The sequence below is a fragment of the Nicotiana tomentosiformis genome, chromosome 6 (assembly GCF_000390325.3).
Source record: "Nicotiana tomentosiformis chromosome 6, ASM39032v3, whole genome shotgun sequence".
In the NCBI taxonomy this organism is placed as follows: Eukaryota; Viridiplantae; Streptophyta; class Magnoliopsida; order Solanales; family Solanaceae; genus Nicotiana; species Nicotiana tomentosiformis.
In genome coordinates this window covers 50,029,583-50,101,671 of record NC_090817.1, presented here as the reverse complement: position 1 = coordinate 50,101,671, position 72,089 = coordinate 50,029,583, and the positions used below count along the sequence as shown (strand labels likewise).

General features: G+C 39.7%; 1 protein-coding gene and 1 long non-coding RNA gene across 2 annotated transcripts; both read right to left on the bottom strand.

Annotated features, from left to right (window-relative positions):
* Positions 1-35,810: 35,810 nt before the first annotated feature.
* LOC138893971 (uncharacterized) lies at positions 35,811-53,716 on the bottom strand. The gene is made up of 3 exons (XM_070178642.1): positions 53,610-53,716; positions 51,679-51,752; positions 35,811-36,427 (listed from the first exon to the last, which is right to left on the bottom strand). The coding sequence occupies exons 1-3, from the start codon at positions 53,714-53,716 to the stop codon at positions 35,811-35,813; spliced, it is 798 nt and encodes a 265-aa protein (XP_070034743.1).
* Positions 53,717-67,793: 14,077 nt separating this feature from the next.
* On the bottom strand, positions 67,794-68,756 carry LOC138894949 (uncharacterized). The gene is made up of 2 exons (XR_011409136.1): positions 68,708-68,756; positions 67,794-68,067 (listed from the first exon to the last, which is right to left on the bottom strand). It is a non-coding gene; the product is annotated as an uncharacterized lncRNA (long non-coding RNA).
* Between the last annotated feature and the right edge of the window lie 3,333 nt (positions 68,757-72,089).

The window sequence follows — 72,089 nt, the reverse complement described above, 5'->3', positions numbered from 1 at the left end:
GAAACCTTATGCACATCTAGTATTTGATAAAATGCTCAAGTCAACTAGAACCATGATCATCTTCCAAATTTTTATTCAATTTGTTATATTTCTACAATAGATTGAAGTTGCTAAGAATTCCGGAATGTTTTAGAGTTTAAGAAAGCTCAAGTGAGGTATGTTGGCTAAACTCTTCTCTTAGAATTGAATCCCACGATATTCATGTAAATTATGTAAGTCCCGAGTGATTCATTATGAAACTGGCTATTCCGAGTAAGATTGAGTTGAAAGATATATGTTCAACAAGCATCCCAAATGCTTTACTCATGTTATGTTACCAATTGAGGATGTGTTAAAATATGGGCTATGCATTAATAATGTTTCGACTTTAAGTCAAGTTCAAATGAAGGCTATTATGCCAAATTTTGTGAAATATCTCTATGTGCTTTAGACTCTAAATTGCTCACATATGTACTACACATCTTGATTTGAGTTGTATTTATTGTTGTTGATGATGATGATAATTGAAATTGATAAGGTGAGCATGAAATACTGAATATGGCTAACATGCCAAGAATGATCTTATAATTACGGGCATTAGTGCCAATGAGATAAAAATATGTGAAAGTAATACGAAATGAGATGATTGATATAAAAAGGTTGATGTCTCAAATAAGACAGCCTAGCTGGTCGGGTCGTGATAGGACACCATGCCGCACACATGGTGGTGATTGTGCTGGAAATTTATAATTTGAAATTGTGATTGTGGTCGATGTCCCTAATGGATAGCCTAGCCGATCGGGTCGTGATCGGACTCCGTGTTAAAGACGGTGGTATTGATATTGAAAGAAATTGTAGTTGATGTCTCTAATGAGATGACCTAGCCGATCGGGTCGTGATCGGACTCCGAGCTAAGAGTACGGTGGTACTGGTTTTGTGAATAATTGTATTGTGGACAATGGTATATCTATACTAAAATTCTCCCAATGTGAGATATGAGAATTAATTTGAACACTCTCTTGATCCTAAATTGAGGTTTGATGTTAATTAAGGCTTTCATTAATATTATGATAATCTTGTTTGTATTATTTGTCATTCTATTGAGGGACTGTTTAGTTATACATACTAGTGCTATTCGAAGGTACTAACGTCCCTTTTCCGGGGGCGCTGCATCTTTAAATGGATGCAGGTGGTTCCACAGCAGGAGATATTGATCAGTGATAGTAGTACACCTTCTTCCCAGCTGACTCAGTGAGCCCCACTTCATTCCGGGGTCATGTATCTTTTGTACTTTATGTATTCGGTTTGAGCTATAGCCGGGGCCTTGTTGCTGCATTATCATTGTACTCCTCTTTATCTATAGAGGCTCCGTAGACATAGTGTGGGTTGTGTATTCGTGCTGGGAAAGGCAAACTACGTTATGTTGTGGTTGTATTACTTGTTCTAGTTAAGACGACTAAAAACGATTGAACTATTGGTAATGAATTGGTATTGTGAACATGAACACCTTTTTGTCTAATTAATGAAAATATATATTATCTTCATTCGTTGATGAGTTTGGGTAGAAGGAAATCTAACATGCTTTCTCGATCGGGTTCACTCGGTTGAGCGCCGGTCGCGCTCCTCGGTTTTTGGGTGTGGCAGAAGGTAAACATAGGAAATATATAGAAAGGAAAGACAAAAGGAAAGAGTAAGTTTAGTTCGTGGAATATATGCAAGAATGTAATAGAGTAGATATGGGAATAGAGAGGGGAGAGGCATGGTATGGCAGTCTTAGACAAGATGAAATGAAGAGTGGTCATAGCGAATAAAGATGAATGGGAAAGGGATGTGCATATCATAACATATTTAAACAAATAATGGTTAACGGAGAAGGGATGTGCATTCCATAACAAATTTAAACAAATAATGGTAAATAGGGGAAGAGATATGTATGTAATAAAAAAATTTAAACAAATAAAGGTAAAGAAGGGATGTACAGGTAATAAAGAAAGTAATCCACGTAAGTCAAGTTCATTATGGTAAGAGCCTAAGTGTATCCCCAATAGAGTCACCAAGCTAGCGCACCCCGTTTTCTCGCGAAATCGGGCATCGACGTTATGACAACTCTTTTAAATGGGTGGTATTAGAAGAGGAGAGTCACCACCTAACGATATTCAAGGTGCGTTAGGGCACCTATTATGCAAATAACTCTGTTTGACGAGTCAACGCCACCAAAGATCGGGTAAGGGCTCAAATTACATCAAAGAGAAGGTGTTAGGCACTTTTCGAGGTCCACAACTGTGGGTCGTCACCGAACTTAAAACTACGTGGATTATGATTAGGCAAGATGATCAAAGAGAATAAAAGGTCAAAGAGTTTTAGTATAACACAATGAGAATTGATAGAAATCTTAAGAGTTACAAGGATATAACTATAATGGTCTATATAAAAATAAGGGGGGGGGGGGGGGTCCTATGTTTTTTAGCCTAAAGGATCACCCCGTGCAACATAAATAAAACTTCACAACTCCCTTGAGATAGGGAATTACTCATATTATTCAGCGGCCACAGACTATCATCTCCTGCTACCCGATTACTATGTTAAAGTTGTTTATCAAAAGCGAGCTAGTTCAATTCTAAGTCGTACCCTATGCGTGCTCTACCCGTCCCACGCCTACAGTCCAGGAGGCATTGGACCTCTATTTGGGTGGTTCTAGACTTTACTTAGGCTGCTCAAAAATGATAAAACTAAGCGATAGACAAAACAAGTAGGACTTCATATAAAGGCAGTTAAAGGCTCATGTTAGCCTCCACACTTAGCCAACGAATGCACGGAAGCAGATTCAATATTATGAATAAGCAGTTTCAGAATTGAGGCAAATTAAAGTCATTAAGCCACTATAGAAATGGTTTTTATGTGACTCTGAATTCCAGCATTATTGCTCTTTGTGTCTTAGGCGAAAGGAGCAGTAAAATATTTGTAAGCTTAGAGCTATTAGCGCCGATTTTATACATATGCGTCTTAGGAAGGTGACATGGTCCTATATGCATGATTTCTAACAGTGGCATAGTTAAGTAATGAAATCGTGTTTGAGAGTCCAGCATTAACATTGTTGATCTAATAACCATTTTAAGCGAGTGATAATACCCTATAGGTAGGATTTCTAATGATTGACAATGGAAACTAATTTTTTCTACTTAGACCCCTATAGGCATATTTTCTATGTGATCAATATGATAACAATAGCAATAGCAAATTAGCTAATTAAAAAGTCTTATATGCATGATTTCTAGATGAAGATCAGTAGAACATAAGCTAGTATAATCCTATAGGCATGTTGTCTAGTAACACATAGCAGTAGACATAGGAATAAATAAGGTACTTAAGCTCATGCTTTGATAGTAAACAAGTTGTGTGAGTGCGTGATTCCCCTAATAGCGTGATTTCTACTAGTGTATATGGAGATTAAACAGCATATATGGCAGGTTGATAACATATAAATCATGCGAACCCTATAGGCATGTTTTATACCCTTTTATGTAAACCTTAAAATATACCCATTTCCCAAATTTCACTAACACCCCAAATTGTTTGTTTTTACAAATTATTACAGGCCCAAAGAATGTAAATATAAATATTACACAAGAAATAATAGTAGGACTACAACAGGTCCAAAAGGAGATACCCAGTATTGCCTGGGCCTTCAACAAACTCTTTTTTCGCAAATGGCATGCTCAGATCCAAACAGGGTACTATATCCATCAACATAGCCCAAAAACCATAAAGGAACTCAGACCAAACCAAACAGTCACAAATTGACCATATGACCCAAATATTAGAGTGCACAGAAATCACTTAAACAAACCAGTTTGCATATTATACAAATATTGTGAGGAAGAAAAGCTAAATGGCAGAAACAACTCAAGCTCCAGCAGCAAAGAGAGCGACCAAAAAATCCCAAATCCTAGTATGTCAGAGTTCATAAGAGTCTCAATAGGGATAGTTTTGGTGGCCTTGGCTTCAGTCGGCCAAGAATGATAGATTCAGAATAGTGTAGGTAACAAATGAGAGTGAGAGAACAATGATCAAATGATAGAACTTGAAGAGGTGCACTTATATTTTAGAAGCATACATGACAGGGGTAATTAAACAAAGAAGATTCAAGCAAAGAGAATTAACAAAACTCAAAGGACCAGTTGATATCACAAGTTCAAACGCTTAGCAGATTGGACATAAAACATTTTTCGTAGAAAGCAGGGGAATCCGGTTTTCTGATATTACTAACATACAATGGCACACAATGCCAAGCACTAACTTAAAGGAGTTAAAACCTAGGGGGTTCAAATTATGTTAGGCATCCATCACAATATCAAAAAGACAGTCATGACAACTTACATTATGACAAAAACAGTATCAAACATTGTAAGGAAACACAAATTAAGATAGCTACTCTAAAGGTCCCAACTAATTGCTAAAGATACATAATTAAGCAGACGAAAGGCATAGTGAGTGACAAAATAACATGGGAGCATGTCACATCTAGAGTGAAGGTCTCAACATAGATTAGAGTATATTCTATTACAAGAATTCAGAACAACGTAGGGAAACCACTCATGCCATGCAGTAAAGGTAAATACTCAGATACTAACTGTAACACCCCGAAAAATTTCGAAGTACTTAAGGGTAAAGCCCGGTCAAATTTGCAAAGAAAATAATATTTCATGGCGTCAGACTAGGCTTACGTGTTTGCAAAGAAAATAATGGGAAATGATTAATATGGACTTTGTGGCAGGATTACCACGCACTCCGCCCAAGTCTGACTCAATTTGGGTGATTGTGGATCGACTCACGAAATTAGCACAGTTTTTGCTGGTTAAGTCTACCGACACATCGGAGTAGTATGCTCAGTTGTATATCAAAGAAATAGTCAGGTTGCATGGCATCCCAATTTCCATCATTTCTGATCAGGGAGCACAATTCACTACTAATTTTTGGAAGAAATTTCAGCAAGGTTTGGGTACTCAGGTGAATCTTAGTACAGCCTTTCACCCGTAGACTGACGGGCAGGCAGAGCGGACTATTCAGACGCTTGAGGATATGTTTCATGCTTGCGTTCTAGACTTCAAAGGTAGTTGGGATGATCATTTACCACTCATAGAATTTGCCTACAATAATAGTTATCACGCTAGCATTCAAACGGCAACGTTTAAGGCTTTATATGGTAGGAGATGCAAATCTCCCACTGGGTGGTTCGAAATTGGGGAAGCAGAGTTGATAGGGCCAAATCTCATGCATCAGGCTATGAAAAAAGTTAAAATCATTAAGGAGCGGTTGAAGACTGCTCAGAGTCATCACAAATCCTATTCGGATGTTCATCGCAGGGATTTTGAGTTCAAAGAAGATTTGGGTATTCTTTAAAGTTTCCCTCATGAAGGGTGTAATGAGATTTGGTAAGAAAGGGAAATTGAGTCCGCAGTATGTCAGACCGTACAAAATCATTCGGAGGATCGGTAAGGTGGCGTACAAGCTTGAGCTACCACCTGAGATGTCATTAGTACACTTGGTGTTTCATGTGTCTATGTTAAAGAAAGTAGTTGGAGACCCGACAGTCATTGTTCCGGTTGAGACTATTGAGGTTAATGAAGAATTGACTTATAAAGAGATTCCAGTTTCTATTATTGATCGGCAAGTCCGAAAAGTGAGAAATAAAGAAATTGCTCAGTCGGGTTCACTCTGTTGAGCGCCGGTCGCGCTCCTCGGCTTTGGGCGTGACACTAACATACGAGCTTAAGTGAGTCAAAATTGTTCCAGTTAAGCATGTACATATAACATATCTCAGAATTGGAAATTTTAAGTAAAATCAAATGCAAAAGAAGTTCAGATCATAAACAAGTTCAATTATGAGAAGGTTGCACACTAAGACAGCCCAGAAACACATTAGATTATTTCAAAGGTTTGAGTACACAAGACATGAACACAAAAGAACGAAATTGTAAAAAAACAAAGCCAAGAGACTTACCAGTTACCAGTTGAATAAACAGACAACAAGAAAGAACAAACTCCACAGTACTCTGAATACCAACAAAGAACAAGAACCCATAATCTTAATGCGTCAGAGTTCCCAAGGGCTTCAGATGAACCCCGGGCAATGCTCGCACCAAGAAAAGTTGAAAAATCAAATTCCGGTGGCCTTGGCTTTCAGCCAGCCAATAACCAAAGTGTAGAACAAGAGAATGAGAAAATAACTTCACTTTTTAGTGAATCTTCTAATTTCCGTCCCCTTCAAAGGGGAATGGGGAGGGATTTATATAGTGGTAAAATCAGATGAGTAAATAGGGAAATAAGTCAATCAAACATAAACAAGGAAAGGAAAAATATACTTGCAATCATAAAGCAACCAGTAAAGGAAAGAAATAAAAAATCACTCCCTAAACAGGGTTCAACGTTTGAAAATCCGTCTGCTGGTATGAGAAATCGGCTATTCTTCCGTGTATATGGATGAGATATTGTCCAGATCTTAGCGATTGAAGCTGAACGGGCCCGAATCTGAGAGATGGTACTTGACAATTTTAGGCAAGTACTAAGTGACACCATAGTCTTGCAAGTAATACTGAGGTAACACGTAAAAGGTAAGAAAATCACAAAAGGAATCCATGATTGAGACGAATTCGGAGAAGATTGAAGGGGGCAGCTAGGGTTTCTGAAGGAGGGAGGAGTGTTTAGAGGCGGCTGATGAAAGGAAATAGGGATTAGGGCTTCAGTGAGGGGATATAAGGAGAGTGGGTTTTTAATTCGGGTCGTTGATCATTTGAGATCAACGGCCAAGATTAAGAGGAAGGTGGGGCAGGTCACTACAAACGGGTTGTGCCCGGATTTTAAAAGGGTCGTTTGGGCTGCTGAGGTTAATGGGCCAGGGGTTCATTTGGACTGTAATTGGTCCGAAATTAATCCCAATCTTGGGCCATATTTTAAAATAGGAAATTAAGAGGAAATTATTTTTAAAACAATAGTTAAATAAATTATAATAAATGCTATTTGAGCAAATTAATACTTAAAAACAATAGTAGAAGATTATAAAAACGTAAGATATTATTTTGACCTTGAATCAAATGACAAATGCAATAAAAATTGTAAAATATAGGCTATATTTACAAGATTGTGCAAATAGCTTAAAAATACTAATGTAATTATACAAGAATGAAGTAAAAAAAAATTTGAAACGTGTATTATAGATGCAAAAAATAATAATTTTAGATAATTAAGTCATCACAAAATAATTTGAAGGAGTAATTAATAAGTATTCAAGTAATTTAAATGCAAGAAAAAAATCAATTTCAAAGCTCTAAAAATTATGGAAAATCATATAAAATACCTGTATAGATTTTGTAAACTAAACAATGATGCAAAATGATGTTTTGAAAGGTATATATACTATTTTAAAAAATATGAGGGAAAATTGGGTATCAACAGACACGTGAGACATATGTAACCTAGGCTCTGATACCAACTTGTCACGACCCCAAAATCAACCGTCGTGATGGTGCCTATCGTGGAACTAGGCAAGCGAACTACTCAACCAGATCACCAAGTAGAAACTTTGAAAATAAAACGGAAGCAGTTAATATTTGAGAAACCATTAAAAATCGAAATAAAACCACAACGCAATATAAGTCTCTCCCAAAAATCGGGGTGTCACTGAGTACATGAGCATCTATACAAGGATACATTCTACTATAATTTCTGAGGAAATAAGAACTGAAATATAGATAAAGAAAATGAATGAGAGTCAAGTCCTGCGAACGCCATGCAGCTACCTTGATAGTCTCCGAGATCTCGACTCATCACTCAGCAACTGCCATAACTAGAAGTATATGGATTTGCACACGAGGTACAGGGTGTTGCGTGAGTAAAACCAACTCAGTAAGTAACAAGCCCAACCTATGGACTGGAAGTAGTGACGAACTCAACCGGCACAGTTCAGTACAGAAAATAACAGTGCAAAAATGTAGACATGCTTTCAAGTTAAGTAGATATCTTAAACAGTAAAATGGATCAAATCTGAATTATATAAAGAATATAACTCCCCTACTTCTACCATGCCAATGCACATGCTGTATGCGATGCACCATGCTGACAGCCTCATGTGCTCACGCTCTCAAATGCTCAATCACTCGGTACTGTATATGGCCCAAACAGCCCAGGGAAGATCCATCCCGAAATATATACATCACTGACCATCAGTCACCGAGTACCAAGTAGGGAAAATTCAGCCCGTGGAGAAGATCCATCTCCAGGTATAAAATGCTTCGGACAAGATCCCTGTCCAGGGAAGATCCATCCCTCAATAATACAAACTCCGGAGGGGCTCCTTCAGGCCAAGCACTATCATAAATTAGTATAACCGCTCCGGCGTGCATCCCGATCCCATAAATGTCACTAATAATCAGGCCCTCGGCCTCACTCGGTCATCAATCTCTCCAGTCTCTCTCTCACGGGCTCACAATGTCATAATACTAGCCCGAAAACAATGATATGATGTATCAATAATTAACAACAGAGACTGAGATGTGATATGAAATGGATGAATATGACTGAGTACGAAATATCAATGAAATCAGTAAGACAACAGCAAGAAACGACCACTATGGGTCCCAACAATATCGGCATAAAGCCTAAACATGATATCTAGCATGAGTGACATCTCAATTACTTTATCACATGATGAAAACACGGATATCAACAAGATAGAACAACTAGACAGTGCCGTGGAATCGACCAGGTTACTTCAATCCGGGGTAAACTCTACTCCTAAATGCCCTTGCACCTTAAATCGGTCTACAAACATCCCGAATCTAGCCACAAGCAGTACAATACAATCAACACAGGCTAAAGGAAACAATTCAACAAGAAAAATAAGAAATTATAGCCAAAATCAAAAATCGGTCCAAACCCAGCCCCCGAGCCCACGTCTCGAAATCTGAAAAAAGCACAAAATCCGAACGCCCATTGACTTACGAGTCTAACCATACAAATTTACTAAAATCCGACACCAAATGGTCATCCAAATCTCCAAAGTTCACCCTCTAAATCCCTAGCCTCAAACCCCCAAATTACACCTCAAAAATACACCATCTAGGTGGAAATATCAGTGGGAAAACATAACTATTGAAGAAAAATGGACACAATGATCTTACCTCATGAATTCCACTTGAAAAGCCCTCTCAAAATCTCCAAAATCTGAGCTCAAAATGATGAAGTGAAGCCAAAATAGCGAAGTCTCGCATTTATAGAGTCTGCCCAGGCCTTCCGCACATGCGGCAACTTGGCTGCTTCTGCGGTCTCGCAGGCGCGCCCCCATAGCCCGCATTTGTGCCAAACTCTACACCTGCGCCCCATTGTTCCGCACCAGCGCACTCGCTTGTGAGAGACATATATCTGCTTCTGCGGAGTCAAGCTTCAAGGACAAATCTGCTTCTACGGCCCTTCTGCTGCATCTGCGGTCACGCAGATGCGGGAATACCATCGCACATGTGACCTTCTACTGCTTCACTCCCTTGGCTGATTTTACGACTTACCTTCCTCTTTTGTGGGCACGCACCTGTGAAGAGACTTCCGCAGGTATGATTACACTAGCTGAGACTAAACTTCAACACCCTTACAACTTCAAATCTTGACCCGTTAATCACCCGAAATCGATCCGAGGGCCCCGATACCTCAACCAAACATACCAACAAGTCTTATATCCCAATACGAACTTAGTCGATTCCTCAAACCACCTCAAACAACAAAAAAATACGAATTACACACGGATTCAAGCCTAATGAGCTTTGAAAATTTCAAATTCTACAAACGACGCCGAAACCTATAAAATCACGTCCGATTAGCCTCAAATTATCCACACAAGTAACAAATGACCCCACAATTCTACTGCAACTTCCAGAATCAGAATCTGACCCCAATATCAAAAAGTCCACTATCGGTCGAACTTTCCAAAATTCTAACTTTCGTCATTTCAAGCCTAATTATACTCCTGACCTCCAAATCACAATCCGGACACGCTCTTAAGTCCAGAATCACCCAACGGAGCTAACGGAACTAACAAAATTAAAATCCGAGGTCGTTTATAAATAAGTCGACATCTGGTTGACTTTTCTAACTTAAGCTTTTAATTAAGAGACTAAGTGACTCAATTCAACCTGAATTCTCTCCGAACCCGAACCAACTAACCCGATAAGTCATATAACAGCTATAAAGCATAAATGGAGCAGTAAATGGGGGAACAGGGCCACAACTCTCGAAACGACCGGCCGGGTTGTTACAGTACCACAATCTCTACACAAAGTGGCCTTGCTACCTTACACCAATATATGTGGGTGTACAACAATACCACAATCCCTACACAAAGTGGCCCTGCCGCCTCACCCCAATATATGTGGGTGGAGGTGTACCACAATACCACAATCCCTACATAAAGCGCCCATGCCGCCTCATCCCAATATATGCGGGTGGAGGTGTACCACAATACCACAATCTCTACACAAAGCGGCCCTGCCGCCTCACCCCAATATATATGCGGATGGAGGTAAACCACAATACCACAATCCCTACACAAAGCGGACCTACCGTCTCACCCCAATATATGCGGGTAAAGGTGTATCCCAATACCACAATCTCTACACAAAGCGGCCCTGCTGCCTCACCCTAATATATGAGGGTGGAGGTGTACCACAACACCACAATACCTACCCAAAGTGGCCCTATTTCCTCACCTCAATATATGCGGGTGGAGGTGTACCAAAATACCACAATCCCTACACAAACGGCCCTACCGCCTCACCCCAATATATGTGGGTAGAGGTTTACCACAATACCACAATCCCTACACAAAGCGACCCTGCCGCCTCACCCCAATATATGCGTGTGGAGGTGTACCACAATACCACAATCTCTACACAAAGCGTCCCTGCCGCCTCATCCGAATATATGCGGGTAGAGGTGTACAACAACACCACAATCTCTACCCAAAGTGGCCTTGCTTCCTCACCTCAATATATGCGGGTGGAGGTGTAACACAATACCACAATTCCTACACAAAGTGGCCCTGCCGCCTCACTCCAATATATGCGGGTGGAGGTGTATCACGATACCACAATCCTTACACAAAGTGGCCTTGCCGCCTCACCCCAGTAAATGGGAGTGGAGTTGTATCACGATACCATATATAAACTCAAAGCGTCATGATTAACATTACATTTTAGATCATAATTTCTATATAATTTGAATACTTCATGATCATTCTCATCATGGCGAAACACAACTCATTACATTAGCATATGCATGGTAAATCAATAAGTCGATTTCAATGGCACATGAGCCCAATTCCTTTTCTTAAGTTTCATCATTATTTAGCATAGGACATCTCCCTTTCATCTCGTTATTCACTCACTTGACATCTAGAGGTCATTATCTAAGTTCATTACTCTTGGGGACTTAACAATCGAAGTCATTTACATACATTATTTCAGAAGCATACAACTATAGTTCAACACAATTGGGACATACAACACCTCATAATTCTCTTTTTGGCAAACGACTACATTTCATGTTCATATCATCACTTACTTGTACTTGCCATGGGTGATCATAGGATATCAAAAATATTTAAAATATTTAGGAACACCATAGCCTCTCCTATTGAGGGCGTAGGAGCTTATAATACATTGGAAATATAAGTACAAATACGGTCATCTCATAACCTTTCACAAAAAGGACAATACACAATCTCAACTCATGAATATGTAAGAACTCAAAACATATTGGAAAATACCTACCAAGCATAGCATTAGTTAGAACAACCACATTTGGACATGACTTGAGTACATAAGCTTTTGGATGATTCTATTTTTGGATTCAATTTGGAATAGTTGCATCAAGGCTCATTTCATAATATTTCACACATCAATTCATTCCATTGGCGCTATTGGCCACAAGTGTAGCTTTCATTCTTGGCACGGTGTTCAAACTTTTTATCCCCAACTCACTACTTTCACTTTTAAGCATCTTTATAGATTATCGACAACAAGTAATCCCTAATCACTACTTTCAGTACACCTATGAGCAATTAAGAGTCTTATGCACATTGATACGTCTTACACAATTTGGCATAATAGCCTTCACTTGAAACACTATATGGAATCATAACATTTTTGTACCCAACTCATGCTTTGACCACATTCTCGAAGGATAACATGATATAATAAGAGCATCTGAAACACATTTTGAACATATGCCATTCAACACAAGGCTTATTCGGAATAGTTAATTTATAATGAATAACTCGAGACTTACAAGAACCTCATGGGATTCAATTCTATAAGAAACGTTTAGCCAACATACCTCGCTTTGATCTTTCCTTAAATTACTACAACATTCCAAAAATCCTAGCAATCCCAATCTATTTTGAGACATAATAAAATTGAACACAAATTAGGAAGATATTCATGGTTTTAGCTCATTCGAGCATTTCATCAAATACTAGGTGTGCAAATTTTACTACAAGGTTCTTCTACAAGATTTCCTTCATTCCACAACCCAAATTTTAATTATTTTAGCTCAACTTTCTTCCCACAAACCGTATTGGTACAAGCATGTATAACTAATACTCTTACACAGAAAAAGCATACTCCCAATCACTCATCTTTTTCCCAAAACTCGAAATTGAAGACTAGGGATTTGAATCTTACCTCTTGAGTGAAGATTTTGAGAGATTTCCTTGTTGGATTTCAAGGCTTGAACAATATATTGATGAGCAAAACACTTCATCTACTTTCTCTCTCTAGAACACTCTCACTCCTCTCTAAACTCACCAGACAATCATCCCTAATAAAGCCCCAAAGGTTATTTATTAAAATGGGGTCGGGTTGTAAAAACCCCAAAATTTGCACAGTTGCGCCGCATGTGGCGCCGTGGAGTGTGCCGCGGTAGTGAAAAATGTGCCTAGAAATGAAATTTTGAAGTGTTCTCAAAATCTCCACAGGGGCGCCGCATGGGGCGGCGCGGTAGTGTCACATTCTGCCAGCGTTTGTTAATTTGGTCATAACTTCTTGTAGGATTGTCAAAATGACGGACGGTTTGAAGCGTTAGAAACTATACTCGAAGATCTTTGTGTGTATTCATTTGGAACTTTATTCTATCATGTAATTTTCCAACTTGTCTTAGACTTATGCCTCTCCTTAGACCCCACATCACTTATAATATGCCTCGTATAATTATTATCATATTCAATTGATATCCATCATATTAATAGTCCTTGTCTGCACATAAAATAATATAATTAGTACATATCAACTTTCTTAATAGCGCTTAAGTAATTCAATATTTTTCGGGGTGCTACACGTAAGAATTATGACTTGGTCGATTCCATGGAATTGAATAGTTGTCCAATCTTGTTGTTATCCCGTATTTTCACCATGTGCTAGATCTATTGAGCTATCAGTCATGTTAGAAACCCTACTTAGGCTATATGATTGTACTATTGGGAGCCACAATGGTCGTTCTTTGCTGTAGAACTAATTGCTTAATCTGTTAATTATTACTCAGTCACAGTTATAACTTGCATACTATGTCTCAATCTTTGCTGTCTTTACATGTTATATCATATCATCATCGTGGGCTTATTATCATGATTTTGGTGAGCCTGTGAGACTGGAGAGGTTATTGACTGAGTGGGGCTGAGGGCCTATTATGAGTGATATTTATGGGATCGGGCTGCACGCCGCAGCAGGCTTTATTGATTTATGATAGGATTTGGCTTATTATAGAGCTTGGGCTGGATTGGCCCCTTTAGAGTCTACACACCCACAGTGGGCGCAATGCTAACAGTCATGACATTTGGGCTGGATCTGCCGTGTTTACTTGCATTTGGGCTGGATCTACCCTGTTTACTTGCATTTGGGCTGGATCTGCCCTGTTTTATTTGCATGTGGGATGGATCTGCCCTAGGCTAGATCTGCCATGTTATATGTTAAGTTTGTTGTGAAATCTGAAAGCATGTCTAAGTTTTTGTTGAAAGCATGTCTAAATTTCTTGTACCTTCACTTGTAAAATATAAATATTTGAGATATCATTATTATATTTTCTGTAACTTTCTGTACTATTAAATGTTGAAAGTTGACCATAATGATTGGACTTGTCACTACTTTCAGTCTAAAGATTAATTTTGTTACTTATTGAGTTAGTTGTACTCACGCTACACCCTGCACCTCGTGTGCAAATCCAGGTGCTTCACGGTTTTGGCGATTGTTGATTTGCAAAGGCCAGACCATCGGAGATCATCGAGGTAGCTGCTTGGCATTCGCAGACCTTGACTCTCCCCCCTTATCTTTCAGTTTATTTATTCCGTTTTTACTTCCATACAGTGTACTAGACCTTATTAATTCGTAGATGCTCATGTACTCAGTGACACCCTAGTTTAGGGAAGAATTATGTATTGAATTGTGATTTCCTGTCCTGTTTTAAGAGATTTTCCTTTATTTAAACTATTTTAATATCTTTCAATGATTCAAAGTATTGGAATTGTCTTAATAGTCGGCTTGTATAGTAACATGATAGGCGCCATCACGATGGGTTGGTTTAGGGACGTGAGACAAGGCAAGTCTGTAGGCCACCTCACCAACTCTTTCTAACTTCTCAAATGGACCAATATACTAAGGGCTCAACTTTCCCTTCTTCCAATCATAAGCGAAACTCGAAGTAGAACGTTCTCACCCTCCATGAAAGCCACATCACGAACCTTCCTATCAGCATAACACTTTTGCCAGAACTGCGTTGTACGAAGCCACTACTGAATCAATTTCACATTCTCCAAAGTATCACGAACCAAATCTATGCCCCCCAACCGAGCCTCAGCGGGATCAAATCAACCAATTGGAGAATGACATCGCCTCACATATAATGCCTTATACGGGGCCATCTAGACGCTAGACTGGTAGCTATTTTTGTATGCAAATTCCGCTAATAGTAGAAACTAATCCCAGTGGCCTCCTAAATCAATAACACATGCCCTCAACTTATCCTCCAAAATCTGAATGGTCCACTCGGACTGCCCATGAATCTGGGGGTGAAATGCAATGCTCAGCTAACCTGCATGCTCAACTCACTCTAGGAGGCTCTTCAAAAGTGCGATATAAACTAAGTGCCCAGATCCGAGATGATAGAAATAGGCACACCATGCAAGCGGAAAATCTCTCTCATATAGATCAAAGCCAACCTCTTTGAAGTGTAGGAAATCACCACAATGAAATGCACCCACTTGGTCAGTTTATCCACAATGACCCAAAAACTGTCAAATATCCTCAAAGTTCGCAGCAGTCCTACCACAAAGTCCATAGTAATGAGCTCCCACTTATACTCCAGTATTTCAAACTTTGAAAGTAAACCACCTAGTTTCTTATGCTCATATTTAACATGCTAGCAATTCAAACACCAGGGCACATGTCCAATGATGTCCTTCTTTATCCTCCACCACCACTAATGATGCTTCAAATCACAGTACATCTTTGTAGTACCTGGATGAATAGCATATAGTGAACTATGAGAATCCTCAAGAATCAAGTCCCTCAAACCATCCATATTAGGAATACAAATCCGATCCCGAAGTCGCAACATACCATCATCACCAATATCTACCTCCTTAGTACTACCCCTCTACACTGTGTCCTTAAGGACAAACAAATGAGAATCATCATACTGATGGGCCTTGATGTGCTCGAACAAGGATGATTGCGCAACAACATAAGCGAGAACCCGATTATGCTTGAAAATATCCAATCTCACAAATCTATTAGCAAAAGCCTTAACATTCGTAGCCAAAGGCCTCTCTACAGCTAGAAAAAATGCAAAACTCACTATCTCTCCTCCTTCTTACTGAAGCCATCCGCTACAACATTAGCCTTCACCGGATGATATAGAATAGTGATGTCATAATCTGGTACACCTCACGTTTTCGTACGTAAAAGGACCTCATAAGTCAATTGATGTAAGCTCGAAAATGAGATCCTCTTTGAAAGTATATAAAGTAATTTAATAACGTCACATCCCGTATTTCCGTTCAACATATACACGACTTGATTGAGGATGGATGCACTTAATCATGAGAAAGGAGATTTAGGACAAATAAAAACAAGTTGCCCCGACGAGCCTGCTTCACCAAATTACTTTCCATCCTACTTGCTTGATCTACGTAACACGTGTCGTGATTATTAAATGAGGAAGAGACTTGTATTTAAATTAACTAGGGCATCATGTGACACTCCCTAATGAAACAAGAAGGTGAAAAGTAGGTGTGTCACCTACTTGCTAAAATGAGAGGCCCAAATTAAAGGGTTGTTTGTGGCCCAAATTAAAGGTTAAAGAGAGGGCCATTGGGGCAGTAGTTTGGTCAAAAATAAGGGATGATTAATAGCCAACATCACCTTTCTCGCCCATCTTCATCCAAAATAAAATTCAACAACATCCTATCTTTCTCTCTTAAGCCAAAGAACCACCCTTTTTTCTACTAGGGTTCTAAGTGGAAAGGGCTTCAAGTTTCATTCCTCCCCCCATCATGTGAAATGATTTTCATGTGTTTTATCATCTCTCCTAATATCTCAAATGTTTCTATACCAAAGAGCCCAAGGCAACCCCTCTCCTCCAAGATTAGACCACCTACTCTTGATTAAAATTATTATAGAAGTGGTGGAGATCACTTGTTTAATGTTGTTGCTAAGTTTGAGCATTCTCAAGCTGAAGGTGACTTTTCCTTGGGTTTCTCTTGCTGCATAAGGCAAGGAATCTTCTATTCTTCATGTATTTGAGCTTATTGGAGTCTTAACTATCTTGTGAGAATACAAACTTTTGAAGAAATGGCCTGAAATGAGTTCTAAGTTACTACAATTTGCTGGACTTTTATGAGGTTATTTTTATTTTGTATTTGTCATGCCCCCAAACCTGGGGAGGCATGGCCAGCACCCGGTACCATATTTGGACCGAGCGTACCACTTTGTATCTGTGAACTCTAGATGGCTAACCCTCAACTTAGGCCGATGAGGCCATATTCTAAATCATCTGAAAATATCGTCTCTCTCTTCTGAGGGGTAAATATACCCAAAAGTTCATATATATATATATATATATATATATATATATATATATATATATATATATATATATATATATATATATAAAAAAAATTGTGCAGGCTGATAAGGCCGCCATGAACATCTATTGATATACAAAATATACAGGACTCGTCTACAAGCCTCTAGCGATAGCTGAACTGTATCATAGTCGGGACAGGGCCTCGACCTACCCATCAAACCTGTATATATAAAATTGACTCCAAGGTCTAGACATGGTAAGTCCGAGGAAGTAGAGCTTACTAACTGAGATGATGTTTGACTTTGTCTACTGGAAGGTCTATCCAGCTGTCTATCACGAACTGCAGGCATGAAATGCAGCATCCCCGGCAAAAGAGACACCAGTACGAAATAAGGTACCGCGTATATAAGGCAACAAAATAACTGAAATCTGAAACTGAACTGATAATATAATAACTGAAAATAACTGGGAGTCAAAGATGATATGAAGATATGCTTACCTACTGATATTGACTCAACTCTCTCAATATAGTAAGTAAAATAGTTGCCCGGTCCTATTAGGCTCGGTACGTATAACTGCTCTACTATAGTAGGCTCTCTCATAGGCGCTCGACCATACTAGGCTCTGTATCTCGGCCATATTGGGCTCTCTCATAGGCGCTCGGCCACAGTAGGCTCGATATAACTTACCATCTGATCAGAGGTTGTCCAATAGGGGCCTGCCCACCGATTATAGCTCGATAGTACTGAAAATACTATAATACTATATACATATATATATATATATATATATATATATATATATATATATAGAATATCTACTCTTTTGACTGGAAGAAGATAATACTTAACTGAATATAAAGTCCCGATAAGGGAGAATATGATAACTTATGAGATTAGGAAAATGTATATAAATTCAGGAATATGAACTTCTCTTTATGCCTCGTTATCAAACGCATGTATTTATGGGATCATGCCAAAATAAAGGAATTGTTTAGCCTTAACATTCCTTATCACAATCTGTCCAATAAACACGTTAAACTTTTCTCGTTGCACATTAATATACAACAACGATAATAATACTATCATCAAGTTATGGAAGGTACGTCTATCGTACAACGAACGACAAGCTTATTTTATAATAAAACGGGCAGCATCTCCCCTATAATATTTACTTCCTCCCAATTCGACATAACACCAACAAAAACAAGAATTTTTGTTACATCATGTTGTAGTACTTAGGGAAGATTCAGTGACTCTTTAAAGCTGTGATTTTGTTACATCATATACCAAATTGAATTTTTGATATTCTTACTCACCTATAAATATCCTTGGTTACATACCTCCGTGCCCTTGTTCTCATAGGGTTACTTCTGAATTCAAATTTCGATTGTCTCCCTAGTAGCACTCTCTTTTATTTCTGTAACACTTATAGGGTACTTTTAACTACCCCAACTCCTATATGAATATTTCTCAAGGATTATTATATCGTATCTGTGAGACTAAATTTCCTATGCTAGGTTTCAATACGTTTATCTTGCATGATCTACTGATTTATCTAAGACCTCTTGTTTATCCATACCTAGGCTCTTCCTGAATCAACCACTAACTACTCGTTGGTCCATTCTCACATCTATATCCCGTGTACTCTCTCTTTAATTATTTCCTTTGTCTTAAATTACCACTCGCACCAACTCGTTATGTATTCATTCACACTTATTTATCAATAACATCCTGGCCGGGAACCCTTACTGCCTTTACCCGACATCGTGCTTGCATAATATTTTGGGGTCGTAACATATCTGTAGGATTTGAATAAGCGCAGTCTCCTCCCTTTCACATTTTTGTCGCATTCTTCCTTTACCATTCCATAGTTACTTGAACCACTTAACTCCGACTTAATACCATACCACACAATCTTCCCTTCTTTAGGGGAGTACTAGCATTTAATGCTTTGAAGTTTTATATACAGATGTTTTACCTCTTCATCTTCAGCGTCTTTCCATATTTTTTTTTTGATAACCCTTACTCGCCTTGCAATAACCCTTCTTGTACCAGGGATAACTAAATTTCTCGCGCGCGAGGGTGACGCCTAGTGTTACTAGCACACTTAGTCCCTTAACTCTGTCGTCCATTCTATTATTGCCGGAACGCGGTCACTTAATTTCCCACGATGTCAACTATTATCAAATCCTCTAGTCCCTAATTCATATTTGGTATTATATTATTTACTAGCCCATGCTGATCCTTATTACTCCACAGGCCTAACTTAGCCTTCTAGTAATCACGTTGTAGTACAAACTCATTTCTCGAAGTGAGGGTATGACTTTATGGCTTATATAGTGTTATTGTCTCAAGGTCCGTCACCTCTTGTCTTTTCCTTCACTTGACTATAGACTCTATCATCCTGTCATATTTTAATTTACCGTTATCACCCATTTATTACATCTTACTCATAATGCTTTATTTACTCTCTTCTTATTCTCATGCTAACATTTCTGTCTATCACTTTATTCTGAAAACATCAACAAAACATTCTTTGCCTTTTTTTGCTCCCCTTGCTCCATCAACTGGCTCTTCGGGTCGCCTAAAATCCTCACTTTACTAGGAACGAGAGCCATACTAAGGTAAATATTTATCTCTTATAGGATTCTGGTGCCTATCTTCTAAAATTTCTGATCATTCTAGTATTCATATATGACTATACTATTCAAAATGCACCACCTGGGTATCTCACAAGGAGAACTATTATCACGTTTACAACTGTTACTGTTAAAGGTAACTTAGAATACTTATATTTCCCTGCCTGAATTGTAATACTGATAATCTCCCCTAACTGGGTACCTCGCACCCTCCTTCACCTTGGTTCTATTACTTGTTGGAACTTATACTTTTACCTTCTGATACTCCCATGGCCTCCTATTCACGGGGTGTGTTTGATATTTCCATATTAGGGTCTTAACCTGGAAATTTGCAAATTTGGTATGCACAATCTGATAGATCCTCAAATAGGGCCACGTCGTTAAGAACTCTCTCTATATAAATGCCCTTACCTATTGTTGTATTATCCTTCTGGCTAGCTGTAATTTTTCTAATTGCAAGCATCTCTATAATTTGAAAACATAAGTCATGGCTCGAACTCTTATGACTCAGCTCTATAGCATGATTTGGATTTGAAAGAAGGGTAACAGACTCCTAAATGCCTTGTAGCTTCCTGTTTATATAATGTAGTCACAACACATCTATAAACAAGGTTGTACTAGACACGACTTGTAGACTCCCTAGGATAGAACTGCTATGATACCAAGTTTTTCAATGCCACCAAACCTGGGGAGCGTGGCCGGCAACCGGTGCCATATTTGGCCCGAGCTTACCACTTTGTAACTGTGAACTCTGGAGGGGTGACCCTCAACTTAGGCCGATGAGGCCATATTCTGAATTATCTAAAAATATTGTCTCCCTCATCTGAGAGGTAAACATACCCAAAAGTTCATATATATATATAAAACTGTGCATGCTGATGAGGGCGCCATGAACATCTACGGATATACAAAATATACAGGACTCGTCTACAAGGCTCTTGCGATAGCTGAACTGTATCGTGGTCAGGACAAGGCCTCGACCTACCCATCAAACCCGCATATATAAAATGGACTCCAAGGTCTAAACATAGTATGTCCGAGGAAGTGAAACTTACCAACCGAGTTGATGTTTGGCTTTATCTACTGGAAGGTCTAAGCTATCTATCACGACCTGCAAGCATGAAATACAGCATCCCCGGTAAAAGGGACGTCAGTACGAAATAATGTACCGCGTAGGTAGGGCAATAGAATAACTGAAAGATGAAACTGAACTAATAATATAATAACTGAAAATAACTGTGTCACGACCCAAGCCGATGGGCCGCGATGGGTACCCGGTACCTTACTCAACCGAGTACCAACATAACGTATCTTTTCATATCATACTATCATAGATAACTGAGCCGGAGAGGCTGCCGTGAGATAGGTAAAATACAACATATAATACCAACTTATACATAAGTCATATTGGCCTATTAGACCAAAATAACCACTCGTACACTGAACATAAGCCGACAAGGCCATATAATCTTTTACGTACATGACATCTGTCTACAAGCCTCTAATAATACATAATTGTCATAAGGGTAGGTACAGAGCCCCGCCGTACCAAACAATACACATCTAAATCATACTGACCAAACAAGTAACTCCGGAGCAAATGGAGTGCACCAACATCTTCCGCTGAGCTGATCGCCTACTTGGTCGACTCTCGACCTGTCTATCGAGACCTGTGGGCATGAAACGCAGTGTCCCCAGGCAAAAGGGATGTCAGTAAAAATAATGTACCGAGTATGTAAGGAAATATATTAAAGGCTAAAACTGAACTGATAATATAATAACTTAAAGTAACTGGGAGTCAAAGATAATCTAAAGATACACTCACTTGCTACTATTGACTCAACTCTCTTAATATAGTAAGTAAAATAGTTGTCCGTCCCTATAAGGCTCAGTATATATATAACTACTCTGCCGTAGTAGGCTCGCTCATAGGCGCTCAGCCATACTAGGCTCTGTATCTCGGCCAACTGGGCTCGCTCATAGGCGATCGGCCACAACATGCTCGGTATATAACTTACTATCTGATCAGAGGTTGCCCCATAGGAGCCTACCCATCGATTATTGCTCGATGGTAATGAAAATATTGTAATACTGTAAATATAGGCTCCCTGCTCTCTTGACTGGAAAAAGACAATACTCAATTAAATATGAAGTCCCGATAAGGAGAATACTATAATTTATGAGACTAGGATAATGTATATAAATTCAGGAGTATGAACTTCTCTTTATGCCTCGTTATCAAACACATGTAATTATGATCATGCCAAAATGAAGGAAACTTTATCCTTAACATACCCGGAGTAGGAAAAATCCGTATGATATTCTTGGAAAAGGTTGCACTGTACTCCCTTAGAATCGCAAAATCTCACGTTGGTAAGGTGCTAAGAAATCTTGTTGAATTACCATAAAATCATGTTGAATTTGTTGAAGATTAACATTACTGTTGAATGACTTCTTAAGTTTTAAGATGTCTTATGATGTGGGATCCACTTTAGGAATGATTTGGCCACCAAATTCCTTAATGTGACACCTATTTTAAATGACTAAAGAGTCATTGCTTGGGATGCCACGTTAGGCACCCCCAAGATTATCCAAAACTTTCTTAAATTAACCACTAATCTTTTGATTAACTTAATAATCTCCCACTAACCAATAATTAACCAATTACCCACATAATTAAGAATTATCTCAAATTACTTATAATACCACTCACTTTTAATATACTTTGTACCCCTTACTATCATGGTCATGTGGTACCTTGTATAGCACTAGTCCATAAATATCGGGTATTATAGCTTGGACCGTATTTTATCCCCAAATTGCCAAACTTCGACAGAACTCATTTTCTTCAATTTGCTTAGCCTCTCACCTTCACGAATTTACTTATCACTTGTTTTGAAATAGCATAAATTCTTATAACCTCAAAATAATCCCATTCCCGAGCGTGCGTCGATCAAATTATGACGAAACTTCAACGTCTGAAAATGCGATATATAACATCTCATTTCCGAGTATATATCGATTTACTTATGGCATACTTTTATATACGAAAATGTGGGGTGTAACATCATTCCCCCCTTTGGAACATTCATCCTCGAATGTTGACTGGTGCACTTATCATTGTCATAACCTATGTCTTCTGAATACTTTAGTACTTTTCTTGCCATCTAGGCAACTGTTCTGTGAATAAATCCAATGGCCAAGGCATTTCCCCCTTTAGGTCTCTTTCTCACACTATGACTTATGGTCGGAATCCTTTCAATCTCGTAACTGTTGCTACCTTCGGTCATGCAGCTTGTACGACTTTTTTCTTGTATGTACGCCAATCTCTAAGCCTCACTTTGGGAACATATACAGAACTTGACAAGATGTCCCTCTGGGCATCTATGGGTATACTAAAATTCTTTGCTCGGTATTTTGTTGAACTTACAATATTGCTATACCTTATTTCATAGACCCGATTATCTATCTGCATGACTTTACTGCATCTAAGTAGGTCATACTATACCATAACTCTAACTTCGATTTATTGTTACTGAGGTCTGCTACCAAACCCCAGGTTACTTTCGTTGCTTATCCCATATGTATAAATCTAATTCCTTTTATGGTTCCTCATTACTGTTAATCTTAAGAATGACGGCCTAATCTCATCTCATACTTTGTGACTTTTGTCCATTCATTGTTGATTCACCTTAATGTTGATCTATCATCTACCACTGATAACTTGATCTCTTATATAACACTGCCGCTAGGGCTCACGTTGCATCGAGGAATATTTGAAGTGATCTTCCTGATCCATTTTTGCGGCGATACTGTACTTCAATAACCGTGTTTTATAGTATCCCAATGTGATTTATCTTACGGGGGTATTTTAATCCTGTACAATTCATCAAGTCGTTACTCAATCGAAGGACCAAATGTCATCCTTTATCTATCACAATTACTCCCTTATTCTATTACCAAGGCAGCATTCCATCTCTTTTAAATTCTACTAGTCTTAGACTCCCTTGAGTATATTCAGGCTATACTGAGATTTCTATAATTCTTGTTCTCATGGGCTTAATCCCGAGGACTTATCCCTTCTCATCACCTTCTCACTTGCCGTTTCTTATCCTTACTCCTGTCTTCCTAAAACCTTGTCGCTTTACCATACTTTATCTTGCGACCTACACATATCTATTTATATTACTCTCAACCTTCCTTCGACTTGCTTGCACCGTAGATTTCCTTGTGTTATTCTGGAACAATAAGCGAAACATTGCATCGTCTCTAACTCTCTTTTACTTTCTTAACTAGACCTCTCGATATTTAGAAACCATAGGTTGGAAGATATGCCACTGACAATGCCGTTATCATTCCTGGATACTGAATCCCAGCGCTTCTAGCCTTCTATCTGAAGTATGGATTATTCCTAATCTTCTGCACCTGAGTACCTAGTACGTTGTTCACCTTTACGTCTTCTATCTCTTTTATGACCTCCCTTCTACATAGGTATAATTCACATCCACAACTTGAAGTTCTATTATAAACTTGCACCTCTACTACATACACAATCCGGTGGGAGCTTTATACTGACTTTTTATAAGGTTGGTACTCTTCTAACTGGCTTTATCGTAGAGCCATTATAGAATATGGTTGTTGTAATACCTCTCTTGTACCTCTAATATTAAGAGTGATTCAGCAATATTCTCAATCATAATTTCTTCAGACTCCAGATTTACTTGGTTGATGTAACTCTTTAGTTTCTTCTTCCTTCTGATCAGCCTTCATGTAGACTTAAGCTATCTTCCGATGTGCGGCTCCTAGTATTAGTTATTACTTTAGCCTTTCATGGGCGCTATGGAATATCCATGATACAATTTTCTAACAATTCAATCCTTTATCTATGCCATGGGCTCAATTCATTCTTTAAACTTATACCGGAGTCTTTTACGACTATATGATTGTCAACATATATGCTACATGGATATCACTCAGAAATATTAAGTGCATAATCCCTATTGTTCCTTATGAGCTTCCTTTAAACGTAAACTATTACTTTTTCTGGTCTTTCTACCCCCTTTTTGCGTGCATACTTAGCTTATCTTAGTTCCCACGCATGCCGAAATTTTGTGCAACTCATATAGTCTCGAATATTACTTTTGGTTTCATTTACTGCTCATTAGCTCCGATAGGTTCCACTTTCTTATGGAGTGCATACAATGTTGTAGCGAGACTGTTATTACAAGCCCATTTCTTCTTCAAGTTACTATACTTTGGTTGAAGTCTTCTTTCTTATTTCCTAGTCTTAGGGAGGACCCTCTGACTCTTGTAAAGCTGCAAGCTTATTGCATCGTATACTTGACGGACTTTTTGATGTTCATCCTCGCCTATAATTATCCGTAGTTACTTATTTCCACGCACTTGTGCTTGTAAGGTTGCTGCTGAATTGAAGTTTTGGCTGTCTTCCTAGTGAGACTATCTTTTATTTCCATAACATTCATATGGTACCTTTAACTACCCTAACACTTGTCTGAATATTTCCCAAGACTCACGATGTCGTATCTGCGAGACTGAAATCCCCATGTTGGGGTTCACTATGTTCGTCTTGCACAATCTGTTGATTTGTCTGTGTCCTCTTGTTTAGCCATAACTAGGCTCTTCCTGAATCAACTATTAACTACTCGTTGGCCCATTCTCATATCAATATTCCTCATAATCTTTCTTGGGTTATTTCATTTGTCTTAACTTACGTCTCGCACTGGTTCCTTATCTATCAATAACATCTCGGGTAGGAACCCTTACTTGCTCTCCTTGATGTCGTGCTTGCATAATGTTCTAGAATCATAGCATATCTGTAGGATTTGAATGACTTCAATTTCATCCCTTTCTCATTTTTTATCACATTCTTCATTTACCATTCCATAGTTACTAGAACCACTTAATTCTGACTTAATGCCACATCACACCATATCCTCCCTTTTAGGGGAGCACTAAGATTTAGTGCTATGATGATCTACATATAGATGTTTTACCTTTTCATTTCGGCATCTTTTCACATCATTGATGATCCTTACTCACCTCACGGTAATCCTTTTGTACCAAGGATAACAAATTTCCTCAGTCGCGAGGGTGACACTTAGTGTAACCGGCACATACAGTCTCTTAAGCTTAACTTTTCTCACTTTGCTTGCTTTAGGGAAGGGTCTTCCTGAATGACCTTTAAAGGGTATTCTTCTGTCCTCCATTCTATTATCGCCGAGACGCAATCTCTGAAATTCTCATGATGCCAACTGTTACTCCTGTCCCTAGTTCATGTTTAGTTTACCTTGATCATCAGTCCATATTAATTTCTATTACTATAGGGTCTAACATTTCCTTCTGGTAGTCGCGTTGGAGTCACAAGCTTATTTCTCGAAATGAGGATATGACTTTATGGCCTATACTCTTTTGTTGTCTCAAGGCCTGTCACCTCTCGTTTTTTCCTTCACTTGACTATAGACTTTGTAATACTGTCATCTTTTGATCTACCGTTGTCATCCATGTATCATATCTTACTCATAATGCTTCATTAACTCTTTTCTTATTTCCCGCTAACATTTATGTCTATCACTTTATTCTGAAAACTCGAATAAGATATTCTTTTGTTCTTAGCTCCCCTTTGCTCCATCCAGTGGCTCTTCGGGTTTCTTAACGTTCTCGCTCTACTAGGGATGCGAGCCACACTAAGGTAATATTTATCCCTTTCAGGCTTCCAGTGCCTATCTTCTGGAAAAAAAATTTTGATCATGCTAGTATTCACATCTAATTGTAATATTCAATAGTGCACCATATGGGTGCCTCACAAGGAGATCTATTAGCACCTTTGTAATATCCTTCGGAAATGCCTTAAGACTCCTTATCAAAAGGCTTACACGTCTTAGTAAACACATGATCTGCTGAAGACCTTACATTTATCCATTATAAGCATCATGCAAAATCGAGTTCCTCTGACTCAACTCTTTCAAAGCCACATGCAATCTCTTACCAACCGTCTTTCTAGATGTAGGCATCGTCGTATTGAGAATAAGATAGAGTTTAGGAAATTGAGTTCCTACAACTGAGCTCTACCACACGATATAGAGTAAGAAGAAAGAGTGACAGTCCTAAATTCCATGTAGCCTCTTGCTTATAAGTGTGGTTTACAACACACCCATACACAATACTCTACTAGACACGTCTTGTAGACTCTCTAGGACAGAAGTGCTCTGATACCACTTTTGTCATGACCCAAGCCGATGGGCCATGACGGGCACCCGGTACCTTACTCAATCGAGTACCAACATAACGTATCTTTTCGTATCATACAACCATAGATAACTGAGCCGGAGAGGCTGCCGTGAGATAGGTAGAATACAACATGTAATACCAACTTATACATAAGACATATGGGCCTATAAGACCAAAATAACCACTCGTTCACTGAACATAGGCCGACAAGGCCATATAATCCTTTACGTACATGACATCTGTCTACAAGCCTCTAAGAATACATATCTAAATCATATTGACCAAACAATACACATCTAAATCATATTGACCAAACAAGTAACTCCGAAGAAAATGGAGTGCACCAACATCTTCCGATGGGCTGATCGCCTACTTGGACAACTCTCGACCTGTCTATCGAGACATGCGGGCATGAAACGCAACGTCCCCAGATAAAAGGGACATCAGTACAAATAATATACCGAGTATGTAAGGCAATATACTGAAAGCTGAAATTGAAATGATAATATAATAATTGAAAGTAACTGGGAGTCAAAGATAATCTGAAGATATACTCACCTGCTGATACTAACTCAACTCTCTTAATATAGTAAGTAAAATAGCTGTCCGGCCCTATAAGGCTCGGTATACATATAACTGCTCTGCCATAGTAGGCTCGCTCATAGGCGCTCGGCCATACTAGGCTCTGTATCTCGGCCAACTAGGCTCGCTCATAGGCGCTCGGCCACAGTAAGCTCGGTATATAACTTACCATCTGATCAGAGGTTGCCCAATAGGAGCCTGCCCATTGATTATAGCTCGATGAAAATGAAAATGATGTAATACTGTAAATATAGGCTCTCTGCTCTCTTGACTGGAAGAAGAAAATACTCAATTAAATATGAAATCCCGATAAGGAGAATACTATAATTTATGAGACTAGGATAATGTATATAAATTCGGGAGTATGAACTTCTCTTTATGCCTCATTATCAAACACATGTAATTACGAGATCATGCCAAAATGAAGGAAAGTTTAGCCTTGATATACCCGGAGTAGGTAAAAGTCCGTATGATATTCTTGAAAAAGGTTGCATTGTACTCCCTTAGAATCGCAAAATCTCACATTGCAAAGATGCTAAGAAATGTCGTTGAATTGCCATGGAATCATGTTGAATTTGTTGAAGATGCTAAAGTTCCCATGTTACCAGGATAGAGAAATCTTATAAGTGAGTTGAATTTTGAAGATTAACGTTACTATTGAATGACTTCTTAAGTTTTAAGATGTCTTTTGATGTGGGCCCAACTTTAGGAATTATTTGGCCACCAAATTCCTTAATGTGACACCTATTTTAAATGACTAAAGAGTCATTGCTTGGGCTGCCACGTTAGGTACCTCAAGCTTATCCAAAATTTTCTTTAATTAACCACTAATCTCTTGATTAACGTAATAATCTCCCACTAACTAATAATTAACCAATTACCCATATAATTAAGAATTATCTCAAATTAATTATAATACCACTCACTTTTAACATACTTTATACACCTTACTATCATGGTCATGTGGTACCTTGTATGGCACTAGTCCATAAATACCGGGTATTATAGCTTGGACCGTATTTTATTCCCAAATTGCCAAACTTCGACGGAACTCATTTTCTTCGATTCGCTTAGCCTCTCACCTTCACAAATTTACTTATCACTTATTTTGAAATAGCATAAATGCTTATAACCTCAAAATAATCCCATTCCCGAGCGTGCGTCAATCAACTTACAACGAAACTTCAACGTCCGAAAATGCGGGATATAACATCTCATTTCCTAGCATATATCGATTTACTTATGGCATACTTTCATGTACGAAAATGTGGGGTGTAACAAACTGGGAGTCAAAGATGATCTGAAGATATGCTTACCTGCTGATACTGACTCAACTCTCTTAATATAGTAAGTAAAATAGTTGCCCGGCCCTATAAGGCTCACAACATATAACTGCTCTACAGTAGTAGGCTCGCTCATAGGCACTCGGCCATACTGGGCTCTTTATCTCGTCCATTTTGGGCTCTCTCATAGGCGCTCGGCCACAATAGTCTCGGTATATAACTTACCATCTGATCAGAGGTTGCCCAATAGGGGCCTGCCCACCGATTATAGCTCGATAGTGGTAAAAACACTATGATAATATATATATATATATATATATATATATATATATATATATAGACCCTCTGCTCTCTTGAATGGAATAAGATAATACTTAACTGAATATAATGTTCCGATAAGGTAGAATATGACAGCTTATGAGATTAAGATAATGTACATACATTCAGGAATATGAACTTCTCTTTATGTCTCATTATCAAACACATGTATTTATGGGATCATGCCAAAATGAAGGAATTATTTAGCTTTAACATACCTTATCACAATCTATCCAATAACCACATTAAACTCGTCTCGTTGCACATTAATTTACAACAACGATAACAATACTATCATTAAGTTATGGATGGTACGACTATCATACAACGAACGACAAGCTTATTTTATAATAAAACGGGCATCATCTCCACTATAATCTTTACTTCCTCCCAATTCGACATAACACCAACAAAAACAAGAACACACCCCAAACTCTTCATACATAAAACGACCACCGTAGTAGTGTTAAAAACCCCAAAAATGATACGACGAATGACCAGCTCACCACCATGCATTTATGGGGCGTTTTTCCACAGCATTACTCCTCCAAAACTCCATAAATCAGTATCAAAACACGTAATCCAACAGCAACACCAAATCGCCAACAAAAAGTTCACTACAAGTTGAATAACTTGAACTCATTGCTTCCGATCACCGTCCCGTTAGTTCTTACAGTTATAGAACGACTTTCCATACATTTCGAGCAGAAAAAATTGATGAAATAGAGCAGTACACTTACTGTATTTGTTGAATATCTCATCTCCTATCTTCGTTCTTCAAACCCTAGGTTTTCCTCCAACTAGAACTTGAAAAGAAGAGAAAATGAATTAGGTTTTGTGTTCAATGTTTGGGAGGATTTTTGCAGGGGCTTATATCTGGTTTTTATTCCCAATTACCAGTGTGATAGATGAAGGAAATAGTCCCTTAAAATGTCTCTTTGTCCAACCAGAGCTGGCCCTTTTTTGGGCATATGTAGTCCTCTCATTTAAGCAAGTTGGTGACACACCTACTTGTCACCTAGCAGTCTGCGCAGCCTCGCAAAAATGCATATATCTCTCTACTCCGATGTTGTATTTACAAACGGTTTAATGAATTAGAAATTATACTCATAGATCTCCAATTTGATGGGTGGATCACCCCGTAACGCAATTTATATTGGGAGAAAATCGCAGCTATATTTGACCTAATTTTCAACATATTTATGAATGTAACTTGTGATGACCTTTGCCAACATTTGTTCCACAACTCACTTGACTTCAAAATATAACACATGACTAACATAACTCATAAAATAACCTCCTTATAATATTAATAACCATAGTCTCACCACAAAAGTACATATTATAACATTCCCAACTTGTCGACTTTCGACAAAACTTATTTTCTTCAATTTGTTTAGCTTCTAAGCCTTCCAAACCTATTGGTACTTGGCATAAGGTATGTAATCTTCTCTTATTTATGTGTTTGAGATCATTGGAGTCTTAGCTATCTTGTGACAATACGAACTTTTGAAGAAATGGCGTGAAATGAGTTCTAAGTTACTACAATTTACTGGACTATTAAGAGGTTATTTTTATTGTATATTGTTGCTTAAAATTAGTAGGAACAATTTGAATATGTTATGATTCACTATTGTAGTGTATTCAAGTTCTAGCTAAGTTGTATATATGGAAAAGTGCAAGTTAGAACTTGGTTGTTGGGTGAGATGGTGTGGCCGGGTGTGTGATGTATTGCAATGAATATAAGGTTAGATATTATTTTATATATGGTTGTTGACATTCTAGACATGCTGGTCTTGTTGTTTGATTTGAGGAAAGTGAAAAGAATAAGGGGAGGTGTTGTCCAAAATGTTGTAGACGAGCTAGTCGCTCATTTGTGTTAAGTTTTAGCTTCCGTAAGCTTCACAATGGCCCCTTATTGTTTGTTGTGGATCAAAGTACTAACAGGCAAAATAGTCATCGTGTGGTTAAGTAAATGACAAAGGTATGTTAAGCCTATCCCTTTCTTTCCTTTTGGCATGATCCATATGATACAAACGAAACGAGCCAATGCAAAACTTTCACAAATGACTTTACTCTTAGAAGTACTAGGGGTGCCTATGTTCTTTATTCCCCATGATTCCTATTATTATATCAATTCATGGGTCTCAAAAATACGTAAGTTGATAAAGTTTATTTCATGACATTAATCGAAGGCACATTGATCTTATGACACTCCTTGAGATCTTATTGACTTACTTTATTATGCATTGCATTCATTTATACATGTATATTGACCCATGACCAGATGGATTTATATACACGTATATTATATTTATATGGGGTATGGGGAAAGGTTACAACGTTATATGCACACCACCACCTGATGAGCTGGCATACGTTGATGATTTCGCCCACTCAGACCGAGATGATATGATGGGATGCCCTCATAGTCTTGATGATGTTATGTACGCATATACCTATGCGTGATATGAAATTTATAAGCATATACATGACATTATAAAGGTTTCATGATTCACATAGCTATTCAGACTTACTGGCTGAGTCCTTTACTCCATGTTTCTTTCATGTCTTTTATATACTGCTTTTCATACCTTACATACTCGGTACTTTATCCGTAATTACATCCCTTTTGCCTAGGGATGTTGCGTTTCATGCCCGAAGGTCCCGATAGACAGGTTGGCAATCCTTGTAGTAGGCTATCAGCTCAACGGAAGGAATTGGTACACTCTACTTGCTCCGGAGTTGCCTATTTGGTCAGTATGCTTTCGATATATATTGATTGGTATAGTGGGGCCCTATCCCGACCTTTATGACATTTATGTACTCTTAGAGGCTTGTATACATATTTCATATATATATATATGGATGATTGTATGACCTTGTCTGCCTATGTTTTGAGTGTACAAATGATCATTTCGACCTAATAGGCATGTATGTCACATGCATAAGTTTGTAGAACATGTTGGGTCATCCCATGTTTAGTATTCCCTTATGTTTTAGTCTGTTTATCTCACAGCAGACTTTCTGACTCATTTACCTATGATAGTATGATAATAAAGATGTAGTACGTTGGTACTCGGTTGAATAAGCATCAGGTGCCCGTCACAACCCATTGGTTTGGCTCGTGACAAAAGTGATATCATAGCAGTTCTGTCCTAGAGAGTCTACAAGTTGTGTCTAGTAGAGTATTATTTATAGGTGTGTTGTGCACCACACTTATAAGCAGAATCCTACAAGGCATTTAGGACTGTCACTTTTTCTTCTTACTCTAGATCGTGTGGTAAAGTTCAGTTGTAAGAATTCAAACTCTAAAATCTATTTTATTCGTAATACAATGATACCTACATCCAAAAAGACAGTTTGTAAGAGATTGAATGTGGTTGTGGAAGAGTTGAATAAGAGGAACTCGATTTTGCATCATGCTTATGATGAGTAAATGCGAGGTCTTCAGCAGATCATGTGTGTACCAAGACATATAAGCTCCTTGATAAGGAGCCGTAAGGCATGAATATCTATCTACACATATTGTAAAAAGCAACGAGAGAATTAGAAGGTTGATACAAGTTTCAACAAGTAAAAGAAGCATGGTGAAAAAGGGTATGAGGTACCCAATTAGTGAAGATTATCAGTTTTTACAATTCAGGTAGAGAAATATAAGAATTCTGAGTTACTTTCAACAGTAACAGAGATCTGTACAATTGACCACACCCATCTCAGTTATGCCCTATGGGAGTTAACAGATATAGTTTAAGAGAAGAACGGGATATTAGGATCTAGCTGGGGTTAGAGTAACCCAAAATGGTTGATGGATTGTTAGTGTTAGCTGACATTTCCGAAGAATATTGCAAACGTGGTAATAGTTCTTCTTGTGAGACATCCAAATGGTGCACTCTAGAATAGAACAGTTAGATATGAATACTAGAATGTTCAGAAAATTCAGAAGATAGGCACTGGAATCCCATAAGAAAAATTTAGACCCGCCGGAGTAATTGAAATTAGTATGGGCTAGTAAACAAGATAAAAAAATCGAACATGAATTCGGGACCGAAGGATTTGATAATAGTCGGCATCGTGAGAATTTCAGAGAACGTGTTTCAGCAATAATAGAATGGACAACGGAAGAATAACCTTTAAAGGTCATTCACGTAGTTGATTCCCTAAAGCAAACATTGTGAGCAGAGCTAAGCTTAAGGGACTAAATGTGCTAGTTACACTAATTGTCACCCTCGTGCATAAGAAATTCAGTTATCCTTGGTACAAAAGGATTACCGTAAGGCGAATAAGGGCCATTGATGATGTAAAAAGACGCCGAAGATAAAGAGGTAAAACATCTATAGGTAGATCATCATAGAACTAAATCTTAGTACTCCCCTAAAGGGGGGAAATGGTGTGATGTGCTATTAAGTCAGAGTTAAGTAGTTTAGGTAACTATGGAATGGTAAAGGAAGAATGTGGTAAAAAAGCAAAAAGGGGTTTCATGAACTGCACAGGATTAGAATACTCCCCATAAGATGAATCATGTTTGGATGCTATGAAATACGGTTATTGAAGTATAGTATCGTCCCCATGTGGATTCAACAAATCACTTCAAATATTTCCTGATGCGACGTGAGCCCTTGTGAAAATGTATTACGTAAAAAGGTTTCAAGTTATCAGTGGTAGATTATGCATTAACATTAAGGTGAATCGACAATGGATGGATAAAAGTTACAAAGTATGAGATGAGATTAGGCCATCAATCTTAAGATGAATAGTAATGAGGAAGCATTAAAGGACTTAGATTTATACATATAGGATAAGCAACGAGAGAATAACCTGGAGTTTGGTAGCAGACCTCGGTAATAATAAATCGAAGTAAGTGTTATGGTATAGTATAACCTACCTATATGTAGTAAAGCCATAAGCATAGATAACCGAGATTATGAAACAAGATATAGCAGTAGTTGTAAGTTCTACAAAGTACCAAGCGAAGGACTTCAGTACACCTATAAATGCCCAGAGGGACAACTTGTCATAGTTCTGTATATGTTCACAAAGTGAGGCCTGGAGATTGGCTAAAAGCTGGAGAAAAAAGAAGAGAAGAGTCGCATAGGCATACATACAAAGACAAAGACGTACATGCTGCATGACAGAAGGTAGCAATAATTACGAGATTTGAATAATTCTGACCACAAGTCGTGGTGTGAGAAAGAGGCCTAAAGGAGGGAATGCCCTGACCTTTGGATTTATTCACTACCTCAAATTCAAATCCTTTTTCTTGAACAAATGCTGAAGACTTTGATGATCAATGCAAACCTCACGTGACATGCCATACAAGTACTGCCTCCAATTCTTGAGTGCGTGCACAATAGATGCTAACTTCAAATAATTAACCAGATAATTCTTCTCATGGGGCTTCAATTGGCGAGACAAATAGTAAATTATCCTACCATCCTACATCAACACACACACGAGACCAACACGGGACACATCACAAAAAATAGTATACATCCCCGACATTGAGGGCAATACTAAAATTTGAGTTGTAGTCAAAGCAGTCCCGGGCTTCTAAAAGCTCTCCTTACACTGGCCGGACCATTTGAACGGAGCACCCTTCTATGTCAACATGGTCAATAGAGCTGCTATAAATGAAAACTATTCCACAAAGCGACTATAGTAACCAGCCAAATCTAAAAATCTCTGGATCTCTGTAGCGCTAGAAGGTCTGAGCCAACTCTGAACTATCTCAATCTTTTTTGGATCCACCTTGATCCCATCTCTAGACACCACGTGGCCAAGAATACCAGTGAATCCAACCAAACTCACACTTAGAGAACTAATCAGACAACTTCTTCTCCATCAAAATTTGAAGCAGAATACACAAATGCTGCTCGTGCTCCTCTCTACTACGGGAATATACAAAAATATCATCGATGAATACAATGACAAAACAATCCAAATAATGATGGAACACACTGCTCATCAAATGCATGAAAGTTGTTGGGGTATTAGTCAAACCAAAAGACATCAGCAAAGCTCATAATTCCCATAAAGAGTCCCAAAAGTAATCTTAGGGATGTCTGAAGCCCTAATCTTCAACTAGTGATATCACAATCTCAAGTTAATCATCGAGAACACGTTGGCACGCTGAAGCTGACCAAACAAATCATCAATTTGTGGCAGTGGATACTTGTTCTTGATGGTAACCTTGTTCAACTTCCTGTAATCAATGCATATTCTCATAGAACCTTCCTACTTCTTTACAAACAACATCCGCGCACCACAAGTTGAAACACTTGGCCAGATTAACCCCTTATCCAACAACTCCTACAACTACTCCTTCAATTCTTTCAACTCAGCTAAAGCCATTTGATATAGAGGAATAGATATGGGCTGAGTGCCCGGTGCTAAATCAATGCCAAAATCGATATCCCCATCGAGTGACCTAACCGGTAGGTCTGCAGAAAACACATACGGAAACTCCCTCACTACTAAAGCTGAATAAATAGTGGCAGCATCAACACTAACATCTTTGACAAAAGCTTGATATTCCAAACACCGGTTCTCAACCATCCGTTAAGCCGTCAAAAATGAGATCACTCTGCTAGGAGTGTAACCAAGAGAACCCCTCCATTCCAACCTTGTCAACCCTGGCTAGCTTATTTCACACTCTTACTGTGACAATCAAAGATAGAATGGTACAGAGATAGACAATCCATACTGAAGATCACATCAATGTCCACCATATCTAACAATAGAAGGTCTGACCTCATCTCAAAACAACATAGAGTGACCACACATGACCGATAAACTCGACCTACTACAATAGAAGCCCTAACTGGTGTAGATACATCGACAAGGGCATCAAAAAAATCACGTGGCATATCTAGAAAACAAGCAAAGTATGATGACACATATGAATAAGTAGAACCAAGATCAAACAATACCGAAGCATCTCTGTGGAACACATAAACAATCCATGTAACAACTGAATCAGAAGCGAAAACCTCTGTCCTCCCAGAGAACAGATAGAATCTACCCTGACCTCTACTACACTGAGCACCATCTCTAGGACAATCGCGTCCTGGATGAGCTCCACCCTGAGCTGGCTCAGAAGATGGTGTAGCAATCGACACGAGAATAATTGTCTGACCTCCCTGCTTCCTTGAACCTTTGCAAAAATAGGGGCAGTATTTCCTGACGTGCCCTAAGTCTCCACACTCATAGAAACCTCTGAGCAAAAATGACTGTGGTGCCTGAATCATACCCTGTGAACCTTAATATCCACCAGAAGAACTCGGTATAGATGAACACTGAATAGCTGGAGCGTGATTATAACTCTGTGCTAGAATTAAATTGAATGACTTGCATAGTAGCTCTTCAACTAGGTGGTGGTTCATGATGAGTTGGCCTACTATAATGGCCTCTTCCAAATCGATCTCGGCCACTAGACGAGGCACCACTAAAGCTACTTGAATGTCGGGACCTCTTGTGTCTACCCTGCAGTATATCTCTAGTCTCACTGTAGATACACTCAATATGAAGTGCTATCTCCACGGCCTAGTGAAATGAAGTCCCAATCTCTGCCTCTATAGCCATAGCAAAGAGAATACCGTGGTCAACACCATCAATGAATCTCCTCACTCTCTCCTCCTTAGAAGGAATCAAAATAGCAGCATGATGGGATAACTCGGCAAACCTCATCTCATAACCAGTAACTGACATCTGACCTAACTGAAGATTTCTCAAACTGCATCCTCAGCTCATTTCTCCTATGTTAGGCACAAAACTTCAACAAAAAGCCCGGAGAACTGAGCCCAAGTAAGAGGAGGGGAACCAATATCTCTGCACTGCTGATAGGTGTTTCACCACCTCTTGGATGGCCCTCTAAGTTGAAACATGGTAAAATACACTCCATTAGACTCCACAGGTCTAAGATTTTGAAGAATTTCATAGCAATCATCAAGGAAATCCAGGGGATCTGCTGGGAGAACCATCAAAACGTGGGGGATCCATCCTTGGGAACCTTTCCAACCTATTCTGATCATCTGCGGACAAAACAGGTTTAACAATATGTCTGGCAGCAACTTCTGGCGACGATGCAATAACTAGAATCACTCTTAGTGTCTGAAAACCCGGATCAATCTGCTCGGGAGTATGAGTAGCTGGAGTCTGGGCTCCACCCCTTACATGAGAAGTAGCCGGTGCAGTATGAGGTACCCTAGCATGAGTCAACTCTCATATAAACCAACCATATGGACTAGAGCGTCGTGAACAACTGACGTGGCAATTAAATCCTAAGGAACCTATGATTGGTCCCATTGGCTCAACATAATCTGGAATCTGCACCTCAACGGGAGCTACTGGTGGCTCCACAATGGTTACTTCAGCAGGGACCCTAACTTGGGCGTGTTCCCCACCCCTGCCTCAACCTCGGCCCTAACCTCTAGCGGCCCTAGCCTGGGATACTAGCACCTGCTTAGTTGTACTAGAAGAATGTGTCCTCACCATCTGTGAGAGCATAGAAGAGCAAAGATTCAAACTTAGGGATAACAAATCCACAAGATAAAGAATGCAAGAAAGAGAAGTTTTTACAGACATGTAGCCTCTTGAAGATAAATACAGACGTCTTCATACCGATCTTCAAGACTCGACTAGACTTGCTCATTACTTGCGAGGCCTATGCAACCTAGTGCTTTGATACCAAGTTGTCACAATCCAAAATCCCAACAGAGCTATGATGGAGTCTAACACCGCTCGCTAGGCAAGCCAACTGTTACACCACATATTTTCATATGTGAAAGTACGCTATAAGTAAATTGATAAAAGCTCGGGAATGAGATGTTATATACCGCATTTTTGTACGTTAAAGTTCCGTCGTAAGGTAATCGACGTAAGTTCGGGAATGAGATTATTTTTGGATGATAAGTATTATGCTACTTCAAACCAGTGATAAGTAAATCCACGAAGGTGAGAGGGTGATCGAGTGGAAGAAAATGAGTTTCATCAAGTTTGACATTTTAAGGTAAAATTCGGCCCGAGCTAAAATACTAGGTATTTATGGACTAGTACCATACAAGGCACCACATGGCCATGACAGTAAGGTGTATAAGGTATGTTAAAAGTGAGTAGTATTTTAAGTAAGTTGAGATAATTCTTAATTATGTGGGTAATTGGTTAATTATTGGGTAATGGCATAGTACCTAATTAATTGGGGATATATTGGATAAGTATTAAAGAGCATGAGGTGGCAGCCCCCATGCAAACCAAGTGACTCACAACTTAAAATGGAAGGTGGTTATCTTAAATGTCCTACACATGACACTTACGTAGGTATATTAAAAGTTTGGCATCTTGGGCTTCATTAGCCTTAAAATAATCAAGGTAAGCTTATAGCTTTTTTCATAAGCTCAAACAATTGCAAGAACGAAAGTGAATCTCACTCCAACAAGAACGAACATTAATCTTGAAACAAAATAATTCCAACGAGATTTCTTAGCATCGTAGCAATGTGAGATTTTGCGATTCTAAAGGAGTACGGTGCAACCTTTTCCAAGAATATCATACGGATTTTTCCCTACTCCAGGTATGTTAAGGTTATCCCTTCTTTCCTTTTGGCATGATCTATACGACACGAACGAAATGAGCAAATGCACAATTTTCATAAATGATACTATTCATAGAAATACTAGGGGTGTCTATATTCTTGATTCCCCATGTAAATTATTATTATATCTTCTGTTCATGGGTCTCAGAAAAATACGTATTTGATAAAATTTATCCGACATGCATATTATTTTTATGACATTCCGATAAAATCTTATTAACGTATTTCATAAGGCATATTATTTTTATAACAATCCGAGAAAATCTTATTAACGTATTTCTTAAGGCATATTATTTTTATGACATTCCAAGAAAATATTATTAACGTATTTTTTATGCATTTCATGCATTTATACATATACATTGACCCATGACCAGATGGAGTTATATACGCATATATATATATATATATATATATATATATATATATATATATATATATATATATATTATATATTATATATATATGAAATATGGGAAAAGGTTATGGTATTATATACGCACCACCACCTGATCAGCTGGTATACGTTGATAATTTGCCCACAGTGGCTTAAATGATATGATGGGATGCCCTCAGAGGCTTGATGATGCTATGAACGCATATACCTATGCATGGTATGATATTTATACGCATATGCATGACATTATAAAAATGAAACGACTCACAGAGTTATGCACACGTACATGTCGAGTCTTTTACTCCATGTTTCTCTCATGTCTATTATTTAATGACTTTCATTCGTTACATACTCGGTATATTATTTGTACTGACGTCCCTTTTTCTTGGGGATGCTGCGTTTCATGCCCGCAGGTCTCGATAGACAGGTCGAGAGTCCTCCAAGTAGGCGATCAGCTCAACAAAAGATATTGGTGCACTCCATTTGCTCTATAGTTGCTTGTTTTGTCAGTATGATTTAGATGTGTATGGTTTGGTATGGTAGGGCTCTATCCCGACCTTTATGACAATTATGTACTCTTAGAGGCTTGTAGACATATGTCGTGTACGTGAAAGATTGTACGGCGTTCTCGGCCTATGTTTTGAGTTTATATATGATGATGATGGCCTATTAGGCACGTATGTCACTTGTATATGATGATGTAATAAGAAAGATTTACGTTGGTACTTGGTTGAGTAAGGTACCGGGTATCCGTCGCGGCCCATCGATTTGGGTCGTGACAAAAGTGGTATCAGAGCAGTTCTATCCTAGGGAGTCTACAAGCCGTGTCTAGTAGAGTCTTGTTTATGGGTGTGTTGTGCACCACACTTATAAGCAGGAGGCTATAGGGCATTTAGGACTGTCACTCTTTCTTCTTACTCTAGATCGTGTCATAGAGCTCAATTATAAGAACTCAATTTCCTAACTCTATCTTATTCATCATATGACGATGCCTACCTCCAGAAATACGGTTGGTAAGAGATATAGCTGTAGAAGAATTGAGTCAGAGGAACTTGATTTTTGCATCATGCTTATGATGGATAAATATGAGGTATTCAGCAAATCATGTGTATACTAAGATGTGTAAGCTTCTTGATAAGGATCCCTAAGGAAAGAATTCCAATCCACTATTACGGTAAAAAGGAATAAGGAGGGAGACACAAGTTTCAGCAAGTAGAAGAAGCAAGGTGAAGAAGGGTACGAGGCACCCAGTTAAGGAAGATTATTAGTATTACAGTTCTGGCAGAAAAATATAAGCATTATGAGTTACCCTCAAAAGTAACAGAGGTATGTATAATTGTCCACACCCATCTCAGTTATACCTTACTGGGGGCTAATAGGTGTAGATTAAGAAAAGGACGGGATATCAGAATCCGGCTGGGGTTAGGGTAACCCAAAATGGTGAATTGATTGTTTGCGTTAGTTGACATTTCCGAAGGATATTGCAAATGTGCTAACATGTCTCCTTATGAGACACCCAGATGGTGCACTCTAGGATAGTATAGCTAGATATGAATACTAGAATGTCCAAGAACAGGCACTGGAATCCTGGAAGGAATAAATATTTTCTTAGTATGGCTCCCGTCCCTAGTAGAGAGATAATGCTAGGCAACCCGAAGAGCTAGTGGATGGAGCAAAGGGTAGATAAAAGCAAAAGAATATCTTGTTGAAGTTTTCAGAATAAAGTGATAGACAGAAATGTTAGCAGGAAATAAGAAGAGAGCTAATAAAGCATTAAGAGTAATATATGATACATGGATGACAATGGTAGATCAAAAGATGACAGTACTATAGAATCTATAGTCAAGTGAAGGAAAAGACGAGAGGTGACAGTCCTTAAGACAACAAAAGAGTATAGCCATAAAGTCATATCCACACTTCGAGATATAAGTTCGTGACTCCAACGCAACTTCCGGAAGGAAAAGTTAAACCCCAGAATAATAGGAATCAGTATGGGCTGATGAACAAGATAGACTAAACATGAACTAGGGACTCAGTGATTGGATAATAGTCGGCATCATGAGAGTTTCAAATTTCATTCCGGCGATAATAGAATGGACAACAGAAGAAGATTCATGAGAAATTCAGAGAATGGTCGTTCAAGAAGACGCTTGTAAGGCCCCGTACAAATTTTAACCAAAAATTTAGACTTTTTGGATTGAACAGTACCCTACGGAATTAGAGGAAAATGTTTAGCAGAAGAACGCATTTATGCAGCCCATTATGCGGCTGCATAATCACTCTGCGGACTACATAATGGCAGCAGAGTGAAGCATAAAGTTTGGCCAATTTGAGGTTAGTTTTGCGGTCGATTATGCGACCACATAATCACTATGCGGACCGTATATTGGTAGAATAATACCTCTTGGGTTTCTGCGGAGGGAGTTATACGGTGCATTATGCGACCGCAGAATAAGTATGCGGACCGCATACTCGTCATATATCTGGGCTGAAAGTTTAGGCCCCTGAGGACCATTTCTGCGGTCACTTTGCGGACCGCATAACCATTATGTGGTCGCATATGCGAATGCATAACTGTGTCGGGTCACCCTTTTTCTTAATTTAAAACCCGACCCCCAATCCGTTAAAACACCCCTTAAGTCTATTTTGAGCTCATTTTTCTGATATTTATAGAGTGAGAGAGAGAGAGGGTTCAAGAGGGGGGGCCTAAGTTTTCATCAAATTGATCTTCAATCATCACTTAAAGCTTTGGAAATATTCAAGTAGAGCACCAAATGCTTCATCCAAAAGGGGTAAGACTTCATAACCCCAGCTCTTAATTTCAATTATAGATATAATGGGGTACTAGTGTGATACTTCATGGGTATGAGGGTGGTTTATCTTGCATGCATGTATGATAAAGAGTGGGAAAAAAGTGAGTTAGAACCATGAATGTTTTCCTAATTCTGGGTTCAATTTGCATATTGCTAAAATAGACTGAGGTTGATAAGGGTTTCGGATAATTATAGAGTCTAAAGAAGCGCAATTGAGGTATGTATGGCTCACTCTCTTCTTCCTAGAATCGAACTCCTGGTGTCCGAATAATGGGTGTAAGTTCCAACTTGATCATATTAGAATTGTTTTCCTTAGTGTGTTGGATTGAAAGATTCATGCTCCCTAATTATTCTATATGTTCACCGTGTCATCATGCTATTTGAGAACGTAATTATGATTTCTAAACTCCTTCCCTTATGTGTGCAATGCCTTGTGTGATGGTACTTATCGACATGAATGATGAGGTTACTTGAACGAATAAAAAGGCAAGAACTACTTAATAAATGAGGTTGTCTGTGCCATGTAATGAAAGATGGAAAAGAAATGTGAATTGAGTGAACAGTTGAAAGAGGTTATATCTCAAGTGAGATAGTTTAATCGATCGGGCCGAGATCAGACGCCATGCAGTACACATGGGGGCATTGGTGTTGGAATTATTGATTTACATTATGGATATGGATATGTCTCACTTGAGATGGCTTAGCCGGTCGGGCCGAGACCGGACTCCCTGTAAAACCACGGTGGCATTGTGAGTTGTGTCATTTGGCACTAAAGATTATTAACCTAAAAAGATGGAAAGTTTGAATCGGAAACTATGTGATCCTTTCTTGGTGTTTCTGTGTATTTCTGTGAACCACTTATTGATTATTATGATTGCTTTCTCTATGTTTCACTGTTCATTCTACTAAGATTGGGGTTTGCCTTACATACCCGTACTATTGGATAATACTAACGTCCCTTTTGTCGGGGCGCTACATCTTTGAATGGATGTAGGTGGTTCCATCGCAGATAGCGCTGATCGCAGATAGTGGTGCTCTCCCTCACACTCATCACAATAGTCTTGGTGAGCCCCATTTCCTCCTGGGGTCATGTAGTTCTTCTTTTGTATAAGTTTTCACATTTTGAGGTATAGCCGGGGCCTTATTGCCGACATTGTCATGTTGGTCTTTTGTATCATTAGAGGCTCCGTAGACGTTTATGTGGGTCGTGTTTGGGTATCATAGTGGTCACTGGACTAAGTTGTATTTTGAAAACGTAACTATGGCATAATGTATATAATGAAAAAAGGAGTAGCAACGTTTATGCATGTATATCTGATCTCTCCCCTATTTAGCAGATGGTAACATGTCCTCTTTTCGGATCATGAATGAGTCGGGTTGGGAAGGTCTAATAGGATTGCTTGACCGGGTTCACTCGGTTGAGCGTCGGTCGCTCTCCCTGAGGTTGGGGCGTGGTCGGGATACCATGGCTGTCTAATTGAGCTGGGGATGATTGATTTTGATGTAATAATGGGAATGCACTAGCTCTATTCATGTTTTGCCAAACTCAACTGCCGAACCAAAATTATGAGGCTTGAGTTTCCTAGCGAGCCAACTGTTGAGTGGGAGGGGAATAATGTTATGCCAAAAGGTAGGTTTATTTCTTACCTTAAGGCCACAAAGATGATCAGGAAGGGGTATATTTATCATTTGGTCCGAGTTACGAACACCACTGCCGAGGTGCCTACCCTTGAATCTATACCAATTATGAACGAATTCATCGATGTATTTTCGGATGAGCTCTATGGAATTCCTCCAGACAGGGAGGTTGATTTTGGGATTGATGTGATGCCAGCCATGCAGCCTATATCCATTCCACCTTATAGAATGGCGCCGACAGAATTAAAAGATCTAAAGGAACAACTAAGGGATTTTTCTAGAGATAGGTTTCATCCGACCGAGTGCGTCACCTTGGGGTGCACCAGTCCTCTCTGTCAGAAAGAAAGATGGATCGTTGTGGATGTGTATTGATTACCGGCAGCTCAACAAAGTCACAATCAAAAACAAAATACCCATTACCTAGAATAGATGATTTGTTTAACCAATTACAAGGTGCTAAGTTCTTCTCCAAAATTGATTTGCAGTCCGGGTACCATCAATTTTCAGGTAAGGGAGCAGGATATCCCCAAAACAGCTTTCAGAACCCGGTATGGGAACTTTGAATTTTTGGTAATGTCTTTCGGGCTAACAAATGCCCCGGAAACTTTCATGGATCTTATGAATCAAGCCTTCAAGCCGTTTCTTGACTCCTTTGTGATAGTATTCATTAACAACATCCTTGTATATTCGCAAAGTCGAGAGGATCACGCCGACCACCTCAGGGCAATTTTGGAGACTCTTCATCAACACCAATTATATGCAAAGTTCTAGAAATGTGAGTTTTGGATTGAATCTGTTATATTCCTGGGTCATGTCATCTCCGGAGAAGGAATTAAGGTCGATCCTCAAAAGATTGCAGCGGTGAAGGCTTGGCCTAGACCTACTACTCCAACAGAGATTCGTAGTTTCTTGGGTTTGGTCGGGTATTATAGGAGGTTCGTGGAGGGGTTCTCCACTCTTTCCTCTCCATTGACTAAATTGATGTAGAAGGCGGTTAAGATCCAGTGGTCTGATGCTTGTGAAAGGAGCTTCCAGGAATTGAAATCAAGGTTGACTTCGACGCCAGTATTGACCCCTCCAGAGGGTATCGAGGGGTTTGTGGTGTATTGCGATGCTTCAAGGATCAGTCTTGGGTGTGTATTAATGTAACATGGTAAGGTCATAGCATATGCTTCAAGGCAACTTAAGAATCATGAAAAGAACTATCCAACTCATAATTTAGAGCTTGCGGCGGTGGTTTTTTCATTAAAAATTTGGCGTCATTATTTGTCTGGAGTCCATGTAGATGTATACACGGACCACAAGAGTCTTCAATACATTTTCAAACAGAAGGAATTGAATTTAAGGCAGAGAAGGTGGCTTGAATTGCTCAAAGATTATGACATCGACATTTTGTATCATCCGGGGAAAGCTAATGTGGTGGCGGATGCTCTTAGTCAAAAACCTATGGGTAGTTTGGCTCACTTGGAGGCATGTCAAAGGCCCTTGGCTCGGGAGGTTCACCAGTTGGCCGGTTTGGGAGTTTGTCTTGCGGATTCTAATGAAGGGGGAGTGATTGTGCGAAATAGGGCGGAATCATCGCTTGTGGTGGAAGTCAAGGAGAAACAATACAATGATCTAGTGTTGGTGAAGCTGAAGGAAGGGATTCATAAACATAAGACTACAACTTTTTCTCTTGGCATGGATGGTGGTACATTACGGTACCAAGGACGACTATGTGTTCCAAACATAGATGGTCTTCGGGAAAGAATCATGGCAGAAGCTCATACTTCTAGATATTCCATGCACCCAAGCTCTACAAAAATGTATCGTGATCTCAAGGAAGTTTACTGGTGGAATGACATGAAGAGGGATGTGCCGGACTTTGTGGCAAAATGTTCAAACTGTCAACAGGTGAAGGCCGAGCATTAAAGGCCCGGTGGGTTAGCTCAGAGTATAGAAATTCCAATGTGGAAATGGGAAATGATCATTATGGATTTTGTGATAGGGTTACCGCGCACTCCGCGTAAGTTTGACTCAATTTGTGTGATCATGGATCAACTCACAAAATTAGCTCAATTTTTGCTAGTTAAATCCACCGACACTGCGGAATAGTATGCTCAAATATATATCAAGGGGATAGTCAGGCTTCACAGCACTCCAGTTTCCATCATTTTCGATCAGGGACCCAGTTCACAGCTAATTTTTGGAAGAAATTTCAGCAAGGTTTGGGTACGCAGGTAAATCTTAGCACGGCTTTCCATCCACAGACTGACGGGCAAGCGGAGCAGACTATTCAGACGCTTGAGGGCATATTGCTTCCTTGTGTGCTTGACTTGAAGGGTAGCTGGGATGATCATTTTCCGCTCATAGAATTTGCTTATAACAACAGCTTCCATGCCAGTATTCAGATGGCACCATTTGAGGCCTTGTATGATTGAAGATGTAGATTGCCGATTGGGTGGTTTGAGGTTGGAGAAGATGAACTAATAGGATCAGACCTTGTGCATCAGGCTATGGAAAAGTTTAAGATCATAAAGGAGCTATTGAAAACTGCTCAGAGTCATCAAAAATCCTATTCGGATGTTCGTCGCAGAGACTTAGAGTTCAAGGAACACGATTGGGTGTTCTTGAAGGTATTTCCCATGAAGGGGATCATATGGTTTGGAAGGAAAGGGAAATTAAGTCCGAGGTATGTCGGGCCGTACAGAATCATTCAAAGGATAGGTCAGGTGGTGTACAAGCTTGAGCTACCACCTGAGATGTCATTAGTGCACCCGGTATTCCATGTGTCCATGTTGAAGAAGGTAGTTGGAGATCCGTCCGCTATTGTGTCGGTTGAGACCATCAAGGTTAGTAAATAATTGTCATATGAAGAGATTCTGGTTGCTATCCTTTACAAACAGGTCAGAAAGTTGAGGAACAAACAAATTGCATCCATAAAGGTATTATGGCGAAACCAGCAAGTCGAAGAAGTACCCTCATTTGTTTGAATATCCATGTCATAGCTCTATAAAGTTGTCCCCCCTAATTTTTTGTATTACTCGTTCGGCTTATATAAAGACACTCCTTTCTAGTTATTTGTCCCCCATTAGGCTTCTGTTGGTGTTATTTTGCATTATGTGGTGTCATTTAATTCTATATATGTTGTTAAGGTGTGTATCGGGGGCTCTCTGGCAGGTGGATAGGCCTAAATACAAAGGAAACTCTGGCGAAATTTTCAGAAAGTTAGGAAGTTAGGCAAATTTGGGGCTGATGGTATGTGGTATAACTGAAGCTGTGTTAAGTAAACATTGATCTCATTTGGGGACGAATCATCTTAAGTGGGGGAGGATGTAAGGCCCTGTACAAATTTTAACCAAAAACTCGGGGTTTCGTGGTGCCAAGATAGATTCATGGCACTTAGAGGAAAATGTTTCGCAGAAAAACGCATTTCTGCGACCCATTATGCGGCCGCATAATCACACTGTGGACCGCATAATGGCTGCAGAGTGAAGCAAAAAGTTTGGCCAATTTGAGGTTAGTTTTGCGGTTGATAATGCGATCGCATAATCACTATGCGGACCGCATATTGGTCGCATAATTACTCTTGGGTTTCTGCGGAGGGAGTTCTGCGGTGCATTATGCGACCACAGAACAAGTATGCGGACTGCATACTGGTTGCATATTTGGGCCGAAAGTTTAGGCCCCTGAGGGCCATTTCTGCGGTCACTTTGTGGACCGCATAACCATTATGCGGTCACATATGCGACCGCAGACCTATGTCGGGGCACCCTTTTTCTTAATTTAAAACTCGACCTCCATTCCTTTAAAACACCTATTTAGTCTATTTTGAGCTCATTTCCTGATATTTCTAGAGTGAGAGAGAGAGGGTTCTAGAGGGAGGGCCTAATTTTTCATCAAATTTGATCTTCAACCATCACTCAAACCTTTGGAAATATTCAAGTAGAGCACCAAATTCTTCATCCTAAAAGGTAAGACTTCATCACCCCAGCTCTTAATTTCAAACATAGCTATAATGGGGTACTAGCGTGATATTTCATGGGAACGAGGGTGGTTTATCTTGCATGCATGAGTGATAAAGAGTGTGGGAAAAAGGTGAGCTAGAACCATGAACGTTTTCCTAATTCTAGGTTCAATTTGTATATTGCTAAAATAGATTGAGGTTGCTAAGGGTTCCGAATAATTGTAGAGTCTAAAGAAGCGCAATTGAGGTATGTATGGCTAACTCTCTTCTTCTTAGAATCGAACTCCTGGTGTCCGAATAACTGGTGTAAGTTCCGACTTGATCATATTAGAATTGTTTGCCTTAGTGTGTTGGATTGAAAGATTCATGCTCCCTAATTATTCTATATGTTCACCGTGTCATCATGCTATTTGAGAACGTAATTATGATTTCCAAGCTCCTTCCCTTATGTGTGCAATGCCTTGTGTGATGGTACTTATCGACACGAATGATGAGGTTACTTGAACGAATAAAAAGGGAAAGACTTGAATTGTAAATTGTGCCCAAGTACCAAGAACTACTTAATAAATGAGGCTATTTGTGCCATGTAATGAAATATGGGAAGGAAATGTGAATTGAGTGAACAATTGAAAGAGGTTATGTCTCAAGTGAGATGGCTTAGCTGATCGGGCCGAGATCGGACGCCATGTTGTACACATGGTGGGATTTGTGTTGGAATTATTGATTTACATTGTGGATATGGATATGTCTCACTTGAGATGGCTTAGCCGGTCGGGCCGAGACCGGACTCCATGTAAAAATACGGTGGCATTGTGATTTGTGGCATTTGGCACTAAATATTATTAACCTAAAAAGATGGAAAGATTGAATCGGAAACTATGTGATCCTTACTTGGTGTTTCTGTTTATTTCTATGAACCACTTATTGATTATTATGACTGCCTTCTCTATGTTTCACTGTTCATTCTACTAAGATTGGTGTTTGCCTTACATACTAGTACTATTGGATAATACTAACGTCCCTTTTGCCGGGGGCGCTACATCTTTGAATGGATGTAGGTGGTTCCATCGCAGATAGCGCTGATCGCAAATAGTGGTGCTCTCCCTCACACTCATCACAATAGTCTTGGTGAGCCCCATTTCCTCATGGGATCATGTAGTTCTTCTTTTGTATAAGTTTTCACATTTTGAGGTATAACCGGGGCCTTATTGCCGGCATTGTCATGTTGGTCTTTTGTATCATTAGAGGCTCCGTAGACGTTTATATGGGTCGTGTTTGGGTATCGGAGTGGTCACTGGACTAAGTTGTATTTGAAAACTTAACTATGGCATAATGTATATAATGAAAAATGGACTAGCAACATTTATGCATGTATATCTGATCTCTCCCCTATTTAGCAGATGGTAACGCGTCCTCTTTTCGGATCATGAATAAGTCGGGTATGGAAGGTCTAATAGGCTTGCTCGACCGGGTTCACTCGGTTGAGCGCCGGTCGCGCTCCTCGAGGTTGGGGCGTGACATAGATGCTTGTAGACATATGTCGTGTACGTGAAAGATTGTACGGCCTTGTCGGCCTATATTTTGAGTTTATAAATGATGATGTTGGTCTATTAGGCCCATATGTCAAGATTATATGATGATGTAATAAGAAAGATACGTTACATTGGTACTCGGTTGTGTAAGGTACCAGGTGCCCGTCGCGGCCCATCAGTTTGGGTCTTGACACCAACACCAAACATGCGAAATAAAACTTCAACAACAAAAGGATATAGTCTAAATTAGCGGAATAGCATAATTAACTGAAGTCATATTGATGATATAACTGAAACCACCAAAAATCTAGTGTCCCCAAGTGCATGAGCTCTATATACTACTAATTACAAAGTCTGAACAACATACAATATTGTTCAAAAGAATAAGCAGTAACAACATAGGATAAAGGCGGGAACTTCAAGGCCTGGGAACAGAATAGTAATTCAAGCTCGAAATATCCAAGAAAATTCGAATCCAGCTCACTAGCAACCATCGCTATCAGCATCACCTAGATCTGCGCATGAAGTACAAAGTGTAGTATGAGTAAAATTGACCCCATGTACTCAATAAGTAGAAAGTATAACCTCATCCTAAAAGCAATGACAAGGTTGACAAAGTCTAATTCTCATTTTCAATAGCCAACAACAACAATAATTGCATAATAATTGTATAAAATGAAAACAATAGCTCAAACATGTTTAGATAAAGCTTTCAGTTACATGCTTAAGTCAAAATCTATCGTTATGCTTTCAGTCTCTAATACCTTTTATGCCATTGTTGACTTTGTGAAGCTTACATTCAGTTATTGTTAAGCTATCTTTCATAAAGTAGGACCTAGTTATTCTTGTTAAAGTTAAGTGTTAATTTTTTTTAAGCTGAGTATGACTACTTTATATCCAGATGCTAATTTAGGCTATACACCTAAGCTTAACATATTATGTATGATCCTTCCATTGTCTATAACCCTCCTACCTTTATGACATTGCTGATATTAGTAAGGTTCACCCTGTCTGTATAAGATCACAACCCCACTTGAAGTGTCTATGTACAACTGATTGAATACTGCATGTCCATGTTTGTCTTCATGACTTCACGATTGCATGTTGTTTCTTTGATGTTATACTCAATCCTCTATTTTGCTATTTTGAACTGAATCTAATTTTAAATCTTATGAGAAGTGCTTTATTGATACTACCTAAACATAATAGTTTATTTAATGTTAATACTGTTATGAATGTGATCCTGTTGAGCACCTTTAGGAATTCCATGTTCAAATCAGTGAACATGTACTCATATTGAGAGTGTTGATCATGTTTCTAATATCTATGATAACTTCTATAAAACTGGTTAGTTTATAATTGCTTTGTCTGAACCTTTACTGATGCCCTTTTAAAAGGTTCCAAGTAGTGATATTAACCAATGCATGTGTTAGTGGCAAGACCTAAGCTAATCAACTCATAATTAGTTTGCCAGGGCAGGAGTATCCGTATTTCTTATTTGTTTCATATCTGAACTCTGTGTTCTTTACCTTCCCTCTGGATGTATTTTTTCTAGTGCTTATACCTTTGACAGTATATTATAGTGTTATCTGTCCCCCCCCCCCCTCCCGTGTGTATCTGACTTATTTTAATATGTGTATCCTTTATGTGATATTCGAAATGGAGTTATAATTTGTTCTTATGTTATTCTGTTAGAAGGGAAAGTGTACTTCTCTGGTAGGGATATTATAGCATTCAGTTTACATTGAAAGGGTCACACTTAAACCCATAGGGAAAAATAAGTCGTTAGTGGTTAGGGGTATTTGGGAGTGGAGTTTAACTCTAGGTTGGGCTGCTCTCCTTAGCACAAGCATTGCCCTGGGCCTTGTGTCCCTTGGGAACTTTGAAGTGTCTGGTGATTCAAAGGGGGCATCGACCTCGAGTAGAACTCCCCCCTTATCCCTTAATTCATTGACACTTTTGGTTCTTTAGGGGTTTAGTTTTTAATGACAACGAAATATTTTCAATGTAAATAATTTGCCATGTATAACCACCACATTAGTATGATTTCTTGTAGTATTTGAGTATCAATATTTTAATATATTCTTGTTCCAGTCATTTGTTTATATATTTCATACATGGTTGAATATGCTGAATATATGGAATATGTATCTAATGATTTTCTCCATTCTTTTGGACATGTACATCCATTTGGGCCTGCTGTGTTCCTAAGGAACATAGGCCCAATCCCAACCTTGTTGCATTTTCCTGGAGAATACAAAATCAGTTGTAGCTGCATCTCTTTACTATTGGGCTTGCCTTCTTGAGGCCCAATTACCAGAGTCCAGTCCTCTTTCCCTAAACTCCTTTATTATTTTTCTACTGCTTCGCTGGTTAGTTCACTGCCTTGTCATATTTTGTTATGCCTTATTATTCTTCTGCCTTACATGTATATAACACTCATATATTAGATCACATACTTTATTTTATGCTTTAATGTCATATAAAATGTAGGCAAGCCTTAAACAATAATGGATTTAAAAATAATTAATTAATAATTAATCCTCATTTCGCTAATTATAATTTATTTATACCATTATTACATTCTCGCTCACCTTCCTTTTTCTCAAAAGATTTTGAAACAGAACTAGTAAAAACAACAGCCTCATTATCAAAAAAGAAATCAGATCTGAATTGCAAGCTTTATCTTTAAAGAGGCAAATCAGAATGCCCCAAGTGGATTTCCAAAAGACCGCTTTTCTTCAAGTTGTAAAAATGAAGGTACATCTTAGGATCACCTTCTTACAAATATCTCTTAGAGTTACACAAATGTTTCATAACTTAACCTCTTTTCACACGCTTTATAAATACAAACAATCTACATACATATTTCAAAAACTCTTTAATTATATCCTCTAACAAATCTTTAGACCCCTTCATAAATTTACATCCCTTTAAAGGTTTCACGCTCCTTTTATTCTCCCTTAGGTATATAGTAAGCCACACTCTTTAATGTTAATTAAGGCATAGTATAAATAATTGATCCCAAACCTAGCCTAAGTCCTATGGAGTTACCTCACATAGATTTTAAGAACAAGAACCCTTACCCATAATCTCACCGGTTAGCAGATTAATAAAGAATATGACTTAGTAATTAAATAGGTATCCTGGTATACCTTTAAATATTAGGTGGTGACTCTCTTTTATCAACAATAGAGAAACCACAAGTTGAATCTTGTTTTGACTAGTACAGAATAGGGTGCAACAACATGGAGACTCTACTGGGGATTCACACTTAGCCTCTGACCTTAGTAGACTTAGAATAATTTGGCATCTAGATTTATTTGCACATTTCTTTAATTGTAGATAAAATTGCAATTATGTGCTTACCTGCTTTAATTGCTCATTATTCTTATTATCATGCTTATTGTTGCTACACTCTTGTCTATTACTGCTTTATATACATTGTCATCACATTTTTCCTATCGAGTCTTGGCCGTACACTATCACACACGATGGCACACGGGAGTTTTCTTTTACACCCCTTCGAACAGTCTTTTAAAAACTCTCTAGTTTCAGAGAATGGCTTTGTTAGGATATATAACTGGCATAAATTCTCGCAGCCTTTAGTCCAACTCAAAAGTAGGAAACACCCTACTCTAGTAAAATAGGTCATACTACATAAACCTTAGGTGAGTCGATCCTTGGAATCGACACAAAAATTGGGAAACCCACCCTAATGTCAACAGGTCATGCACCCAACGACATGACTTCTGTGGAAAGACAAAGAAACCCAACAAGACACTTAAAGATCTGAAGCAAACACTTACCAAACATCTTTCTTTTACCCACCTCAGAAAAATGGAAATTAACCAAAACTTCTCTGCGATTAGCATGGTAATGGGAGCACCACATAAATTGAAAGAATTGTGGAAGAATATTCGTCGGGAACACGGAGATGAGGTTCGGACGCACCCGGGGGCATTAATCACATTGCTGAACATCCGTGCAGATAGGGTGCTCACTCGCCTGTTGATAGAATTTTGGGATCCGGCTAAGGTAGTGTTCAAATTTGCCGACTGTGAGTTAGTACGAACATTTGAGGAAGTCACGAGCTTAACAGAGGTGCCATTCAACGAAAGGAAGTCAATATTACCAGTTACTATGCCCGGTTACCGATTCTTGGATGCCTTAGGCTTGGCCAAAACTACGAGTCTCAGAAGTATCGAGTACGGATGGGTGAGCCTCGACCAGTTGTTTAACAGATTTGGGCATCGGGAAAGCTACGAATGGTATTCAGGAGTGTTTCAATGTGACCAGGCGTTGTGGGAGAGTCTCAGGCCTATCACTTTATCAATGGCACTATTGAGACTATTGGTCTTCTCATAGTGAAGCGGTCGGATCAACAACAACCTATTACATGTGATTCTGGCTACCTTTCGTAGAAATCTTCAAGCTACTTTGGTGCCGATGGTGTTAGCCGAAATGTTGAGATCTTTTTCCGCATGTGCACAAGGGTATGATTTCTTTAAAGGTTGTAACTTACTGCTTCAGATTTGGGCCAGTGAACATTTCTTCCAGCGAAAGGCCACCATCAACTACTTCGCAGGCGTCAGCAACATGATCTGCAGCCACAACGAAAGAATGAGACATTGGGAATCCCCACATAGGAAAGAAGAGTGGAGGGAAATTCTGACAAACCTGAGTGGAGAATGGATCAACTGGAAGCTATCCTGGTTAGGTCGAAGAGCAATCTTGAGGACTCCTCAGAAATACTTCATTGAGTTGATCCGACTTGAAGGTATTCAACCATACTCACCCATGCGGGTCCTCAGACAGTTCGAGATGATCTAATATGTGTCTCTATGGACAAGGACAACGCTATACGCAGATGAGTACAACGGGCAGATTCCAATCCCCAGGATAACAAGGCTCCAAGAAGAGTGGAACAACCTGGTCACGATGCATATGGGTCAAAATGCGTTGTGTATTCCTGAGTAATTACATTTGGATCAACGAGGAAGAAAACATGGCCTGGCCTAGCAGAGAGGGTATAGCTTTGTTAGAGAACATGGTGGCTGCTTTGCAAATTTACCATGATATCCTTCCACATTACCTTGTGACCACTTCAATGCACCGTCAAGTAGTCCGAGGATACATTGACCATATGTTACCACCCGCTGAAGATGATGATCGGTTAGCGGAGTGCATCTAAATAGAGTCTAGCATAGAGCCAGAAAAAGACCCGGAGGAGGAGTCAGGGTTCAACGATGACGAGGAGGAATTTGAGGAAGACCCGGAGGAGTATTCGTAAGAGAAGCCAGAATAAAAGGAGGATATAGGAAACGACTCAGGGGATGGTTATTAGAGTTGGTTGATTTCCCCCTCTTTCCCACTTTGTACCCTTATCCCTAGTTTTCTCTTTACTTTCCAAAAGGGCAAATTGTCCAAGCCCATGCAGTTCTATGAAACAGTGATGTAATCTCTGTTCCCACTTGTATTATTCCAAATTATCAATGAAAATAAATTGCTTCGGATCTAAATGTGTCAAGTCTAAATATGTGTCAAATATCTACGATTTAGGCCCACCTCCGGCAATGAGAGTTCCCTACGAATTCTAGGAAACGCGCTAGCTGTAATGCACGAATTAATTGCTATGTGTGATTTCGTGCTTGTATAAATGAAGTAACTGACTCTTGTTCCCTTTTCTTTTCTTTCTACTTATTTTTCTTTGCTTTATTATTACCCTCCCTCCCCCCCCCCCCCGAAAAGAAAAGAATGTTGGCTGATGTCGACTAAAACTGGCAGAACCTCCATATAATCTAAGGTCAAAGGGAAAGATGTTAGCCGTAGAAAACCCAACTGAACATGCTCTGGTAATAGCCGACAGCCCGGGGCGATTGGGGGAAAATGAAGACATCAAGAATGATGAACACGTGGCCAAGATTACCCAGGAAATGGAGTCTCTATCTTGGCCGTGCCAACACTTCCTCTTCCCTTCTTTGGATTCACTCCCTGACCACTTTCCTTCCATATCACGCCAAAACAACAACACCATACCTTCAGCTCCTACCACTCAAGTCATACCTCCAGTGACGCCCGCAAACCCACCAAACCCCCCTATCCACACTCCTTACATACCACAGTACGTTCAGACACCACAAAACCCGCCTATTACTACCAATGTACCTCATACCCCTCCTCGTGACGGAATCACTTTCATCCCTAACCATCACATACTTGTGGCACATGCCGCCACCCATGAGCGGCATGTTCCCACTGTATATGCCATTTCTAAACATACCTTTACAGCACATATCACAGTTAGGGTGCCTTATGAGATTAACCAATACGCCGAGATAGAAAGAGAAGCCAGGCTTAAGGAAGAAGAGTTGGTATCTGAGCAGTTGCAAATTTTGAGTAGGCCAATGAAGATCCTCCAAGTTGCATGGGGAAGTGAAAGTTTGGACTACGAGGATCTATGTATTCATTCGTATATGGATATGCCAGCAGGGTATAAAACCCCCAAAGTTCGATATCTTCGATGGGGACGCGTGATCCCCACGCGCATTTGAGGGCATATTGTGAAAAGTTAGTCAGAGTGGGGAGGAATGAGAAGCTATGAATGAAGTTATTTATAAGAAGTTTGACGGGAGAAGCACTCACCTGGTATACTCGATAGGATCCGCGAAATTGGAGAACTTGGCAAGATATGGCGAAGGACTTCATGGATCGTTTTCGATTAAACACAAAGATAACTCCCGATCGGTTCGCACTGGTGAACTTACAGAAAAACCATCCGATTTGTTCCAAGAATATGCATGTCGGTGGAGATCAGAGGCCTCCAGGGCACAACCTCCCCTGGATGACAGTGAATTAACCAAGTACTTCATCAGAGCCCAGGAAGTGATATACTTCGAAAAGATAATGGGAATGATGGGACAGAAATTCCCCGAGTGGTACCACTGCAAGTGGCCCGCAAGGCCATCTAATCAGGGTCGATCACTAGCGGAAAGAAGAAGAAAGGGGAGGTCTCAGCAGTCGTCCCTTACTATCAACCCAACTCACATCACGGAAGTACTCATATTCCCCAAACAACTATTCACCACCACCCACTTATGCTCCAGCCTATAACACTAAACGATATTACCACCCTCAACCACAATACAACCCTCCTCGATCCAATAACAACCAAAACCCACAACGACAATATACTCCTGTGCAAACCACTACTCACCAAAACCGACCTGCTTATGCACCATGCCCTCATCCTAACTTTGAAGAAAGGGGTCCTAGAAATTATACCCAATTGCTGAGCCTCTGGCCCAATTGTTCGAGAGATTGAGAAGAGCGGGATTGATACACCCAGTCGAAGGAAGGGTTCCTGAATACCTCTCCAAGTATTTTGATGCCACTAAAATATGTGTATACCATTCCAGTGTACCTAGGCATGATACTGAACATTGTTTTAAGTTGAAAAATAAGATTGAAACACTGATCAAGAATGAAGACATCCAGTGAACTCCAGCACCGCCCAATGTGAATCGTAATCCGCTGCCAAATCACTAAAACCAGGGAGTTAACATGATTACATTGGACGAAGAGTATGACCTCAAGGGAACGATTATCGCTATAGGAAATGCAGAAGCCGCCAGGATCCCTCCTCAAAGGGGCTCCAATGATTACAGTACAAGTGATACACAAAGTGACTGTTCAGACCTATCAACGACAACATGTCATTGCTACAGGAGACGAAGAAAGTCGAGAATATAAAACTGCCCCATGGACATACCAGCAAAAAGGAAAGGCCAAAATGACAGACTCTGTAGCAGCCCGTGGTAAGACTAGGTTTGGGATATGCTACGCTACGGAAGATGTCAATCGAGGGAACTTGGGAAGAGAGAAAATTCATAGAAGGAACATAACCAACCAAGAGGCAGCCGAGTTTTGGAAGAGAATGTCAAGTACAGATATCAATCATGGATCTATTAATGAGTTCCGACATTCATAAGGACGCCTTATTGAAAGTACTAAGTGGGGTAAGTGTACCACATAACACCACCAGTGAGGCGCTGGCCACAATAATTGGAAAAATGGTCGAAGTAAATATGATCACTTTCAGAAGAGACGAACTTTCTGTCGAAGGCGCAGGTCACAACAAGGCTCTTTATATCATTGTCAAATATGGGGACAAAGTGGTGTCCCGATTGTTGGTCGAATGAGGTTCAGGAGTCAACATCTATCCGCTCTCCACCCTAATGGAGTTAGGAATTCATTTTAGGGAAGTCAAGGAAAGTCATATGAGCGTGAGATCCTTTTACGGTTCGCAAAAGGATGTTATTGGAGAAATTTATTTGGCCTTGCAGATCGGGCCGGTCGAATTTTCAATATTGTTTCAAGTAATGGACATCTCCTCTTCCTATAACTTGCTGCTGGGAAGGCCCTGGATACATATGGCAGGGGCCATCCCATCCGCTTTACACCAATGCATGAAATTTGAATGGGGATGTCAGGAGATTGTGGTTCATGGTTAGTGGGGCCACTCTGCTTATTTGGAGTATGATGTTCCATTCATTGAAGGGCTAGACTGATTTGCTTTCCATGTAGTGGAAATCATGCAGACTCCGTGATGGAAGAGACTAAACAAAATATGGGAATGCAGTCACCGTATAGATCTAAGATGGCTATGAGGGAGATGATGAAATATGGATACAGGCAAGGAACAGGGTTGGGAGCCAGGTCAGACAGAATACAAAGCCAACTAAGCATAATGGGTAGAAAGAAAGGGCCAACATACGATATTAGCCTCCGTAAGGGAAAGCTCGTACCGTTAGGTTCGGGAAAAAGGTTCTTGTGCCAGAGCATGTTGCAAGTCTGGGACAGAGTCCAGTATCCAAAGATGATATCATCAACGAGATGGGAAAGTTGTTCATGAATATAATTGAAGAATGTTGTAAAGGGACTGACATCAAGACACCGACTATCAAGGATGTCGAACCAGGGGAAAAGTTGCGGAATTAGACCACCTGTCCATCTTTGGTTCTCTGGGAGTCTTGGTATGTCATGCCCTATCCTCGGGAAGTGCGACCGACACTCAACCAAGTGAACCCAGTCGAGCAGCATGTTAGATACTTTCTACCCAATTAACCCATGATCAAGAGAAGACGTGATTTCATTAATTATACAGTATGAGTCTCATTCATATAATCCTAAATTATTTCATTAGTCATTGCGCTTTTAAGTCCCAAAATACACATTTCTTAAAGTTCAAGTGGAACAAGTGATCAAACACAACATGACTTGTTTAACATTCCCAACAATATACAACCCACATAGTGTCTAGGGAGCCTCTAAAGATACAAAAGAGAGTAAAGATGGTGTCGGCAACAAGACCCCAGCTATACCTCAAAATGTGACCATAATATAAACAAAAGGTACAATACATGACCCCTGAATGCAAATAGGGCACACTGAGTCCGCTGTGAAGAGGATGCAGCACTATCTGTGATCAGCAATGTCTATTATGTAACCACCTGCATCCATTCAAAGATGCAGCTTCCCCGGCAAAAGGAACGTTAGTACCGTCTAATAGCACTAGTATGTATAGCTAAACACCACCTTAATAGAATGAATAATAATACAAGAAGAACAGTCAAGAATTCAATAAGGGCTTCAAGTGATAGTAAAAAACAAGTTAAGAATCATATACATTTTCAAGATGATTTCCATATTATTAGGTTGTGTGACCTTTAGTACCGATATTCCATAATTCACAATACCTCCGTATTCTTACACGGAGTCCGATATCGGCCCGATCATCTAGGCTGCCTTATCTGAGACATTACCACAATTTCATCATAACTTTCCGGCACAGTGCCACCATGTGTGCGGCATAGCATCCGATCACGGCCCGATCGGCTAGGCCATCTCATTTGAGACATCAACCCTTTCACAATTTCATCCATAATACCACAGTGTTCTCACACGGAGTCCGATCTCGGCCCGATCGGCTAGGCCATCTCATTTGAGACATCACCCATATTCAATGAGTTATCTCAATGCATATTTCTTTCCCTTACTTTCAATACAATGGCACGAGTGGCCCCAATTATAAAGTTATTCTTGGCGCTAGGCCGTATTTCATAATTCAATTTCTTTTTCCACATTCCAAGATTATTAGTATCAACAACAATAAGGCTTCCCATTCAAGACGTTAGATTCACATATGGGCAATTTGGGTGTCTTAGGCACATAGAGGTTTTTCATACAGTTTGGCATAACAACCTTTATTTTGATCTTAACATGAAGTCTTAACATTGCTAGCGCATATTCCACATTTTGAACACATCCTCAAATAACAAGATAACATGATGAAGCATTTAGACTAAGGATTGAACTTACATATTTCAACACGAACACGTTAGAAATCGCAAATTCTATATTGATCAAGAGCTTACTCCGATTACATGATCACCGTGGGGTTCGATTATAAGAAGAATGGGGTTTAGCCAACATACCTCAATTGAGCTCCTTAAAACTCTAATATGTTCCGGAATACTAACCACTTCAATCTATTTTAGCAATATAACAAAATTGAACCAAAATTAGGAAGATGAACGTGGTTTTAGCTCATTTGAGCATATTATCAAACACTAGGTGTGCATCAATGTTTTAAGGCTCTTTCGTGGAAGATTCTATCATTTCCCAACCCACTCTCTACCATTATTAGCTCACAATCTTCCCACATACTACAAAGATACATGCATGCAAGGTAAGCACTCCCATCCCCATGAATTACCTTACTAATGGCCCATTCTAGTTGCATCTTGAAATTAAGGATTTGGTTAATAGAATCTTACCTATTAGGAAGAAGACCTAGGTGCCTCTCTTGATAATCTTCAAGATTCTAAGTGAGAATTGGAGAGCAATGTGATGAAGATCACTTCTCCCACTAGGACCCTCTCTCTCACTCTAAAAATATCATAAAATATAATCAAAATAGTCCATGGGATGTGTTTTAATGAAATAGGGTTGGGTTAAAAACCCCAACAATGAAAATCTAGAACAAGGTCTGCGATCGCATAATTGATATGCGGACCGCATATCGGTCGTATAATCGGTGACCAAAAAAGCCAAAAACTTGTCAGTGTATGCGGTCACTATGCGCCCCGCAGACCTATTTTGCGATCACATAATGAACCGCAGAACAGTTATGCGGTCGCATATTCGACCGTAAAATTTAATCCAAACTGGCCCTCTCCTGCCTCACTTATGCGGCTATTATGCGTCCTGCAGAGTGATTCTGCGGTCGCATAATGGACCGCAGAAACGTATAACACTGCCAAACATTTTTCCTCTACTTTCCGGTGCATTGTTCAACCCAATGGAACCCGGGTCTTTAGAAAAACGTTTACGGGGCCTTACATCCTCCCCCACGTAAGATCATTCTTCCTCGAATGAGGGTAAAAATCTGTTATTAGCATCTTATGCAACTCAGTTTTCATAACACACACCAGCAACCCCAAATTTGACTAACTCCCTAAGTTTCCAAAAAATTCGCCAGATTTTCCCCTGTAACTGGGCCTATCCACTTGCCAGAGAGCCCCAGAAACACATCCTACAAACATGTATAGAACCCAACAATGTAACATAACTCATAAGAACGCGAACTGTGGCCTCATGTAAACAACATACAAACAAAAGGAACACCTTTACATTAATTGAACAAGTGATACAAAATTCTTAGGCGACAAGTTCATAAAAGAAAAGATTACACAACTATTCAAACAAGTGAGGATACTTCTTCTTCATCTCTTCCTCGGCCTCCCACGTGGCCTCCTCAACCTGCTAGTTTTGCCATAACACTTTCACGGAGGAAATTTCTTTATTCCTCAACTTTCGGATTTGCCTATCAAGAATGGCAACTGGACTCTCTTCATATGACAATTCTTCATTAACCTCAATGGTCTCAACCGGCACAATAGCTAAAGGATCTCCAACTACCTTCTTCAACATAGACACATGGAACACCAGGTGTACTAATGACATCTCAGGTGGTAGCTCAAGCTTGTACGCCACCTCACCGATCCTCTGAATAATTTTGTACGGCTCGACATACCTCGTACTCAATTTCCCCCTTTTCCCAAACCGCATAATACCCTTCATGGGGGAACCTTCAAGAATACCCAATCATCTTCTTTGAACTCTAAGTCTCTGCGACGAACATCCGAATAGGATTTTTGACGACTCTTAGCAGTTTTCAACCGCTCCTTCATGATCTTAACTTTTTCCAAAGCCTGATGTACAAGGTCTGGCCCTATCAACTCTACTTCCCCAATCTCGAACCACCCAATAGGAGATCTATATCTCCTACTATATAATGCCTCAAATGGTGCCATCTGGATACTTGGATGAAAGCTATTGTTATAAGCAAACTCTATGAGTGGCAAATGATCATCCCAGCTACCCTTGAAATCAAGAACTCAAGCACGCATCATGTCCTCAAGCATCTGAATAGTCCGCTCTGCTTTTCCGTCGGTCTGTGGATGGAAAGTTGTACTAAGATTCACCTGAGTACCCAAACCTTGCTGAAATTTCCTCCAAAAATTGGCCGTGAACTGAGCCCCTTGATCGGAAATGATAGAAACTGGAGTGCCATGTAGCCTGACTATTTCCTTGATATACAACTGAGTATATTGTTCCGCTGTTTCGGTAGCTTTAACTGGCAAGAAGTCTGCTGATTTCTTGAGTCAGTCCACGATCACCCAAATTGAGTCAAACTTGCACGGAGTGCATGGTAATCCTACAACAAAATCCATATTAATCATCTCTCACTTCCACATTGGAATTTCTATGTTTTGTGCCAACCCACCAGGCCGTTGATGTTCGGCCTTCACTTGCTGACAGTTCGGACACCTTGCCACAAAGTCCGCCATATTCCTTTTTATGTCATTCCACCAATAGACTTCCTTGAGGTAGTGATACATCTTCATAGAACCTGGATGCACGGAATACCTAAAAGCGTGAGCTTCGGTCATGATTCCTTCTCGGAGAACATCTACATTCGGAACACATAGTCGCCCTTGGTACTTTAGTGTACCTTCATCCATGCTAAGAGAAAGAGTCATAGTCTTATGTTTTTGAATCCCCTCCTTCAATTGCACCAAAAATGGATCGTTGTATTGTTTCTCTTTGACTTCCACAACAAGCGATGATTCAACCCTATTTTGCACAATTACCCCTCCTTCATTATAGTCCGTAAGACAAACTCCCAAACTAGCCAATCGATAGAATAGCTTGGCCAATGGCCTTTGATATACATCCAAGTGTGCTAAACTAACCATATATTTCCGGCTAAGAGCATCCTCCACAACATTGGCTTTCCCCGGGTGACATAGAATATTGATGTCGTAATCCTTGAGTAACTCAAGCTATCTTCTCTACCTCAGATTCAGCTCCTTTTGTTTGAAAATATATTGAAGACTCTTGTGGTCCGTGAATACATCCACATGGACCCCATACAAATAGTGATACCAAATTTTCAATGCAAAAACCACCGCCGCAAGTTCTATGTCATGTGTTGAATAATTCTTTTCATGATTCTTGAGTTTCCTAGAAGCATATGCGATAACTTTGCCTTGTTGCATTAACACACACCCAAGCCCAATTCTTGAAGTATCACAATATACCACAAATTCATCTGTACCCTCTGGTAAGGTCAACACAGGCGTTGTAGTCAATCTCGATTTCAACTCCTCAAAGCTCCTTTCACAGGCATCGGACCATTGGAACTTAACTGCTTTTTGAGTCAATTTAGTCAACGGAGAGGCAAGAGTAGAGAACCCCTCCACAAACTTCCTATAATACCCTGCTAATCCCAAGAAACTGTGAATCTCGTTGGGCGTTGTTGGTCTAGGCCAATTCTTTACTGCTGAAATCTTTTGAGGATCAACCTTGATTCCTTCTCTAGAGACAACATGACCCAAGAATGTGACAGGTTCGAGCCAAAATTCAGACTTTGAAAATTTTGCATACAATTGGTGCAGATGAAGAGTCTGCAACACTGCTCTGAGATGATCGGCATGGTCCTCCCGACCTCGTGAATACACAAGAATATTGTCAATGAACACAATCACAAAGGAGTTGAGGAAAGGCTTTAAAACCCGATTCATAAGATCCATGAAAGCCGCTGGATATTTGTTAGCACAAAAGACATTACCAAAAATTCAAAATGCCCATACCGGGTCCTAAAAGCTGTTTTTGAAATATCTTGCTCCCTGATCTTCAATTGGTGATGCCCGAATCGTAAATCAATTTTGGAGAAGTATTTAGCACCATGTAACTGATCAAACAAATCATCTATTCTTGGTAGTGGGTATTTGTTTTTGATGGTGACTGTGTTGAGCTGCCGGTAGTCAATGCACATCCTCAGTGATCCATCTTTCTTCCTCACGAAGAGAATCGGTGCACCCTATGACGACACACTCGGTCGGATGAAACCCTTCTCTAACAAATCCTTCAATTGTTCCTTTAGTTCCTTCAATTCTACTGGTGCCATTCTGTAGGGCGGAATAGATATAGGCTGCGTGCCTGGCATCACATCAATCCCAAAATCGATCTCCCTGCCTGGCAGAACCCCAGGGAGCTCATCAGGAAAGACCTCCGGAAATTCATTCCCAACTGGCATTGACTCGAGTGTAGGTGCCTCAGCATCGGTGTCCATAACCCGGACCAAGTGATAGATACACCCATTGTTAATCATCTTCGTGGCCTTAAGGTAAGAAATAAACCTACCCTTCGGCACCACATTATCCCTCTTCCACTAAACAACTGGCTCACATGGAAATTCAAACCTCACAGTTCTAGTTCGGCTGTCGAGCTTAGCAAAACATGAATAAAGCCAATACATCCCCATAATTACATCAAAATCAACCATCCCCAATTTAATGAGATCGGCCATGGTGTCCCGACCACGCACCGTGGCAACACAACCCCTATAAACTCGTGCGGCCACAATAGACTCGCCAACCGGAGTAGATACAAAGAACGGCTCAGGAAGCTGTTCCGGTTCTATCCCAAAATCCATAGCAACATAAGGAGTAACATAGGATAAGGTGGAACCGGTATCAATAAGAGCATATACATCATGAGTTTGGACAGTCAATATACCTGTGACGACATCTGGAGAAGCCTCTACATTATGGCGACCACTCATAGCATAGAAACGGCTGGGCCCTCCTGAACTCTGCGCACCACCCCTAGCTGCACCACGCCATGCTGGTGGCGGAGGACCTCGAGCTGGAGGGGGTGCGGAAGATGTAGCAGCTGCTGAACTAGATGGTTGTGTTGTTCCCCTGTCCGTACCCTGGCAGGATGAACGACACTCCCTTTGAATATGACCCCTCAATCCGCACCCGTAACATATAGGTAATTCCATATAGCAAATCCCCGAGTGCATCTTCCCACACTTGGGGCATGGGGGCCTCCGCTGCTGTGGGAACCTCCCTCCTGATCGGCCCGGATGGTGGGGTCCCTTACTGCCCTGATTAGGCCTGAAGCGACTCCTTTGCTACTGAATATGCCATGCTGGCAGTGCACTGGCTGAAGACTGAGCATGAGACTGGGTTGGCCTTGATGACCCTCCTGTGAAAGCTTATATCCCCCCACTAAATGACTCCCCAAAGTTGCCCGCGGACCGAGCCTACTAAATGACTCCCCAAAGTTGCCCGCGGACCGAGCCTTGCTGGTACCCTCTCACTCCCTCTTGTTCTTCAACTTGCGGTCCTCTGTAGCTTGAGCAAATTCTACCATTTTCCCATAGTTCATGTTTGAATTCGAGGTAGCTGTAGTGGCCTCATTGATAACCAAGGGGCTAAGGCCCTGCACAAACTGGCGCACTCTAGCCTACATAGTAGGCAACACGTTAATAGCATATTTTGACAAGTGCGCGAACTCCATGTGATACTCTCACACACTCCTACTCCCTTTCTTAAGATTCTCAAACTCTACGGCACAGGCTACCTTAGTCTCGGCAAGCAAGAAATGGTCCATAATGACATCCGCAAACTCACTCTATCTTGCTGGAGGGCTCCCCTCCACCCGAGAGTCCTCCCACAGCTCAAACCACGAATATGCCACCCCTTTCAGGCGGTAGGCGGCCAACTCCACTCCCTGTGTATTAGTAGTGCGCATAAATCTGTTCACCCTAGAACTAGTAGAATCCCCTTGCTGACTAGAAGATGTGGGTGCAACATCCGACCTTTGTGCCTGAGAAGCCACTATTTGAGTCAGCATCTGAATAGCTCCCCTAAGATCCCCATCAGAAATACCAGAGCCAGAAGTAGAGGCTGGAGGTGGAATTGGAATGTCAGGTGGAGGAACCGTTGCACCCTTAGTAGGTGTAGGAACTAGTGTGGCCTGGGACGGTTTAGTGGAATCGGGTAGTGTAGCAGTCGAGGGATTATCCTCACCCCTCGGGTGTTCATCCGCATCATCAAATAAAGGGTCAACTGGAAATTAAAGTAATGCACGAGTTAGAGGAGGAACAGTTGCATAATTAGTTTCATCGCACGATCCAGAATATCAAAGAAGGGTATTGTTCCTAAATTTCCAATTAGCCTCCAACTTATAGATGTGGTCGACAACACACCGATAAGAAGGACGATACCACACATGGCTCCGAGACATCCTAGGACACTTTAAAACCTTAGGCTCTGATACTAAGTTTGTCATGCCCCATCCTCGGAAAGCGCGACCGGCGCTCAACCGAGTGAACCCGGCCGAGCAAGCCTATTAGATACTTTCTATCCAATTAACCCATGATCAAGAGAACACGTGATTTAATTAATTATACAGTAGGAGTCTCATTCATACAATCCTAAATCATTTCATTAGTCATTACGCTTTTAAGTCCCAAAATACATATTTCTTAAAGTTCAAGTGGAACAAGTGATCAAACACAACATGACTCGTTTAACATTTCCATCACCCATATACAACCCACATAGTGCCTACGGAGCCTCTAAAGATACAGAAGAGAGTAAAGATGGTGCCGGCAACAAGGCCCCGGCTTTACCTCAAAAAGTGACCATAATATAAACAAAAGGTACAATACATGACCCCAAAATAAAATGGGGCTCACCCAGTCCGGTGAGAAGAGGATGCAGCACTATCTGTGATCAGCACTGTGTGCTATGTAACCACCTGTATCCATTCAAAGATGCAGCGCCCCCGGCAAAAGGGATATAAGTACCGTCGAATAGCACTAGTATGTGTAGCTAAACACCAACTCAATAGAATGAATAATAATACAATAAGAATAATCAATAATTATATAAGGGCTTCAAGTGATAGTAAAATGACAAGCTAAGAATCATATACGTTTTCAAGACGATTTCCATATTATTAGGTTGGGTGACCTTTAGTACCGATATTCCATAATTCACAATACCTCTATATTCTTACACGGAGTCTGATCTCGGCCCGATCGGCTAGTCCGCCTCATCTGAGACATTACCACAATTTCATTATAACTTTCCAGCACAGTGCCACCATGTGTGCGGCATGGCGTCAGATCACGGCCCGATCAGCTAGGCCATCTCATTTGAGACATCAACCTTTTTCACAATTTCATCCACAATACCACCGTGTTCTTACACGTAGTCTGATATCGGACCGATCGGCTAGGCCATCTCATTTGAGACATCATCCATATTCAATGAGTCATCGCAATTCATATTTCTTTCCCCTACTTTCAATACAATGGCACGAGTGGCCCCAATTATAAAGTTATTCTTGGCGCTAGGCCGTATTTCATAATTCAATTTCTTTTTCCACATTCCAACATTATTATTATCAACAACAATAAGGCTTCTCATTCAATACATAAGATTCACATATGGGCAATTTGGGAATCTTAGGCACATAGAGGCTTTTCATACAGTTTGGCATAACAACATTTATTTTGATCTTGACATGAAGTCTTAACATTGCTAGCACATATTCCACATTTTGAACACATCCTCAAATAAAAAGATAACATGATGAAGCATTTAGCATAAGGATTAAACTTACATCTTTCAATACAAACACATTAGAAATCGCGAATTCTATAATGATCAAGAGCTTACTCCGATTACATGATCACTGTGGGGTTCAATTCTAAGAAGAAGGGGGTTTAGCCAACATACCTCAATTGAGCTCCTTAAAACTCTAAGATGTTCTGTAATATTAGCCACTTCAATCTATTTTAGCAATATAACAAAATTGATCAAAAATTAGGAAGATGAACATGGTTTTAGCTCATTTGAGCACATTATCAAATAATAGGTGTGCATCAATGTTTTAAGGCTCTTTTGTGGAAGATTCCATCATTTCCCAATCCACTCTCTACCATTATTAGCTCACAATCTTCCCACATACTACAAGGATACATGCATGCAAGGTAAGCTCTCCCATCCCTATGAATTACTTTACTAATGGCTCATTCTAGTTATATATTGAAATTAAGGGTTTGGGTGATAGAATCTTACCTATTAGGAAGAAGACCTATGTCACGCCCCAAACCTGGTACCTGGTGCCGTGCTGGCCCGAGCAAACCACTCTGTAATTCATGATCGTTTGACCAAAACTAGAACATACATAGGTCGAGTTAGCTGAACTCATTCCTTTTGTAACTATCTTGGGCCCATATGTCCACAACTCATAATGTAAAAATGTAAGTAGGAGAACATTGTATCAATGAACCATCTTTCTTAAAATATGAATACATATGGGCTGTCAAGGCCTCTGACATACTGTACAAAATGAACCTCTATCTACAAAGCCTCTAAGATTATTTAACATCAAATGGGACAGGGTACCAGCCTACCCATAAATCTATAGCAAAACTCTGACACGATGACTTATAGACTTGGCTGCACTCCAAATGAAGTGGAGTCTTACCGATCCTTCGCTGAATGCTAACCTCGTCTACTATGAGGGCTCATCCAACTAATTATCTATACCTGCAGTCATAAATGCAGCGTCCCCAACAAAAGGACATCAGTACGAATAATGTACTGAGTATGTAAGGCAGAACTGAAACATATCCATAAGACAACATTAATTAAATAGATATAAGAATCAACCTGAATCTCTGAAGTGTCACCGTATATGCATACTTAGTATACTTATATATATAATGCTTCTCTTTGAGACTATTATCCATATCGTATGATGCATGGCTTCCCAACTAATCAGTGGTAACTGCCTGACCGGCCGTCGCACGATGGTAAATGCATGACTGCCCGACCGACCATAGCTCGGTGGTAAATGTATAACTACCCAACCGGCCGTAGCTCGGTGGTAAATGCATGATTGTCCGATCAGCCGTAGCTCGGTGGTAAATGTATAACTGCCCAACCGGCCATAACTCGTAGGTAAATGATGATGCATATAATACCGTTACAAACATTAACATCTTTATCAAATACCTCAATAGGGAACTAGATACATACTTAGACATGCTTGAATATCACTTTTACAGGAATGAATAATATAGACATCCTTAGTTACTAAGAGTAGAACTATTTATGAATTAACATTACGTTTACGTATCGTTACTTGGATCATGCCAAAAGGAAAGAAGGGATAGCCTTAACATACTTGATCTGGTTCTCTTAATAATCCCTCTAATACACGTCTTTTGCGAAAAACACGTAACGCCCAATCAAAGTAGGGAAAACTCCTTAAGATATTTTTGATATCATAGCACCTTATTTCTTATCCGACTAATATTCACTCCATACTCTACATCATCAAACAATTTGCTTTCGGCCTTAATCTGCCATGTATTCCCAAAATTTCTCCAAGTTCATTACCAATAATGAAACCAATACAAAGGAAATTATCAAAGGCAACTTATGTGTTATTCCTCCAAAGACAACTTATGTTATTCCTCCAACGTGTAAACAAAGCCACTTAGGTGTTATGACTCATCATACACCTTGGTGCCACCAAGTTACATGGCTTTAAGAGTCATTAATTTGGAATGGGGGGGGGGCTGCCACGTTAGGCCTTGTAGGCCTTATCCAAACTTTTAATTAATCTTCCACTAAAATCATTAATTATCCACTTATTCACATAATTAAGAATTATCTCAAATTATTTAAAATACTACTCACTTTTAACACACCTCATACACTTTACTATCATGGTTGTGTGGTACCATATAAAATCAATACATACACTATTATTTTATTAAAACATCCATGTAAAAATACATATATTTTCTCAACTTCTAATTTTCCTAATCTCATATAAAGAGTACAAATTTTCGTATGCTTAATTCTTAAAATGGTAAAAGATAATCTTATTTTCTTGGGAGAAAATAATTTCTATCTTTACAATAAAGAAAATCTCATAAACTTTCTCATATTCTGTATATAATTTAAAGCATATTCGAAAGTAGTAATATAATAACTATATAAAATCATATTTTTCAAACCTTCTTTTACAAAAATGTTCCACTCAAAATACCATATCAAATGTATATAACGGTATCAAGGTTGTTAAACTTACGGGGTAACATAGTCGCAAATCCTCTATAATCTCATGAATGGTCCTAATCCCTTCAAGCTCATATGGATTACTACGACTCATCCTAATATCAAAGTACGGGATGTAACAACCTAGGTGCCTCTCTTGATAATCTTCAAGATTCTAAGTGAGAATTGGAGAGCAATGTGATAAAGAACACTTCTCCCACTAGGACCCTCTCTCTCACTCTAAACATATCAGAAAATATGATCAAAATGGTCCATGGGATATGTTTTAACAAAATAGGGTCGGGTTAAAAACCCCAAAAATGAAGCTCCGGAACAAAGTCTGCGATCTCATATGCGATCGCATAATCGATATGGAGACCGCATATCGGTCGTATAATCGGTGACCAAAACAGCCAAAAACTTGTCCGTGTCTGCGGTCACTATGCGGCCCGCAGACCTGTTTTGTGATCGCATAATGAACCGCAGAGCAGTTATGCGGTCGCATAGTCAACCAAAAAATTTCATCCAAACTAGCCCTCTTCTGCCTCACTTCTGCGGCCATTATGCGTCCTGCAGAGTGATTATGCGGTCACATAATGGACCGGAGAAACGTATAACACTGCCAAACATTTTTCCTCTACTTTCTGGTACATTGTTCAACCCAATGGAACCCGGGTCTTTAGGAAAACGTTTACGGGACCTTACATCCTCCCCCACGTAAGATCATTCTTCCTCGAATGAGGGTAAAAATCTGTTATTAGCATCTTATGCAACTCAGTTTTCATACCACACACCAGCAGCCCCAAATTTGACTAACTCCCTAAATTTCTAAAAAATTCGCCAGATTTTCCCCTGTAACTGCGCCTATCCACTTGTCAGAGAGCCCCAGAAACACATCCTACAAACATTTATAAAACCTAAGGATGTAACATAAATCATAACAACGCCAACCGTGGCCTCATGTAAACAACATACAAACAAAAGGAACACCTTTACATTAACTGAACAATGGATACAAAATTCTTAGGCGACAGGTTCATAAAAGAAAAGATTACACAACTATTCAAACAAGTGAGGATACTTCTACTTCATCTCTTCCTCGGACTCCCACATGGCCTCTTCAACCTGCTGGTTTCTCCATAACACTTTCACGGAACCATCTAGATACTTGCATGAAAGATGTTGTTATAAGCAAACTCTATGAGTGGCAAATGATCATCCCAGCTACCCTTGAAATCAAGAACACAAGCACGCAACATGTCCTCAAGCATCTGAATAGTCCGCTCTGCTTGCCCGTCGGTCTGTGGATGGAAAGTTGTACTAAGATTCACCTGAGTACCCAAACCTTGCTGAAATGTCTTCCAAAAATTGGCCCTCTCCTGCCTCACTTCTGCGTCCATTATGTGGCCCGCAGAGTGATTCTGTGGTCGCATAATGGACCGCAGAAACGCATAACATTGCCAAATTGTTTCCTCTACTTTCCGATGCATTGTTCGACTACGCCTACTTTGGCCTACTTTCCGGTGCATTATTAACCTATACACCTACTTTGGCATCACAGAACCCGGGTTTTTAGGAAAAATTTTATGGGGCCTTACATGGTAGTATGGAACTATAAAAGTTTTTTTTTTGAAAAGCGCACGGTCAATTGAGGCATGCACAGTGTCTGTACCTTTTTTGTCATTTGCCTCTTTTGAACGCTTAAGGCGTTCCTATTTTGATGAAATAAAAAGAATTATTTTCTCGAATATTGAAACTTTATTTAGCGCTTTATTTATACTTATTATTTCTTTATAGTAATCAAACTGCTAAAAAACCTGCGTTCCACGATTATGACATGTAACAAAATCCTTGAGCGCAACAATCCAGATTATGAAGAGTATGAGGAGAGAATGATGCCCGACACTCTCCTACAAAAGATCGAGCAGTTGGAAAGTCAGAACAAGCCCAATCTCGAAGAAACGAAAGTGGTCAATCTTGGAAGTAAAGAAGACGTAAAAGAAACTAGAATCAGCATTCATCTAGAAGCCGAGCAAAAGGAAAAACTGATTGAGCTCCTCCGATAGTACATCGATGTGTTCGCGTGGACATATGATGACATGTCGGGATTAAGTACTGACATTGTCTCACATCGACCGCACACCAGTCCTACCAGACTGCCGGTCTAGTAGAAACTAGAAAATTCATACCTGATTTAAATCTAAGGATAAAGGAAGGAGTGACCAAGACGATCGAAGTGAATGTAGTAAATGTCACTAACTATCCTAGCTGGTTGGCAAACATCGAACTAGGACCCAAGAAATACGGAAAATCAGAATATGTGTGGACTACCAAGATCTCAACAAAGCCAGCCCAAAGGTTGATTTCCCTCTGCCAAATATCCATATCCTCATCGACAACTGCGCGAAGCATGAATTGCAGTCGTTCATGGATTGTTTTGCTGGGTATCACCAAATCTTGATGCATAAGGAAGATGCAGAGAAGACAACTTTCACCATACC

Coding starts and splice junctions, on each gene's coding strand:
- LOC138893971 (XM_070178642.1), bottom strand. CDS start 53,716: ATGTCTCATTCTTTCGTTGTGGCTGCAGATCATGTTGCTGACGCCTGC. Junction 51,753..53,609: donor ACTGGCCCAAATCTGAAGCA/GTAAGTTACAAC, acceptor CTTGCAATTCAG/ATCTGATTTCTTTTTTGATA. Junction 36,428..51,678: donor ATCTTTTGAGAAAAAGGAAG/GTGAGCGAGAAT, acceptor GTGGATATTAAG/GTTCACAGGGTATGATTCAG.